Below are 72,089 nucleotides of genomic sequence, written 5' to 3' on the forward strand. Positions count from 1 at the left end.
AAATGGGATTCTGCAGTATTCTCAAGCCACACTTAAGCATGTCTGACATATAAATGCTCAACGTCAGTTCTATGATGCTATGTTGCTCAAAATGTACCATCAATCTTATGCCAAGCTGTCAGAATCTATAACTTGGATAGGGAAATCACATGTGATAAGTCTCCAATTCAACGTCCAAATGTCCACTTTAGTGCTAGGTTATTTAATTAATTTGGTGTTATTTTGGGTATTATTGCTTGTTTTGGTTTGATTTGCCTCCACAAGACTTAAATGATTAAAAGGAGCAGAATTGGGCTTAATTGAAGAAACTTTGGACCAGAAAGGAATTTGGTGCTGAATTAAAGGAGCTGAAACGAGAATGGAGTTAGTCTTGCCCAAGACTAAGGACCTCCGAATGTGCTGATGTTCAAATTGACCAGGACCTTTTCCTACTCGAAAAAGAAGGCATAAAATCAAGGATTTGAAATTTGTAAAAGAGGTTGCTGATTCAGATAGATATTATTTGGTTACCTAACTTTTAGGAGGGGGTTTTCTCTATAAATAGAAGAGGAACAAAACTTCTTCTCTTAGGTTTTTTTTCTCTTTTTGGGTTCTTAGTTAGCTTTATTTATTTTTATCTTTAATGGTTATCATTGTCGAATTCATGACTATGTGTAGCTAAACGCTTTATCGATTAAGGGATTAATCAAAGGCTAGCATTATTTCCAATTGTGAGATTGTTGTTCTTAATTTCAGTAATCTAATTTTATGTGATCTGTTTACATATTTATCAATCTATGAAATCAGACCTTCAATGAAAGTTTAGGTTACAGTTCGGCCGGGCTTTGGCTTTTTCATTCATTGAAACAACGTTAGGCTATAGGATTTGTAATCATCTGAAATCCTAACTATGTTCAAGCGCATAAACATGTGATTTGGTTTAAATCGGAATCGCTAAGAATCTGGTTAACTTAGATTGGGTCCTTCTAATCCCTAATGCTTTCGACAGATTAAATTCTAAGCGCTAAGCTAGAACTGCCTGGCCGAATATGGGCTTATCTTTAGGCGCTATAGGATTTGCTTTACAATTAAGGAAGGATTAGGTCGGGAATGAATAAGGAACGACTATAACCAATCCAGATCATGTCAATTATGATATCATCTCACTTTCAATGATCAATAAGGAAATAATTGTTCAGCCTGCGAATTTCCCTTGATCGAAATTCCATCATATAAAAATCACCAATTTAATTTCATTTCAATTTTGAAAATTTATTTATTCATTAATCAACAATTTCAATCTCCCCTATTTACTTTTTGTTAATTGCTTGGTTATATTTGTGATTAGATCAGTATTAATCCTTTGGGTACGACCTTTACTTACTCTTTTACAATTTGTTTTCGGCTAAGTGAAGTTATAATTATCTTTGATGGATTCGACACCCATCAAATTTTGACGCCGTTACCGGGGATTAATTTAACTTGATTTAATTCCATATATGACCAGGTCTGAAACTTCAAAGCAACTTCTTTTTAATTCAGAAATAGAAAAAACAGCAAGAAGACTTCGTAAAGAAGTGAGGTTGCAGAAATTACAAGGTGCTGAAACTTCCAGTTCTAGTGAAGAAGAGGAAATTTCCAGCGAGGAAAGCGAGTCATCTGAAGCAGAAACGATGGCAAACAGAACCTTAAGACAGCTTCATGCGCCTCAGGCTGATCAGCAGCCCTTATGCGTCACATACCCAGTCCTAGATGCGACTTTTGAACTTAAATCGGGACTGATTCATTATTTTCCTAAGTTTCATGGAATGGAAAGCGAAAATCCACATAATCATCTCAAAGAATTTCATGCGGTCTCCTCAGGTATGAGTCCACAAGGAATAACTGAGGAACAAGTGAAATTAAGAGCTTTTCCCTTTTCTTTGCAGGATGCGGCTAAAGACTGGTTTCTCAACCTACCCTCTGGATCCATCACAACATGGATGGGTATGGCACAAGCATTCCTAGAAAAGTATTTTCCAGCTTCTCGAGCAGCAATGATTCGTAGGGAGATTAGTGGAATAAGGCAAAAAGATATTGAGACACTCCATGACTATTGGGAGAGGTTCAAAAGGCTATGTGCAAGCTGTCCCCAACATGGGATAACTGAACATTCTCTTATTCAATATTTTTATGAGGGAATGTTAGGAATGGAAAGAAAAATGGTAGATGCTGCAAGTGGGGGAAGCCTCATTGATAAAACACCATCTGCTGCTAAAGAATTGATCCAAAGCATGGCAGCAACTTCCCAACAACAACAAGATGCTCCACGAAAAGCGTATGAGGTAGGTACTTCTTCCATTGAAGAAAAATTAAATACTTTGGCATCTCTTGTACAAAATTTGGTTGTAGGGAAGGTAGCTCAAGTGAAAACATGCGGGATATGCTCAGTTATCGGACATGCCTCAGATGAATGTCCCGCATTGCACGAAGGTACACTGGAGCAGATCAATGTCGTCTTTGGATATCAAGGGCAACCTCCACATAAGTATGATCCATACCTCAGCTACAAGCAGCAAAATAATGTGCTTCAACCGAATATTCCCCAACAATATCAACAAAGACCTCAACAGTATAGATATGTTCAAATGGATCCAAATTCAGGTATGATGTCAAATTCCAATGATCAATTTGTTATGTCTAACCTGCTGAAATTCCAGGAAGAACAAGGCAAGGTCAATGCCAATTTTCAAGCCAACTTCCAAAATCTAGAGAAGCAAATGAGTTAGATAGCGACCACTCTGAGTGCAATACAGTCCCAGGGGAAGTTACCTTCACAAACCGAAGCGAATCCGAGACAGAATGTGAGTGCAATCTCACTTCGCAGTGGAAAAGAATTAGTCTTGCCCAAGACCAAGCCTACTTCCGAATCAGAACAGACTGTGTCAAAGAAATCTGCAAGCAAAGAGGAGGTATTCGAAAAAGAAACGGAAGGTTTAGCTACAGAAGGTTCAGCTGGTAAGTCATCCGAAGAGCAAGATATGCCTTTTGTAATTAGGGTCCCTTTCCCTCAACGTTTAGCCAAATTAAAGAAGGAAAAAGAAGAGAAAGACATCTTTGAGGTATTTCGTAAGGTTGAGGTGAATATTCCATTGCTTAATGTTATTAGACAAATCCCTCGATATGCTAAATTACTTAAATAATTGTGTGCTAAAAAGATCAAAAAAATTGGGTATGAAAAGATTACCATGGGTGAGAATGTGTCTGCTGTACTCCAAAAGAATAGAGGTATGTTTGCTATTTCTTGTCAAATTGGGAGTACTAGTATTAAGAGAGCAATGCGTGATCTAGGGGCATCAATTAATGTCATGCCTAAATAAATTTATTCATCTTTAAATACTGGTCCTTTAGAGAAAACAGGAGTAGTAATCCAACTCGCTAATCGATCTATAGTTTATCCCGAAGGTTTGTTGGAAGATGTTCTCGTGCAGGTTAATGGTTTAATTTTCCCAGTTGATTTCTATATCGTGGACATGGAAGATGAAGATCACTCTTCATATTCATCAGAAATCCTGTTAAGTAGACCATTCCTAACAACTGCTCGGACAAAAATCAATGTTCATAAAGGAACAATGACTATGGAGTTTGATGGTAAAATTGTTCAATTTGATGTTTATAAGGCCATGAAAATTGTCACGTCCGTGTCTAAATTTCTAGACTTTATATCTAGATATTAATATATATTATAATTATGGGGTATGTGATTTTTATTTGGTGTTATAGGAAAAATTTGGAGTTAATTCGATGCGTTTAGGTGTAAATTAAAAGTTTAGGGTAATTATTAAAAGATTATATAAAGATGGAGGGCCAAAAGGGATATTTGCCAGATTTGGGATATATATCCCAAACCTTCCCGTATGATCCACCACCATCATCATCTTTACTTTTTCTTTTTCTCTTCTTTCTGCTTCTTCTGCAGATTTATCGATTCCGAACCGTTTCTTCACCGTTTCTTTGATTTACGGAAATTCGACTGTCCGAATCATTCGAAATTGAAAACATAGCATCTTTATATATAGATCTAAATCCTAGCCGAAGAGTTTTTGAGTTTCGGTAGTGTTTGGAGGGAAATGGCTTAGACAGAATTTAGAGGCGAATTGAACGGGTTTGTGGTTTTCAATTAATAGTCAAGGTAAGTAACTATCAACTATATTTTTAGTTTTATGTATATAGATAAATATATATCAAAGATTTTTCAGAAATTGATATTTTAGGGTTATGCAGGAATTTTGTAAAATTAGGGTTTTTCATGATTTTGCTTTTTATTGTGAACTTACGGTTCAAATGAAGCTATTGATTATGCTTTTATGTGAATATCAGATTTTACTTGATTATGTTGATTTAAGGCTTGATTTGGTTGGTTTACATATATACATATATGTTTTTGGTTTCGATATATATTTATATTGAACAAAATGAATTTGAAGATTTATTACGAATTGTTTTTGGATTGAGAAATCTGTTGAGGTTATTGTTGTTATTATTTTTGAAGTCCAAATATGATTTTTATGATACAAAAGGGCTAATTGAAGCCAAATGACTTATGATTATGTAATAGTTTGGAATTTGATTGTGAAAGGAAATTTGAGCACGTTATGATTTTATGATTTTATATCATCGAGAGTTATCCGGATCGGTGGTTCCATATTTGAAGACCATGTTCAGTGAGGGACATGGCCTGTGTACACAGTCTGAAGACCTATTGGGTATGGCAGTGAAGTGTTGGGTAAGACCATATGGGATAGGCAATGTTAAGAGACGTCTCGATTATATATGTGGTTATGGATTGATACTTAAGGGGAAAAACTCGAGGATGGATACAATGTTTTAAGTTCATTTGGATTATGTTTTCGGTTATTATTGATTTTGATATCAGGTTTTACGTTTGATTAAATACGAGTTGGTTTGATAAAACACTTATTTGATTACAATATTTTATAAGGTTTTGAACTCAAGAATGGATACAATATTATATATTTATTATGTTTTTGGTTTACTACTTAAGTTTTGAGTATATTTTATAAGGTTTGATGATTATATTATACACTTAAGTTTTGAGTATAGTTTATAAGGTTTTGATTAAATCCCTTTATAAACGTATATATGTAGCTATGTTAAGTAAAGTTGGTTTTTATAGCTGATAGTTTCTTACTGAGATTTTTGTCTCACGTTTTTAAATGTTTTAATGTTTTTAGGTGATAAAGTACAGGATATAGAGAAGGTTACCAACCGATTAGGCGAGGTTTAGACGTTGGCTGCTTATTGTTAGAATTATGGTTAGAACTTTGGTATTTCAATTGTAATATATATGATATTATGATATTGGGATAAATTGGAGACTCCTAAGTGTTGATTACAATCTTTCTATTTCACGTCCGATGCCGATTGAGGTCGTCTAGGGTCGGGTGTGACAGTTTGGTATCAGAGCTCTAGGTTAAATTTTTCGGATCTAAGGTTGATAATACTTGAGGAATATCGATATTTGGTAATACCTAAGAAATAATCGATCGTAATTGAGGAATATGAATATTTGGTGATAGCTAAGAAATAATTTGACATTTTTCGAGGATTTCGTGACTAGCTAATGAGGTATAAAAATGAGATTTGATGGTTAGGAATATCTAGGTGTATAAAAATTAGTAAATTATTTGATATTTGGTGATATGGGTTCCATACTTGATATTAAGTATGACTTGTAGTTGATATTTGAGAGTTTAATAGTTAGCTTACAACATATAGCTATAGATATAAAGAATTGTCTATATAGGTACTGCTGGAAAATCAGATTCGTACCTGAACCTTGTGATGCATTTTTAGACCAGATATAGGCTGAATCTGTCATGGAGTCCTAAATGAAAGTTATTTATTATTATTTTACGTTTCCAAGGGTTTTTGAATCGCCTTAATCGGACTCCGTATGAAAAAGTTATGCTGAAAACGGCATATGTTGGTCATTTTAGCGTTAAACCAGAATTTGGTTTTTGCTTTGATTTTTCTCCTTATTTGAGAGACATTGCTACTGGTTTACATGATAAGTTGATCTTCTTAGGAATATGGGAACTTGAGGAAATGATAAAGTGATCAATTGAAGATAATAGAGATGGGATTGAGAAAGATAAAATATGGAGGTTTCATTTAAATGTTTTGGAAGTTGATTAATAATTGGGAGAATCTGAAGTTGAATAAATGAGATCTGAAATTTAAATTACTGTTTTGTTGGTGAACTTCATGGAGCTGAGGTTTAGAATTATTGAGAGTTATATAAATGATGTTTAGAGAGATACCGATGTTAGTGATCAATGAAAGTAAAGTGGGAGAATATATTTAGAGTTCATGATTTGATGAGTAAATATGAAAATTTGGTAAGCTTAAATAGTGTTTGGAGAAATAATTAAGAGATGAATTTTGAGGACAAATTTTGCTGATCTTAAGCACAGTTTGAGGTAGGAAATTGAGTGATAAATATGATATAAGAGGATATATATGTTGAGAATTGAAGTTTTGTAGTACATATATTGTTAATAGAAGTTATTCTTAGTTGAAGTTTGTGTGATTATGGTTTAAGTTTATATAAGGATCAAATTGAGTGTTTATAGGTCAAATAAGAAAATCGAATGATTTATATATTTATTAAATTTTATGGGTGTAAAGATATTATTTGGAGTTTGGAGGAAAAAAAAACATTGATTATCGTAATTTAGGTACTCTATCTTCCTTGGGTATACGGTTTTATGGTTTGGAGAAGAGATTGAAGTTTCGAGGATTATAGTCTCAATTGACATAAAGATCAAATTGAGTAGTTATAGATTAAATAAAGAAATTGAATGACATTATAAAAATTTTAGGCTTTTATTGTGTTTGAGGATATTGCTTGGAGATTTCAAAAACTTTCACATTGCGATTTAAGTAAATCGTATTTGTTATCCATATAGTTTGATGAGAAACTTAAATTTATTTGGAGTTATTAATGGGATGTAGGATGATGGGTATAAGAATGATCTATATTGGTTTTTCTTATATAAGGATTTGATTATAGAGGTTTTACGAAAATAAATAAGTCAAGGTGATATTCATAGAGGAAATATGTTATCGATATAAGGTTTATATTTGATTGATGATGATGACTTGAAGTTCTTATTCATCATGATTGGAGTGAAAAATTACATTATAGATATAAGTATTATTATTATGATGAAGTAAGATTATATGCTGGTGCAAATCATTGATTCAGATTATTTAAAGGTTAAGAAAAATATAATATCGTACATATTAGCGGTTCAAAAGTGCTATTTTTGAAGTCTATAGAACTTGGAGATATGTGAAATAGATTTGATTGATATGCAATTGATGAAATCAATTGTGATTTAAATCTATTAAAGTGAGATTTGGTGTATGTTAGGAAAATACGAATATAAAGTGTATCATATTATATAAAATTGAATATATGATATTTGGAGTTTTATTGTGGATTTATTGGTGATGGAATTAACTAGGTTGAAGTTTAGAGTTACTAAGAGTTATGTATAAATAATTGTTACAATGATGTGGAGATGGATAATGATGAAGTTAATGGAAGGAAACATTAGAATTTATAGTCTTATGATGATTATAAGGAATCTTGATAATTTGAAATAATTTTGTGATCTTGGAGATTATTTGAGGAAGAAAATTTAGATTATAGAATGTGAATTTCGAGGACGAAATTTTTTAAGGTGGGGAGAATTGTCACGTCCGTGTCTAAATTTCTAGACTTTATATCTAGATATTAATATATATTATAATTATGGGGTATGTGATTTTTATTTGGTGTTATAGGAAAAATTTGGAGTTAATTCGATGCGTTTAGGTGTAAATTAAAAGTTTAGGGTAATTATTAAAAGATTATATAAAGATGGAGGACCAAAAGGGATATTTGCCAGATTTGGGATATATATCCCAAACCTTCCCGTATGATCCACCACCATCATCATCTTTACTTTTTCTTTTTCTCTTCTTTCTGCTTCTTCTGCAGATTTATCGATTCCGAACCGTTTCTTCACCGTTTCTTTGATTTACGGAAATTCGACTGTCCGAATCATTCGAAATTGAAAACATAGCATCTTTATATATAGATCTAAATCCTAGCCGAAGAGTTTTTGAGTTTCGGTAGTGTTTGGAGGGAAATGGCTTAGACAGAATTTAGAGGCGAATTGAACGGGTTTGTGGTTTTCAATTAATAGTCAAGGTAAGTAACTATCAACTATATTTTGAGTTTTATGTATATAGATAAATATATATCAAAGATTTTTCAGAAATTGATATTTTAGGGTTATGCAGGAATTTTGTAAAATTAGGGTTTTTCATGATTTTGCTTTTTATTGTGAACTTACGGTTCAAATGAAGCTATTGATTATGCTTTTATGTGAATATCAGATTTTACTTGATTATGTTGATTTAAGGCTTGATTTGGTTGGTTTACATATATACATATATGTTTTTGGTTTCGATATATATTTATATTGAACAAAATGAATTTGAAGATTTATTACGAATTGTTTTTGGATTGAGAAATCTGTTGAGGTTATTGTTGTTATTATTTTTGAAGTCCAAATATGATTTTTATGATACAAAAGGGCTAATTGAAGCCAAATGACTTATGATTATGTAATAGTTTGGAATTTGATTGTGAAAGGAAATTTGAGCACGTTATGATTTTATGATTTTATATCATCGAGAGTTATCCGGATCGGTGGTTCCATATTTGAAGACCATGTTCAGTGAGGGACATGGCCTGTGTACACAGTCTGAAGACCTATTGGGTATGGCAGTGAAGTGTTGGGTAAGACCATATGGGATAGGCAATGTTAAGAGACGTCTCGATTATATATGTGGTTATGGATTGATACTTAAGGGGAAAAACTCGAGGATGGATACAATGGTTTAAGTTCATTTGGATTATGTTTTCGGTTATTATTGATTTTGATATCAGGTTTTACGTTTGATTAAATACGAGTTGGTTTGATAAAACACTTATTTGATTACAATATTTTATAAGGTTTTGAACTCAAGAATGGATACAATATTATATATTTATTATGTTTTTGGTTTACTACTTAAGTTTTGAGTATATTTTATAAGGTTTGATGATTATATTATACACTTAAGTTTTGAGTATAGTTTATAAGGTTTTGATTAAATCCCTTTATAAACGTATATATGTAGCTATGTTAAGTAAAGTTGGTTTTTATAGCTGATAGTTTCTTACTGAGATTTTTGTCTCACGTTTTTAAATGTTTTAATGTTTTTAGGTGATAAAGTACAGGATATAGAGAAGGTTACCAACCGATTAGGCGAGGTTTAGACGTTGGCTGCTTATTGTTAGAATTATGGTTAGAACTTTGGTATTTCAATTGTAATATATATGATATTATGATATTGGGATAAATTGGAGACTCCTAAGTGTTGATTACAATCTTTCTATTTCACGTCCGATGCCGATTGAGATCGTCTAGGGTCGGGTGTGACAAAAATTCCTAATGAAGTGTCTTCTGTTTGTGGCATAGATGCTATTGAACCAATAACTCAAGTTTTTGAAGCATGTAGGGAAGACATGATGCAAGTAGTTATAGAAGAAAGTTTAGATGTGAGCAGCAAAATAGAGGAGAAATGAGAGAAGATTGGAGAAGATGTGTAAGAAACAACGACAGTTGAGCGGTGTAACATGAATATTGATGAAGCAGGAAAACTCAGGAAGTTAAAAGGACAAGAACTTGAGGAACTAAGGAATGAAGCTTGTGAGAGTTCGAGGATTCACAAATTGAAGACTAAGAAAGTGGAAATTCAGCGTTTGGAGAACGGGAAAGTGCAGAAAGTAAATGGCCATCGTCTCATGCCATTTTATGAGAATATCCCGATTGAAAGTGGTGAAGTTATGGAGATACAAGTTCTTGGAGACTAGCCTGAAGCTCGATTCCGTCTAGCCAAAGACGTTAACTAGCGGCGCTAATGGGAGGCAACCCAGTGTTGGTCCTGCCCAAGACCAGCATCTGTCATTTATATTTAGTAGTATTGGTCCTGCCCAGGACCAGCATCTGTCATTTATATCTAGTATTTGTTTATTTATTTATTTATTCAATTCATATGGAATAACCAATTTTACCATCATCTTCTCCAATTAAGTTATGGTTATGGGTTTTGGTTTGCAGGTGTGAAGGAAAGGAAAAGAATTGAGAAGTAGGTCCAAGGGAGGAAAATAATAGAGTTAGTGAAATAATAGAGGCCCAATATGCTGAGAAGAATGAAAAAGAAGGGCTAATTATAACTCTTGGTTTTAACCCTTTCTTTTTACTTTTAATTCCCTTCATTTACCCTCACCTCTCCTCTCTCAAATTCGACCAGCATCATTCCCTTTCTTCAATTTCAATTTCTTACAAATTCTACCCACCATCACCAACTTCCACTTCCTTTAATTTTTGATTTTTTTCTTTTCCTTTCCTTCAATTTCTCACTTCAATTTTTTCCCTTCCAATTCGCACATCACTGTTGCTCCCTTACGCCCGGAAATCACAGCCGTCTTTTTCATATCGCAACTAGTGATGCCTGCGACTTCAACAGACACGGCAAACCCAACACGTGAACCACCAAACAAAGGACAGTAAGCATAGTCTTTTCTTCTCTATTTATTCATTTTTCTCATGTTTGATGCCCTTTGCCCCTAAATTTTGTGAATTCTGCACTGAGACAGTGCGAGGAGAAAGTGGGGGAGGGGTTTTTACTATGGAAGTGCTTGACTTGTGATTCTGATTGTGATGATTAATGGGTTTGCTGTGCATATTGGTGAAAAGATTCTCACTGAAGAAAAAAAATTCTGAACATAACATGAATATGTGATTAATGATTCTATAACTGTGAATAAGTCTGCAATAGTGTGGGGTGTCCACCCTTTGTTTTGTCCCTAGAAAATAACAATGCTAGCTCTCAGTTTTGCACTCGGTTAAAAATAGGTTGCCAACTCAGTATTGAAACCTCTAAGTTTTGTTTTGAATAAAGCTGTCGATTTCAAAAGGTCGGGATTGCACAACTGTCTCAAGCATGCATATGAACCACTTGATTAATCTTACATTACATGACAGACGTTTTGAATGAAACAACACCAATTTGACCCCAATTTTTGGAAAGTTTTTGAGCCTAAATGCAAGAACAAAAACATTACACTTTGTTCTATTCTTTCCGAGTGTTATCCAATTCTAGTTTGGAATTCTAGAACTTGCCATGTTATGCATTTCGAGACCACACTGATGTATTCGAGTATTAAAAATGATAAGGGCAGTAGGTTTCTTTTCTTAGACATTTCAAATAAAATTCGAACCCTTAGTCTTGCTCAAGACTAACAAAAATAACAGTACCAGCCCTTAGTTAGCCACATTTGAGCCTTTTTCCATTCTTGACACACCTTTGTTCGAGTCCTTTGGCCAGGGACATGCTAGCCATCAGAGTCTGTACATTCTTTCATTTATTTCTATATTTAGTTGTTGCTTTGAGCAATTTCCATATTCAAATTGACCACAAGTTCATCAAAGTATGAGGATTTAGCATAAGTCCTTTAGTTATATGTGGTTGTGCTTCCAAAGGTGTCTCAATGGATATTAGATTACAAAACAGTAACTATTCTTTGTTAATAACAATTTTAGTGCAAAGGAAAAAAAATAATGAAAAAGAAAGAAAACAAAAAAAAAAGAAGAAAACAAAAAAAAGGGAAAAAGAAGTAGAAAACAAAAGAAGTTTTTCTGCTCAATGTTTCATGAGCATTGTTTATAAGTCTGTTTGATTTTTATTTTGGCCATTTCCATTCTCATTTCCTTTCCAAACCTTACCCCTAGCCTGCATTACACCCTGTTTTAAGTCCCTTTGATTTATTGACTTGAATTCATACTAAGTGGTGGAGATTTGATATATTGGCAAGCCTATGGTAATTGCATTCTAGGTTGTGAATTGAGCGATTTCTTGAAAATTAATCATAGCCTAAACACTTGAGTGTAATGAGTGATTTCCGTGAGGGTGTTGTTGATTTTAATTCATACCTTATGTACATGGTCAAAAGCTCAATTGCTGAGATTCTTCAAGTAGTTACATTGTGTGTTTAAACATGAATAATATCTTGGCTTTGAGAATTGATGGCTGATAATCTTTACATTATGAGGGGGTCGAGAAAGGTTGGTTGACACGAAATCATAAGAGTAAAGAGCTGATGACATGATCTGATATGCTTGGGGACAAGCATTGTGTAAGTGTGGGGTATTTGATAAGTCTCCAATTCAACGTTCAAATGTCCACTTTAGTGCTAGGTTATTTAATTAATTTGGTGTTATTTTGGGTATTATTGCTTGTTTTGGTTTGATTTGCCTCCACAGGACTTAAATGATTAAAAGGAGCAGAATTGGGCTTAATTGAAGAAACTTTGGACCAGAAAGGAATTTGGTGCTGAATTAAAGGAGCTGAAACGAGAATGGAGTTAGTCTTGCCCAAGACTAAGGACCTCCGAATGTGCTGATGTTCAAATTGACCAGGACCTTTTCCTACTCGAAAAAGAAGGCATAAAATCAGGGATTTGAAATTTGTAAAAGAGGTTGCTGATTTAGATAGATATTATTTGGTTACCTAACTTTTAGGAGGGGGTTTTATCTATAAATAGAAGAGGAACAAAACTTCTTCTCTTAGGTTTTTTTTCTCTTTTTGGGTTCTTAGTTAGCTTTATTTATTTTTATCTTTAATGGTTATCATTGTCGAATTCATGACTATGTGTAGGATTTATCAAAGGCTAGCATTATTTCCAATTGTGAGATTGTTGTTCTTAATTTCAGTAATCTAATTTTATGTGATCTGTTTACATATTTATCAATCTATGAAATCAGACCTTCAATGTTAGGTTACAGTTCGGTCCGGCTTCGGCTTTTTCATTCATTGAAACAACGTTAGGCTATAGGATTTGTAATCATCTGAAATCCTAACTATGTTCAAACGCATAAACATGTGATTTGGTTTAAATCGGAATCGCTAAGAATTCGGTTAACTTAGATTGGGTCCTTCTAATCCCTAATGCTTTCGAAAGATTAAATTCTAAGCGCTAAGCTAGAACTGTCTGGCCGAATAGGGGCTTATCTTTAGGCGCTCTAGGATTTGCTTTACAATTAAGGAAGGATTAGGTCGGGAATGAATAAGGAACGACTATAACCAATCCAGATCATGTCAATTATGATATCATCTCACTTTCAATGATCAAAAAGGAAATAATTATTCAGCTTGCGAATTTCCCTTGATCGAAATTCCATCATATAAGAATCACCAATTTAATTTCATTTCAAATTTGAAAATTTATTTATTCATTAATCAACAATTTCAATCTCCCCTATTTACTTTTTGTTAATTGCTTGGTTATATTTGTGATTAGATCAGTATTACTCCTTTGGGTACGACCTTTACTTACTCTTTTACAATCTGTTTTCGGCTAAGTGAAGTTATAATTATATTTGGTTGATTTGACACCCATCACCATGCTGCCACTCTGGATGATGGCATGGCAGTCTTCGACGGCCTTCAGGAGAGTACGAGTCAACTCCAAGCATACTCAGCCAAACTAAATCGTGCTGTTCTTCGCGAGACATTTATTCCCCCTTCATCTGATGCTGGCAAAACGGGAGAGAAAGAAATGCAAGCTGCTGGAACTCAACAGAAAATGGGAGAAGCATCTGGTTCAGGAAATCAGGGTCAACAACAACAAACCGCCAAAGGGAAAGGAAAAGTTAATCCTGCTCACCAAGCTCAAGCCAATAGGAAGAAATAGATTGACTAGTTTTAGTTCTTGACTTGTAATTTATCTGGCATGTTCTTTCATGTTTAAGCTGACCATCTATATATTTATGCATCTTTCATTCAAACTGATAAATCTTATGTGATGCTTACTTACTTGTTGTGCTATATGTTGATCTGTCTTAAATAAACAAACAAACAAAACTAAAAAGGAACATACTCAGTACACATTAGCTCTGATACATCCTTCCATAAACTATGATACCTAAACTATCTATGTATCAAACTGAGTAAACATATGTTTCAAGCATTGATCTCTTCTGAAAACTAACCTAGGCTCATATGAATTAGATTTTGGAAGGTCTAGAATTGAACTAAGTCAGTATATGCATGTCTTAATTTTACTCGATTAAATCTTAGAAGGTTTATAGTTAATTTAAGTCAAGAGATGCAATCCTTACGGGGGAGTAACTTCAAAAGCATAAAAAGAATTTCAATCATGGGGAATCTCAATGCTGAGTTCCATTATCTAAATATTTTTCCAACATCAAAATGGGAAAGTTTGTTGAAATACCTTTCCACATGATTTTGATTTGACAAAATGATTTAAGTTAATCCATGATTAAGAGGCAGTTAAATTTAAGTGCTTTGATTTAATTGTACTAATATGTTTGTTCAATGTTGAGTATAAGTATAAATGCAAACAGAAATAAAAAAGTAAGACAGGACGAAGTCAGCATGAGAACACAGCACAAGCTGAGTGAAGTACAACTCAGCATAATAAAAGAAAAGTCATCTTCAGAACAAATACTTAAAGATGAAGCTGACAAAAGATGCTGAGTGGAACGCAACTCAGTATCAATGAAGAGAAGTCTTCCTCTAAACTAATGCTTGCAGACGAAGCTGACCAAGGAAGCTGAGTAAAAATATGACTCAGAAACAAAGAACAAAAGCAACGTCAATAAAGTTAAGCTGAGTGTTCGTCAGAACAACGCGAATGATCCGTTTGCTAGAAGACAAGATCCGACAACTGTCTGCACCAATAATAGAAACCTTGGAATTACGCACAGAGTCAATTTCGAGATGCATGGGTCAACTGTCTGATAGCTAAAATACGAACTGGCACTAGAAGACGCACCTGCGGGAAGAAGACAAGCCTGACGCCTGCTAATTTCAGACGACATGATTGGCCTGCAAATCTGAAGCTGACCAGAACAATGACGCAATAGATCCGTTTGAATCCAACGGATAATTCCAGATTCAAATCATTAGAGCTTCAGACCTCAACTATAAAAGGACAAGTTCATTCTTGGATCTATAGCTGAATTGCCGAAAAACAAAAGAGAAAAAAAGAATACATACAAAGCACACAAAAACAAGAAAAAGATCTTACACCAAATTTCTATCTCTGTGTAAAAGCTAGATTGATTTTGTAATCATCTAAAGTGTTCTTCATCTAGAAAGAACAAGTTTGTATCAATTGTAAAAGATTGAGAGAGTGGTGCTGGGTACTCGGTTTTAGTACTCAGCGGTAGAGAAATCTAGGTGTTCGGTTATAGCACTTAGTAGGAGTTGAGTAGACGAATAGAGGAAGGTACTCTTGCATATTCAACTGCCTTGTAAACGGATTGTGCTCTACCTTTAAAGAGCTCAGTATTGGATTGAAAAAGTTCGGAGGGACTCTGGGGACTGGACATAGGCGGAGAGGCCGAACCAGGATAAGTCGTGCTGAGTAATTTCTAACTCTCTCTCAATATATCTATATATGTGTTGCTTGATTAAATTTCTCAGGATATAAATTGTAAAAGCTGACCCTGAGTAATCTTGGTGCTGAGTTGGAAGCTGACCTCAAGTGTTAATTCTCAACTCACACGTAAAACAGTTCTAGTCAGCATCTAACTAAAGATGTCTTACATCTCTCGGCCGTGCTGACCTAAACTAAGTTAAGTAACTTAAAGATTTGATTAAGTCAGCATAATTAAGCAAAAAAGTTACATTAGTTCCTAACCCCCCTTGGAACTAATCACACGGGACCAACATGTGAAACTGCGGCTGCTGAAAAATATCGTACGATTAGTGAGCGTCCTGGTTATAATATGGGGCCAATGGATCAATTTCCTATGGAATAATAAACAGGTTCTTACGGGAATAATAAACAGGTTCTTACGGAACAATTTCCTATGGAATAATAAATAGTTTCTGGCAGATGTGTCATTTTCCATCCAAATGGAAGGCGTGTTGGCAGGGCTTGAGTCAACATAGTGGGATCAAAAGGTCTGAATGAATAATTTGGCAATGCCCAAGAGATGGTTTTTTCAAGGGTAATGTGGATGGCGTGTTGTGCTCGGATACTAATGAAAGTGGGTTCGGAGTTGTAGTGCATGATGCTAGGGGAGTGTTTTGTTTCTGCAGAAGTAGCATAATCGCGGGCATATTTGAGCCAAAGGTTGTGGAGATCTTGGCGCTTTGGGCTAGTCTTCTTTGGATGAGTTCGAAGGGGAGCAAAAGTTCAGTTTGAAACTGATGCCAAACTAGTGGCTAATGGAGTCAACTCTACATAGGTTGATTACTCGGACTTTGGTGCGATGATCCAAGACTGCAAAAAAATTTGAAAGATTATCCAGACTATTCAATCTCTTATGTTCCTCATCTAGCGAACGGGGCCGCCCACTTAGTTGCTCGGCGGGCTCGATCCAATGCTAACGACTTTGAAGTTTCTATTTTACCTTTTTAGCTTGGGGATGTAATTTTAAGGAGTTATCTCCACTTTGATTAATGAAGTTCAATTTTGATTTAAAAAAACAAAGAAATGAAATATTATTTTTCATGCAGTATTAGCGTCACTTCAATTGACCATTTGAGGCATTAAATGGATGAAATTTTTTACGAGGACTAAGTTTCAAAAACTAGACATCTTGAAGAATCTAAGGTATGTTCATGGGCCTGATTCGAATCTATATGGAGGGAGAAATCATTTTTGGAAATTAGAGCACATGTTTAAAACATGTGCAGTTTTTAGTTAAGTTAGTTGTGATTCCTACTCTAGCTCTAACTTACTTAAATACTCATCCTTTTTAGAAACTATAAACAGAAATTAAGGACAATCAGATAGTTAGTTGAGGAAAATTGGGGGATAGTTGCAATTAACTATTTGTCCCACAAGCCCCATCAACTATAAATAGAGGCTGATTCTCCTCATTTCAACGCACATCCAACATCAAACACAGTCTATACTTCATAACTTCTTGAGTCTTTTCATTTGATTCCTTGCCTTGCATTTTCAAGTTCCTCAGTTCTAAGTGAACTTATTAGCTTTCTTTTGTTAGTTTGTGTATTCCGAGTCTGATTTTTAGAGTTTTCATTACTCAAAGTTTATAATTTTTACATTTTGTTCCTCTTCGATACATTCTTCCCAGCCATCTTCGTGGCCTCATTCCGACCTTAATTTTAGGCTTTTATTTTTCTCAATTTTGTGTCCGAAAACTCATTTTATAGCCCTTTTTCTATCTCGTTTTTCTCTATTTTCAATAAACCGAAAATGTGATTGCTTTTGGATTTTTTTACCAAACTAATTCAATCTCGAGTTGTTTTTAATGTCACTTAGAGCTTTAATGAAATTAATCATTCTGAATCATTCCCAATTTCAAACTTTAATTCTCCAAATATCTAATTTGCTCACTTTCATTCATCATCAAATTGTTATTGAAATTTCACACTCAAGTCGTTCATACCTTTGATCTCTCTCACGCTCATGGAACCCATACTGATTTTAGCCCAAGCCCCGTTAAAGCTAGCCAATTATTGGCTTTAAGTTTGTCATTATTTCTTTCAATTCTATTACTAGCATTTTCAATTTCGTTGTTTCGATTCTATATTCCAATTTCCATTTTGTTAACCTTTGAAATCTTAAATTTAAAGATGTTATTTGTCGCTTCGGCTTCTCAAACTTTGATTTCTGATAGATCCTTTACTACCTCTAACAACATCTTTATTGATTTTTTTGCTAACTTTTTTGGTAAAGGATTTGGTAACGAAGGAAATCATCTTCTAGGTCAAGCTTCAATTACAATTTCAATAAATTTCGCTGCAATATCTACATCGCATGCTCGTTTAGGCCATGTAGCTCTTCTAGTTGTTACAAAATTAGTTTTCTCTAATGTTAGTTTAGCTTCTGATAATAAAAAGAATTATTTTTGTGAACCTTGTTCTTTAAGAAAAATTCATAAACTTCTATTTGTTAAATCTAATTTTGTTGCTAAACAACCATTCGAGTTGATATGTTCTAATGTTTGGGGTCCTACTAAAATTAAATCGTATGATGGTTATTCATATCATGTGCTTTTTTTTTTATCATTACACTAAATACTCATGGATCTACTTTCTCAAAAAGAAATTGTGTATAACACCTCTATCAAATTTTGTTTTATTGTAGAAAAATATTTTGATTTACTAATCAAATCCTTTCAATTTGATTGGGGAGGAGAGTTTCAAGCTCTCACCAAATATTTTTCAAAGCAGAACATAGTTCGATCATATTGTCCTTATACACTAGAACAAAATGGTTGTACAGGAAGAAAACGTTGGCATATTATGAAAACTGGTCTAGCTTTGTTAAATCATGCTTGTTTACTTGTTCCCTTTAGGTCCTATGCGTTTAATATATATGTGCATGTGATTAATATATTACCTAGATGTATTGTTAATTTTGATATTCCATATCGATTAATATTTGGAAATCTCCCTAATTATTTTCAAATGTGCATCTTTGGATGTTTATGTTTCTTTAACTTCGAAGTTAGTTGGATTCAAATGCTACTCCATGAAATCGGTTTCCCAATCTCGTCGGTTCCTATATTATGGTGATAATTTGAGTGAATCTATTTGACTGTTAATCCTGTCTTTCGCAACAACAATAAATATTTGAAAATTGATTTACTTCGTTCGAGATAAATTACGATCCAAGACACTTGTTGCGCGTTACATTTCAACTATTGACCAAACGACAGATGTGTTTACCAAGCCGTTACACCGATAGTGTTTTCATTTACTTTGTGACAAGCTTATAATGTGGTCCCATCCCTATACAACTAAGCTTTGGGGGGGAGGTGATAAGGTCATATTTTCTAATTTGATAAGGACTATTTTTTCATATTCTAGTTAGACTACACAACTTGATCTTTCGGTTTCTCCATGGTAGGGTTAACCAACTCTCTTGTGTATAAATGTGTTTTTTTTTTTTTTGTGAAATACAACCTTGAGTTTTCAACATACCAATTGTTTTAACAAGGAAGCTTCAGCGAGAAATGGGCGAATGGAACATACGAGTTAATATAAGAAACATTATAGGAGATAGATAGAGACCTTTGACATTAGCTTAAATAATTCACCATAGTACGTCAAGAATTAGGAGAGTCAAACATTCAATTTTAAGAAAGAGATAACCTTCCAAAACGATATGCTTAAACATTGATGAAACACATATAGAAGAGAAAACTCCTCTGTATCGGTTAATTGACCGAAAGCTCAAAAAAAGTATTGATAACCCGCGAAGCCCAAAACGGGTTATATTCATTTCGCAAGCCCAACCCATATTAAAGCCCCATGGGCTAAGATTGGACGGGACCCGAATGAAGGAAGCGGGTGCAGCGAGTAAACCGCCCCGAATTCCTAAACGGAGCATCAAGACTCCCACTCAGAACCACGTTCGTTGCCATGAAAACCACGAAAGGGACATGGCCTAAAAAGGGGTAACCGCCCTCAGAACGTGGCCCACTAAGGAGTAACCGCCCTCGGCGGTTACCCAAAAAACACCTATAAAAGGCCTTAAGAATAAGGGGGGAGGTACGTTCACATTTTTTCCCACAAAGCTATTGCTAAATTGTAGACTCATTTTTACAAAAACTGACTTGATCGTCGGAGAGTTTTCCCGGAGATCCTGTCTCCGGTTTTGTTTTGCAGGTAACTCCGGCAAAGAATATCAAAGCGGATCCAGCAAGTTATCATTGGTGCGGTGAAGGTGGACCTTTTTTACCAACACTTGGTTAAAGGTACACGAAGAACATGTCAGAACCATCACGAACGACCGGTGTTACGACCAGATCCACTAGCATGAACTCACGAGGTTCACGGATTGCAAATTCGCAACCTGCAAGTACACAGCCTGTGGTGCCTAGCTCATCGGGTCCTTCGGGACAATTGAGTCCCTTATTGGAAGTCCAAGTGCAAACTGAGATGGAAATGTCCAATAGTGATTTCGTGCAGATGGCAGGACAAGTCTTGGCTTCGAACATGAGCCAGGCGGCTGGAGATCGAATGATTAATTTACTAACTGCCCTCGCCGAACACAATACCGCCGTGGCGGCTGCTCCTCAAGAACCTGTAGTTATCTCAACACAATCACCGACTATCCCTGTCATATCGGCCCTCCCGCAGCCATCTCAGGCGCCAAATCAAGTGGGCCAGAGTAGTCGCACAAACCCACACAGCCACCCGAGCAACTACTCGCACCCAGATCTCATTACGACGATACATCCGACCTGGCAGCCATCCCAACCGTTGCCAGGAGTGCAAGGCACTCTTCCGCTACAGCAAGTGGAACCTTTTCCTCACAGACATTCGGAGTTGATTACTCCTGGGCGAGAGCACACATGGAACTTTGATCCTATAACGGGACAGCGGTTAGTCCCCCAACAGGCACACGTCTCAACACCGATGGGCGGGTGGATGCCACCCAGAATTCACCAGCAGCGGATGGAAGAAGTCCGGCGAATACCCGATATTGACTTAGAAGATCAATTACGAAGCATGATGGAGCGAATGGGGTACTCGCCTAGGCCGAGAGCAGAGGTCCAGAGCGATTCACCTTTTGCCCCTTCGTTGCGGGAATTCATTCCAGATCACAGAATCAAAGCACCTGCCAGACCAAAATACTATGGGGATCCAAATTCTGACCCTGAGGCTCATGTCAGGAACTACAGAGAGTTAATGGATGTTGCAGGGGCAAGCGAAAGCATAATTTGCAGGTTATTCTCGACAACTTTGGGCGGTGCGGCATCTGATTGGTTTCGATCTTTGCCGGTAGAATCTATTCACAATTGGCATCAATATAGTCGGGATTTCTGTGCGAAATTTGTGGGCTGTAAAGCGGCAGATGTGACAGATAGGCAGCTGAAGGAGATCAAACAGAGAAACTATCATTCCCTAAGGGAATTTGTTGTCGCCTTTAACGATATCCTGGTGCGATTGCAGAACCTAGATATCGTGAGTATTCGCAACATCATGGCGGATGGAACCACAGATTGGAGCATGCGGGAAGAAATCATTCGTAACAAACCACGCACAGTGGCCGAACTCATGAAAATAGCAAAGGAATTCATGGAAGTGGATGATGTCAACAGGGAACATAGGGCTCAAACCCGGCGAGAAAGAGATGCCGCTAGATCCACTTCGGACAATCGGCGCCAGACCCAGTCCAAAAGTAATTTTGTTCGAAGAGGCGATCGCCCCTTTCAAAGTGGCGGATATCAGACACCATTAAACACGACTCGCCAGGAGGTGTTACTTTGGATCGAAAAGGGCCCCCTGAAGAAGGATGTGCGGTTCCCCGAGGTAAAAGGTCGAACCAGTTTGGGGCGACATCCTAACAAATATTGCAGGTTCCACAGGTTGAATGGCCATGAAACAGATGATTGCTACGAACTGAAGAAGGAAATAGAAAAACTGATCGAGAGAGGCAAGCTGAGTCAATTTGTAAGAAAAGAAACAGCTGATGAGAAAACAACGCTCCCGCATGAGGGAGAAACACGACCAGAAAAGAAGCAGAAGAAAGGGGTGATAAACGTGATAGCAGGCGGAATCTACGAGCCTCCAACAAAAAGAACTTGCCGTGAACGGCGAAAGAGCAACACACATAGGGGGGATGCCCTCAATTACTCATTTGCGAGAATCACGGAGCCACATGCGGATGCCCTGGTGATCACGATGGCCGTTGAAGGATGGGACGTCAAACGGGTCCTTATCGACACAGGCAGTTCTTGCAACGTCATTACCCGGACAGCATTCAACAAGTTGGGAATCAACGACGAGCGGGTGGAACACACCTTCATGGATGTAACTGGTTTTGGGGGTCAATCCTCCCAAACAAGTGGGCAGGTGGTGTTGGAGGCAGAAATGGGCGATAAGAATCTAAAATGGCGAGGTGATTTAGAATTCGCAATTGTTGATCTCCCACTGGCCTACAACATAATTCTGGGACGGCCATTCCTGTCGGAGACGGAGTCGCTCGTCTCAATGAAGCATTTAACGTTACATTTGCCAACACACCAAGGGCGAGTCATAGTTGAAGGTGATCAACTTGTATCTCAACAGGCCTATACATTGTCACTTGAACCAAAGCCAGACGAGGAAGCTAGGGTAGAGGAGAAGTTGCCAGCGGAAGCATTGGGAGAAACGGAACTATTCGCCATCTCAAGCGACAAAAATGTGCGAATAGCGACGGGCCTCCCCGAAGAGACGAAGAAAGCCATTGCCGAGGTGCTGGTCCAATGTGAGTTGGCATTTGCCGCCCCAAATGAAATACTGAAAGGAATAAGTCCAGACGTAGCAACCCATCGTTTGAATGTAGACAAAGGTGCAACCCCAGTGCGACAGAAAAAGAGAGGACATGCTCCTGAGCGGCAAAGGGCGATTGAAAAAGCAGTGGCGGATTTGCTAAAGTCAGATGCAATTCGAGAAGTCACCTATCCGGAGTGGTTAGCCAATGTGGTGCTAGTCAAAAAGCCAAATGGAACGTACAGAATGTGCGTCGACTTCAAAGATCTGAACAAGGCATGTCCGAAGGATATGTATCCGCTTCCTAACATTGATATATTGGTAGATGGAACTGCAGGATATGAAGCTTTATCATTCACCGACGTGAAATCCAGTTACCACCAGATACCCATGGAGAAGGCGGATGAAATCAAAACATCGTTCATAACTCACCAGGCGACTTATTGCTTCAAGGTGATGCCCTTTGGATTGAAAAACGCGGGAGCAACATACCAGAGGATGATGAACAAGATATTTTCAGACAAATCCGGCGAGAACTTCTCGATCTACGTTGATGACATGATCATCAAAAGCAAGAAAATGCAAGACCACCCGCAGGATATCAAAGAAATCCTGGAAGTGCTAATCAAATATGGCCTCAAATTGAACCCAGAGAAATGCACATTCGGGGCAAGAGCGGGAAAGTTCCTGGGTTTCATTGTTAGCGGCAAAGGGGTTGAGGCGAATCCTGAGAAGGTTAAAGCAGTAATGGAGATAAAGACGCCAAAAAACATAAGGGAAGTACAGAGACTGAACGGGCGGTTGGTGGCATTAGGGCGATTCATATCATGCTCAGCTAGGCGATGTCTGCCTTTCTACAATGCCATCAAAAAATCCAAGTCCTTTGAATGGACGCCGGATTGTCAAGAAGCATTCGAGGGGATAAAGCGATTACTGTGTTATCTGCCCTTAATGAGTAGGCCGGAGGATGGAGAAGATTTATTTCTCTACGTATCCGTCACCAATATGGCGATATGCACTGTGATGGTGCGAAAAGAAGAAGGGCAACAATATCCAGTGTACTACGTGAGCAAAGTCCTGAAGGATGCAGAACTCCGGTATTCGAAGTTGGACAAAATGGCCCTCGCAGTGATAACCACGGCGGCTAGATTGAAACCATACTTTCAGGCGCATACTATCATTGTGAGAACTGGCATCCCAATGCGAAAGGTATTACAGAAACCTGACGCATCCGGCCGGTTGATGGAATGGTCAATTCGCCTGGGAGAATTCGATATTCGCTATGAAGGGAGACCAGCGCTAAAGAGCCAAGTACTCGCCGATTTCGTGAACGAATTCACCTGGGATGACGATGAATGTCCGAAGGCACAAAAAGAAGAGTGGAGCATGTACACAGATGGGGCCTTATCTGCAGACGGAGCTGGGCTAGGAGTCGTCATCAAGGGCCCGGAGGTTATTCGCCTGTGCTATGCAGCAAAATTAACTTTCAAAACTACCAATAATGCCGCAGAGTATGAAGCAATGATATGCGGATTGAAATTGCTCAATGAACTCACCCCGGAAAGAGTGGTAATCTACAGCGATTCCAAACTCATGATAAACCAGATCACAAAAAATTATCTGGTGAAACAGGAGGAGCTCGTAAAATACCATCAGGTAGTCGGCCGATTGACACAAGAGTTAACGCACAAGGGAGTCGTTTGGGAGATGGTGCATGTTCCACGAGGCCAAAATGCAAAAGCTGACGAATTGGCAAAAGCAGCGGCAAGTAGAGAACCATGGAGTCAAAAAGCATGCAGCTTGGAAATAAAATCGGCACCAGTATTCGAGGTTGATCAGATTATGATCATCGAGGAACTGGAAGACGATGAAGATTGGCGGATGCCAATCCGTCAATATCTGGAGCAGGGAGATTTGCCGGTTGATAAGAGCTTAGCCAGAAAAATAATTGGGCAGTCGGCACGATACTCAATGCGGGATGGAACTTTGTATCGGAAATCATACACATGTCCATGGTTGAAATGCGTTAGTCGCAATGAAGGAGACTATGTGCTGTGAGAACTACACGAAGGAATTTGTGGCGCGCACGAAGCTTCGGCGGCATTGGCAAGAAAGGTCAAACTGATGGGATACTACTGGCCCAAGGTGGTGGAAGATTCCCAGAAGATGGTTGCGGAATGTCACAACTGTCAAATCCATGCGAATGAAAAGCATGTTCCCGGAGCTGAACAAATCACTATAATGACGGCGTGGCCATTCGCAACATGGGGAATTGATATAGTGGGTCCATTCCCAGAAACAACAAAGAAAATGAAGTATTTGATAGTCGCAGTGGACCACTTCAGCAAATGGGTAGAAGCGGAGGCAGTAACCGCACAAACACCTGAGCGAATGATCGAGTTCTTACGAGAGAACATTATCATGCGATTTGGGATCCCGCAGAAGCTTATAACCGACAATGGCACCCAGTTCAACTGTGCCAAGTTCAAAACATACTGCGAAAGCATGGGAATCAAGAATAATTTTTCTTCTGTAAATCATCCCCAATCAAATGGTATGACGGAGGTTACCAACAGGGCCATGGTTCAAAGCATCAAGAAGCGGCTAGGTGACAAAAAAACAGGTTGGGCGGATGAGGTACCCCATATGTTGTGGGCATACAGAACCTCTGTAAAGGCAGCAACAGGCGAAACACCTTTCTCGCTAGTTTATGGAGCCGAAGCAGTCTTACCTGTTGAAATCAAGTCGCCCACAGATCGGACAATTTATTATTGCGACACACAAAATCCTATCAACATCAGAGATGCTTTGGATTCTGTGGAGGAACGAAGAGAAAAAGCTTACATGCGAATGGCAATGTACCGCAATAGAATCAAGAAATACCATGACAGAAGAGTGCGAAAAATAATGATCAACGAAAACGACTTGGTCTTGAAAAAAGCAGATAAAATACAGTCTAGAGATGGCAAAGGCAAGCTAGGCGTCAACTGGATCGGGCCATACAAAGTATCCAAGAAGATGGGACCGGCCACTTTCGAAATAGAAGAAATGAGTGGAAAGAAGCTCCCGCGCACCTGGAATCTCGAGAATCTACGCCTATATAGAATGGCCGAGTAGTTCGAGGAAATGACGAGTACTCTTTTTCCTTTTATGAGTTTTTCCCACTGGGTTTTCTGATAAAAGGTTTTAATGAGGCTTCAATCCCGCACAATTGGTGTACATATGTAATAAACTTTTTCTCGTCATCAATAAAAGTTATTACATTCACTCAGTATGTTACAACAAAATGCGGATTCTTTACAAAAACACATAAATGTGTTGCCTCTTAAAGAAAGGCGGATGCATGATTACGCATCACTCGCAAAAAACCTTAGGGTTAAAATCAAAAACACATAAATGTGTTGCCTCTTAAAAAAAAGGCGGATGCATGATTACGCATCACTCGCAAAAAACCTTAGGGTTAAAATCAAAAACACATAAATGTGTTGCCTCTTAAAGAAAGGCGGATGCATGATTACGCATCACTCGCAAAACCTTATGATCAAAACTTATGATTATTTTCGAAAGAAGAATTATAAGTTATGGCATAAAATTAAGCGAATAAACGAGTACTCAAAATTGCAAAAAAGGTCTGGCCACCCTAGCTATGAAGAAACACAAATATGGAGTCGGCAAAAGGACAAAGGGCACATATAAAGGGCAAAAAAAAAAAGTGACAATCACACACATATGAAAAGCAACAACCGAAAGAAAATATATATATCAGAGCGGTTTGTTACATGGTTTTTACATACAAAAGTCCAAATATAAGTTAAGCTATGCTACAGCTTCCTCTCCTTCGCCCCTAATGCCCTCCTGGACTGCGGCGACTTCCTCATCTCCTCCGGTAGGAGGATCTACTTCAAGCGAATCCTCAACCCTTGAATCGGTAACCGCTTCAGTAACCTCTTCGGTGAGAGGTACCTCTTGCATAGGTTGAGAAACGGCTTGGGGTGCCTCTCCTTCCGCGGGCTGAATAGGGATCTCGCAGCTAATCGGAGGATCCTGAAGACTCTTCCAATCTAAGAAGAGTACCTCATCCATATCAGCATCCTCGGCTTCCAGCTTATCCCACTCCCCAGTTAAATCCTTTTCAGGGATGGGAACTTTGGGGCGGTTAAGTACTAGACCCTGATGCCCGTGCTCATAAGCCGCATGAATCCGCTCCCCATACCAGTAGATACGGGCGCCATCTTCAGCCAAAATCTCCTCAACCCTCTTCTTTTGGGCCTCCTTGAAAGCAGCTAGGTCGTCGAGGGCTTTTTGCAGTTCATCGGACTTGGCCTGAAGGGATTTAAGGGCCTCCTCCTTCTCGCCCACGGCCTTCTGACAGGTGCCCTCTAGGACCTTCACCTTCCCTTGGACATCATCATAAAGCGACTTCTGAGTCGCCAATTCCGTACCAAGACTTTCCAACTCCTTGGCTCGCTCTGCATCCCTTCGGAGAATGCCCTCAGCGAAATTGATAATCTGCATATAACACGTCTCACAAATAAAAATGGGCGAATAGAAATATGCGGTTACAATGAACACAAGATATTTGAAAGCGAAGCACAAAACAATAATATACCTCTACAGAACGCTTCTCAATCCCTTCCACGGCAGTAGGGAGCGGTACTTGCTCGCGCACACGGGAGGCAGAGGGAAGCCGCCCGAGGACATTGCATATGGAAGATACAATATCCTTGCAAGAGAAGTTCACGGCCAGGCCGAAAGTCCTAGTCCACCATCCGCTAATATCGGGGATTGGCTGCAAAAGCATAAAGAAAAATATCAAGAGAACGACAGATAGCTCATGAGGAAAAAGTAGCAATACGAGAGGGAGTAGATCAAGATACCTCGTGAATGGGGGTACTGCTCTTTCCTTTAGACGAGGCGGATACAGGTGCACCGCCAATAGTAAGGGACACAGAAGTGTTCTTCTTTTTAGAACGAGAAGACTCTGTATCCGCACTTATCTTCCGCTTCCTGGTTAAAGGAAGATCCTCGGAGGCAGAAGCGGGACCTTGTGAAGCGGAAACCCTAACCGGGGAAGCCGCCCCAATAGAAGGAATCGTCCCTCCAGAAGGATCCGCCCCTACAACGGAAGCGGTTTCCGTCATCCGCTTCTTTCTTTTCGCCAGGGCTTTAGCCTCCCGATCTGCAGCGATTTGAGATAAAGGATCACCCCTGCAAAGGGTTAAAAGAAACCATCAACTTGGAAATAAAAAGTACCTTGCACAAAAACGCGATAAGGAATATAGACAACGCGATCCCCCTCGCGGTATGCAATCGCTACTCGGCTCCTTAGCATATGAAAGGCCTGATCGTATGTCCATACAAAAGGTGGGGTGCTCTTCAGGAACTTGATAACGGCGGATTCTTCCTTGCTGGGATACCCGAAGTTCAAACTCTTTACGTTGGGTCGGCTCCAGCAACGAAGGAAGTTCAGGTTTTCCTCATTAAACTTGATAAAAAAGTAAGATCGATCCCACTCACGGATCTTGTTCAGCTTCTCGTCAAAACCATAGTATCCACTCTGGCGGATGAAAGTGAAATACCCCGCCGAGCTTTTGAAATGGTGGAGCTTGGAGAAGATTTTGGGCGAAAAGGGAACCTCCAAACAATCCGCCAAGAATTTGTCCAGAGTCAAATCGGCCCAGCCGTTAGGATGCAATTGCCCGGGCGCGATTCCGTAACCGCCTAGGACGGAAGCAATCTCATCCGCCAGCGGATAAGTGAAGCCGCAGATAATCTGGGCCACGAAAATAGTGAAGTACCCCTTTGGGTAATCGCCCGGTCCCCTATCCTCCCCAGGAATGATAGTCTCGAGACCTCGGAGCCAGGGATAATGCTCCCGCAAATCATCGATTGTCTCTTGACAAACCAGACTTCCCGACCTGTCCTTCTTTGGTAACAAACGAGGGGTTGGGACAGGTGGCGGAATCAACTTTTTGGGGTCAAAACCTAAACCCTCGTCGGTTGTATTCGCCAGATGAAGGAAATCGGCGGGATGAGAATTACACCCAGGAGAGCTGGTTGAAGCTTCCTCAACCATCTCTTCGACCTCGTTAGAGACCTCGCGGACATAATCGTCGTCAAACGGCGCAAAGTCGAGGTCTGACATGATCGATAAAAGGAAAACAGAAGCAAAAAGCCGAACAAGGAACAAATGTGAAAAGAAAAACTTACATGAAAAAGACAACACAGTGAAGTGATTAAGAGGTCAACGCCGGAAAAGAAGTAACGGAATTAAAAGGTCGACGCCGGAGAAAACGAAAGAGGGGAAATGCACAAATTCAAAACTTTGAAATAATCGGACAAAGACGAAGCGTCCCCTATAAAAAGACCCTAAAAGGGCTCTTGCTAGACCAATGGGGAGGCATGTGATAACCCACGAAGCCCAAAACGGGTTATATTCATTTCGCAAGCCCAACCCATATTAAAGCCCCATGGGCTAAGATTGGACGGGACCCGAATGAAGGAAGCGGGCGCAGCGAGTAAACCGCCCCGAATTCCTAAACGGAGGATCAAGACTCCCACTCAGAACCACGTTCGTTGCCATGAAAACCACGAAAGGGACATGGCCTAAAAAGGGGTAACCGCCCTCAGAACGTGGCCCACTAAGGAGTAACCGCCTTCGGCGGTTACCCAAAAAACACCTATAAAAGGCCTTAAGAATAAGGGGGGAGGTACGTTCATATTTTTTCCCACAAAGCTATTGCTAAATTGTAGACTCATTTTTACAAAAACTGACTTGATCGTCGGAGAGTTTTCCCAGAGATCCTGTCTCCGGTTTTGTTTTGCAGATAACTCCGGCAAAGAATATCAAAGCGGATCCAGCAAGTTATCAAGTATCAACGGCACTCAGAAATCTGACATAATCCAAATCTATCCCCGTGACATTACATTTGCCGAGATCATCTTACTTTTATAGGTTGGCAATCTGAATAAATTATTATTCAGAGTCAAACTAACAGTTAGAATAAGCTGTTGTGGACAGTTTATTTTCTGAATCTTTTGTCATGGCCCAGCTGTGCCTACACTAATTCAGCCTTTTAAAATAAGCAAAGCAGAGCCAACAAAACGCACCTGTCGTTGGATAAATAGGAATAAAGCAAAAATAATTGAGATCTATAAAAAGTACTCAAAACTGGAGGAAAAAGCATCAAGTAACAGATTGCAGATAGAATAGAGTCATATCCATCCAATAAATTGCATTGAATCCCTTCAAGTTCAGTTTGAAAAAGAAGCATACAAAAAGAATTCTTGAGATGGTATCAGACACATGAAAAAAAATATCAAACATCTCTACCACCATGGAATATGGATACACTCCTACCTTCCTAAGGTATAAGAGATTTCAAGCCATTATCAGATAAAAATTACACAATGAAGGAAAATAGAAATTTGAAACTATATTTAGTTTGGTGGTACTCCTGATTTCCTTCATCTCTTAAAAATGTTTTTTTGTTTGTTTTTCTGAAGATTTTAGTTTTGGTGGGAATTAATGTGATAATGAAGAAGATGATGATGGTCACTTGGCCATCATAACCTTGACGAATTCCTCATAATTTATCTGGCCATCACCATCAACATCTGCCTCTCTTATCATTTCATCCACTTCTTCATCGGTAAGCTTCTCACCAAGGTTAGTCATGACATGGCGCAGCTCAGCAGCAGAAATAAAACCATTTTGATCCTTGTCAAACACTCTGAATGCCTCCTTAAGCTCTTCCTCTGAGTCTGTGTCTTTCATCTTTCTAGCCATGAGGTTGAGGAACTCCGGGAAATCTATGGTTCCATTGCCATCAGCATCAACTTCATTAATCATATCCTGCAGCTCTGCCTCTGTAGGGTTCTGACCCAGAGATCTCATCACTGTTCCAAGCTCCTTTGTGGTAATGCAACCTGCTCATCACAAACAACAAAAGCACAGGAAAATTAACTAACTATTCAGCTTCCTATTCCTTTTTTCAGATTGAATCTTCCCACGAATTAAACCCCAGATAGGAAAAGCTGCAATTAACAAACTAGCAGTCATTCAAAATTCACAAACTAAACCTTGGTTTATCAACATGTCATTTTAGCATTTGGTGATATTTCAGCCATGGAAACATACATAATCAAAATTGCTGACAGGGATTGATTTAAAACATGTCATTATCCTTGCATAATTACTGGACACACCCTACTGTGCACAATCATTTTTATGAGAAACTCACAAGGATTTAATAAGAACTTAACAAACTGTCACGGAAAAGAAGAGAATAATGCCACAATAATTGAACTATATGCAGGCATATATAACTACAAATTTACAGTAATCAATTTCCTAAGGCTACGTACAAGAAAAAGCCGTTTGAATGCGTGGAAGAAATTTCTGAAAGATATCAACATAAAAAGAATTAATTTCTTTGACAGGTAAGGTGTCCTTATCAGAAATCGCCTCTAGTTTTTATCGAATAAATAATAGTTTCAATTCAACGGTAGTTATACTATTACCAATACAATCGCTATCAAGGATAGTTCTGAGATCAATCCTGATCATAGAGATCGCAAATTCGCAATTCATCATCTTCGTAACAGATAATAACGTACCGCAGAAATGGATCCAAACAGCTATTTACCATTTGATCGGTTTTCTTTCACAAATTTAATAAAACTAATGAAATCATGCTCCGATATACTAATTATTTCAACATAACCACATAAAAACAACAAGAAAACGAATAAAATAAGTAAGAGACCTAAAAATCCATCAAATATAACAAAAACAATCCACGAAGTAGATCTGGAAATATACATAACAGACGAGAAGAAAAGAAAGAAACGAACCGTCTCCATCCTTATCGAATAAGCTGAAGGCTTCCTTGAACTCGGAGATCTGATCGTCGGTGAGCTGATCCGCCATTTCTTCTTCCTGTGTTGTTTCTAGTTCAGAAATAAATTTTCTTCCTCTTTTGTTTCCTGAGCTGAAAAATCGATAGACAAGCTATTAGGGAATATCGGAGAAAAAAGAGAAGAAAATATCTAAATATAGGAGTGTGTGTGAGAAGCGCGTTTTGCCTTTCAGACAGAAGAGAAGATGTCGTTTTACATTAGTCATTTTATATTCCGGACGTCACCCATTTATCAAATCCACCTAATTGTTTCATTCTCCATTTTGCGCTTCCCCTGCTTGCTGAAGGCTCGAGATCTAAAGACAGTAATCGAGCAGAGCCGAGCCGAGTTTTGGTCTGTTCAAGTTCGGTTCACTATAAAATTAACGAGTTTGAGTTGAGCTTTGACTTGCTTAATCTCGGTTCAGCTCATTAGAAAATAAACGAGTTCGAAAGTCTAAAATCCTCATTCAGTTTGGTTCATTAAGAAAATTATGTAACTATTAATTATTTGTGAGTAAATCGTTAATTATATTTATTAAATTTGTTCGCAAATAACTCTTTAATAGTGTACATAAACAAACTCACAAGCAAAGTTCGTGAATAAATAAACAAGATGCTTACAAATAGTTCATCTATTACTCATTTTTTATATTTGTGAAAGACTAATTTTTTTTTTTGGTAGAAAGTGAAAGGCTAATCTAATAACAAATGAAATAATTTTTTTTTTTTAACTGAAGGCTGGGACGTGCAGGCAGACCGGACATCCCAGCTAAGCTGGCACCCCCAGCACCGCTTGCAACGTCCCAACATAAAACTATATAATATTAAGTTTATATATTTGTGAACTAACATAAAACTATATAATTTTCTACAAAACTAAAATTTGTTCATAAATGTTCTAATCGAACCTGCTCGCGAGCTTCCGAGCGGAGTTTTGACCTGCTCAAGCTCGACTCGTTTACGAACCGAGCCAATAAATCGTGCTCACGAACGGCTCGTTTACAAATTAAATCGAGTCGAACCGAGTTTTTATCGAACCGACCACCAAATCGCTCATGACCAGCTCGACTCATTTATAGCCCTAGCTAAGATTGTAGGTGAATACTGCTAAAAAAAAGATTGTAGGTGAATATGATACCCGAGATTAATCGCTTAATCGCATTTATATTTTTTTTACTTTTATTTATTTATTAATCTTTTAGATTCAATTAAAAATGTATATTATACTATCTAAAAATAATAATATAAAATTATTTAATATAAAAAATATATATTTATAGCATATATATATAAGCATCAATATTTTAATAATAATATGATTAAAACAACTCAAAAGTGAATTATAAAAAAAAATAGTATTAGGATATTTTAGTGATTAATTGACTACATTTTAAGCAAGTTGATGAAGTTATCGTAACATTTTAACTAAGTTGAGGGAGCAATCAAACTTTTTGAATAAGTTTAGGGGTGGATGATGTATTAAGCCTTGTTTGTAATTAGATTATCTTTGCTTTACTTGTTGACATGCGACGGAGTGGGCTCTTTAGGTACACGTCGATGCCAAAGTCGATGACTAGTTACAGTAAACAAAGCGGAATATCACATAATAATAAAGAGAGGGAAAGTAAATATTACTCATTTATCGGTTGCCTGACGTATGAAAATATTGTTCTACCCCCTCACAAGGCGGTGGAGCAATTCCCACCATGCTCAATCATGTGAGCCTCTTTTATCATTGGCTTTCTAGAGTTGTATAGGCCTTAAAAATGACTTGAGCCTCTGCTTGCCCAAAATAGATGTTTCCTTTCCTTTTATCTTCCATTTTGAACATTGATGTGAATGATCAATTAATGAACTATGTCTTTATCTCTTATCCCAAAATATAAGTGTTGTTGATCGAAATATATGTAAATGTTGATGTAAATTTGATGGTTGCTTTTAATGATGAAAAGGTATATAGACTCGGGTTGTCATAAGAAACCTTTCCTTCAGTAGTTCTCGAGCTTAGCGCAAAGGTTATCTTACATTTACATTTGAACTTTAAAACAAAATAACGCTTCCACATCCAAATCAGTTCTTCACTCTACCCTTTTTTTCATTTCTGTTTTCTATTTAAGTCTGTTACACTTTTATTTCTAATGATTCATAACTTGTTCTTTGCTTTTTTCACAAAATGTCCAAACTTTCTTCTTCCCTAAACATTTATTAGACCAACGACTCTAGTAAAAAATATAGGAAACCTTTCGTTGAGACACTAAAGTAATTAGAAGTTATCACACAATATACTAGAATGCTCTTCCTAACCATGGCTAGGTACACAAATGAGAATTTTGTCTCTCAAGCTTTCAACAATGTTAGCACTAATTTATGTGATCTATACGAAGATGCGAAGAGAAAACTGTGGAAGTGTGAAGAGAGCTTCTGGGGAGGTTTACTTGCTAAATTTAACCATTTTTATCGTCCAACCCCTCTAAAGAAGTGTCATCCAGTTGACGAGGTTGCCAACATACTCACCCTAGAGGATTTGACATTAATCACCATAATATATCAAAGTGGAGGTGCTTACACATTAGAGGTGCTTGGACCTAACATTTGATCCAATAGTTTAATGGACGATAATGTGTTCATTCTTTATGAAGCACATCTTGAACACGACTTTTGAGTTCCTTTATTACCTTCCTTTTGAGAAGTTATCACTCCAAAGTAGATACTCCCATCGTTTGGTCCCAACTAGTCGCGATATATTAGTTTTGTTGACGGGAAAGGTGTAGGCTTACTGCCATTTTATCGAGGAAACTCTTGATGCCTACTAAAAATAATATCGAATGCCATGTAAGTTGGAAGACACGTAAGTTTACTCACTTTTCCAAGCTCATCAACAAAATCGTCGATTGGAGGAATAAAGTCTTCATCATCTGAAAGAAGACTCATTTTTCCCTTCCTGACTAATTGGAACCCCTCCCCTAAGGATAGAGGTACAAGTATATGGAGAATAGATTTTATTGGGACCGAGCATAACTCACAGTTGTGGCTACTAGGTCCCATAAGAGCTACTAACGACAGCGGGCGAAAACTTTTTGGCTCAAGAAAGGTGATAGAAACATATGTTTTTCATTCTATTGCTTTAGTCCGGTATAAGAATAATATCATTGATCGTATGTAGCAGGATGGCGATATATGGGATGTTAATAATCACGAGATGATGGAGGTAATTCTTTATTATTTCAATGCTCTTTTTGATGGTGATCCTACTGACAAGTTACCTAGGGTGGATTTTTAAGGCCTAACGTTACTGGGGATATGAATGTATGCCTTTATAGCTGATTTTACTATTGATGAGTTTCGAGATGATATTTTTTCCATGAGCCCTTACTAGTCCCTAAGATTGAACAAACTCAGCCCAACTTTCTTTTAGAGGTTTTGGCTAGATATGGGGCAAGATGTGTTTAAAGCTTGCAATTAGTGGTTACAACTTGGTATGTTCCCTTCTCACTCCTCGGACACCAGTGTGGTTCTCATTCTTAAAATCGAGTCTCCAAGTTCTATGAAAAATCTCAAGCATATCCTTTTTGTGCAATGAAATTTATAAGATCATGGCTAAAGTCTTGGCAAATTAGCTTAAATGTGTTCTTTCTAACATTATCTTTGAGGAACAATCATCTTTCGCGCCTAGTAGATCCATTACTAATAAAATAGTTGATGCTTTTGAGCTTATTCATACTTTGAAAAAAAAGGTTAAGGGGAAGCAATGGGACACCGATTTTAAAATTGATATCAGTAAAGCTTATAATCGCATCAAATGGCCCTATCTTCGGGCTCTTATATTACATTTGGGTTTTTATAATAAGTTTGTGGATTGGTGCTTTGTGAGACTTTTGTGCACTACCATGTTATTCTTAATGGAGAAGAGGATAGGTCTTCTCTAGCGAGACTCGGTGCATTGTATCTTTTATTATGTGCTATGAGGGCCTCCTAACTCTTATGAAGGAAGCTGAATCTCAAGGGATATTTCACGAGTGTAAAGCTAGTCATAATGCCCCTCGAGCCTCCCATTTAACATCCACTACTGACATTTTATTTATCTTTAGAGATAATGCGATAGTTTATCCCACAATAAAGCATATTCTTAATAGGTATGAAGCGCTTTCAGGCCACTCAGTAAATTTGAGAAACTTTGGAATTTCTTTAGTGCGAATGACACTAGTTCGATTCAGGAGGAGATTAAAGGTTCCATTGATGCCCACTCCCCTCTAAACATTAGTCATTATCTAGGGCTTCCTTCTCTGGTTGGAAAGAATAACTATTTGAGAGACAGGCTTTAGCAATGCCTTTTTAGCTGGAGCGGTAAAATGTTATCCCAAACTGGTAAAGAATTTTGATAAAGTATGTGGCTCAAATGATCATGTCTTACTGTATGAGAATCTTCTTACTTCTGAAGACTTTATGTGATGAGCTCAAAAGGATGATGAATTCTTTTTGGTAGGGTTCGAAAGATGGTCGAAGACATATACATTGATCTTCATGGGATCTTGTTTGATAAAAGAGTAAAAGGGTGTGGGATTTTGTCATTTAATATCATTTAATTTTGCTTTGCTTGTTAAACAAGTATGTAGTTTAATTTTAATAGTAATGCTCTCGTTAGTCGCATTATCAAAGCTAAATATTTCCATGATGGGACTTTTTGGATAATGCAAAGGAATCACAACCTGAGCGTAGTTTGGATAAGATTTTTTAGTCAAAAGTTATTTTTAAGGGAGGATTTAGGTGGCAGATTAGTGATGGTTTTTCTATTAGGGCTTGGTCAAAGCCTTGAATTGTTAATAATAATGGGTTTTGGCCCCGCACTCTTTTTCCTAAAGAAGTAGATGATGCTATGGTGGGAGAATTTTGGATCTCGAGGCATGAAGAATGGGATGTGGAGATATTAGAGGTTATTTTTTAGACTAATAATGTTGAAGATATTCTATTTATGCATGCAGGGAACATCCACTAAAAGGACCAAATTATTTGGAACTTTGAGAAATATGGACTATATTTCATGAGGTTTGGTTATAGGGCCACGATGGGTTTGCAGTTTGAGAGTACGGTTGACTTTTCTTCATATTTTGATAGTACGAATGTCACTAGTTCGATTCAAAAGGAGATTAAAGGTGCCCTTGATGTCCAATCCCCTCTAAATATTAGTCTTTATCTAGGGCTTCCCTCTATGTTTGGTAAGAAAAAGCAAACTATGTTTAGCTATTTGAGAGACACGCTCTAGCAATGTTTTTTTTAGTTGGACTGGTAGAATTTTATCCCACACTGGTAAAGAAATTTGACAATGTTTGTGGCTCAAGTGATCATGTCTTATTGTATGAGCATCTTCTTACTTCCGAAGACTTTGTGTGATGATCTTGAAAGATGATGAATTCTTTTTGGTAGGGTTCGAAAGATGGTCAAAGATGTATACATTGGTCTTCCTGGGATCGACTTTGTTTGATAAAAGAGGAAGGGGGTATGTGATAACCCGTGAAGCCCAAAACGGGTTATATTCATTTCGCAAGCCCAGCCCATATTAAAGCCCCATGGGCTAAGATTGGACGGGACTCGAATGAAGGAAGCGGGCGCAGCGAGTAAACCGCCCCGAATTCCTAAACGGAGCTTCAAGACTCCCACTCAAAACCACGTTCGTTGCCATGAAAGCCACGAAAGGGACATGGCCTAAAAAGGGGTAACCGCCCTCAGAACGTGGCCCACTAAGGAGTAACCTCCCTCGGCGGTTACCCAAAAAACACCTATAAAAGGCCTTAAGAATAAGGGGGAGGTACGTTCACATTTTTTCCCACAAAGCTATTGCTAAATTATAGACTCATTCTTACAAAAACTGACTTGATCGTCGGAGAGTTTTCCCGGAGATCCTGTCTCCGGTTTTGTTTCGCAGGTAACTCCGGTAAAGGATATCAAAGCGGATCCAGCAAGTTATCATTGGTGCGGTGAACGTGGACCTTTTTTACCAACACTTGGTTAAAGGTACACGAAGAACATGTCAGAACCATCACGAACGACCGGTGTTACGACCAGATCCACTAGCATGAACTCACGAGGTTCACGGATTGCAAATTCGCAACCTGCAAGTACACAGCCTGTGGTGCCTAGCTCATCGGGTCCTTCGGGACAATTGAGTCCCTTATTGGAAGTCCAAGTGCAAACTGAGATGGAAATGTCCAATAGTGATTTCATGCAGATGGCAGGACAAGTCTTGGCTTCGAACATGAGCCAGGCGGCTGGAGATCGAATGATTAATTTACTAACTGCCCTCGCCGAACACAATACCGCCGTGGCGGCTGCTCCTCAAGAACCTGTGGTTATCTCAACACAATCGCCGACTATCCCTGTCATATCGGCCCTCCTGCAGCCATCTCAGGCGCCAAATCAAGTGGGCCAGAGTAGTCGCACAAACCCACACAGCCACCCGAGCAACTACTCGCACCCAGATCTCATTACGACGATACATCCGACCTGGCAGCCATCCCAACCGTTGCCAGGAGTGCAAGGCAATCTTACGCTACAACAAGTGGAACCTTTTCCTCACAGACATTCGGAGTTGATTACTCTTGGGCGAGAGCACACATGGAACTTTGATCCTATAACGGGACAGCGGTTAGTCCCCCAACAGGCACACGTCTCAACACCGATGGGCGGGTGGATGCCACCCAGAATTCACCAGCAACGGATGGAAGAAGTCCGGCGAATACCCGATATTGACTTAGAAGATCAATTACGAAGCATGATGGAGCGAATGGGGTACTCGCCTAGGCCGAGAGCAGAGGTCCAGAGCGATTCACCTTTTGCCCCTTCGTTGCGGGAATTCATTCCAGATCACAGAATCAAAGCACCTGCCATACCAAAATACTATGGGGATCCAAATTCTGACCCTGAGGCTCATGTCAGGAACTACAGAGAGTTAATGGATGTTGCAGGGGCAAGTGAAAGCATAATTTGCAGGTTATTCTCGACAACTTTAGGCGGTGCGGCATCTGATTGGTTTCGATCTTTGCCGGCAGAATCTATTCACAATTGGCATCAATATAGTCGGGATTTCTGTGCGAAATTTGTGGGCTGTAAAGCGGCAGATGTGACAGATAGGCAGCTGAAGGAGATCAAACAGAGAAACTATCATTCCCTAAGGGAATTTGTTGTCGCCTTTAACGATATCCTGGTGCGATTGCAGAACCCAGATATCGTGAGTATTCGCAACATCATGGCGGATGGAACCACAGATTGGAGCATGCGGGAAGAAATCATTCGTAACAAACCACGCACAGTGGCCGAACTCATAAAAATAGCAAAGGAATTCATGGAAGTGGATGATGTCAACAGGGAACATAGGGCTCAAACCCGGCGAGAAAGAGATGCCGCTAGATCCACTTCGGACAATCGGCGCCAGACCCAGTCCAAAAGTAATTTTGTTCGAAGAGGCGATCGCCCCTTTCAAAGTGGCGGATATCAGACACCATTAAACACGACTCGCCAGGAGGTGTTACTTTGGATCGAAAAGAGCCCCCTGAAGAAGGATGTGCGGTTCCCCGAGGTAAAAGGTCGAACCAGTTTGGGGCGACATCCTAACAAATATTGCAGGTTCCACAGGTTGAATGGCCATGACACAGATGATTGCTACGAACTGAAGAAGGAAATAGAAAAACTGATCGAGAGAGGCAAGCTGAGTCAATTTGTAAGAAAAGAAACAGCTGATGAGAAAACAACGCTCCCGCATGAGGGAGAAACACGGCCAGAAAAGAAGCAGAAGAAAGGGGTGATAAACGTGATAGCAGGCAGAATCTACGAGCCTCCAACAAAAAGAATTCGCCGTGAACGGTGAAAGAGCAACACACATAGGAGGGATGCCCTCAATTACTCATTTGCGAGAATCACGGAGCCACATGCGGATGCCCTAGTGATCACGATGGCCGTTGAAGGATGGGACGTCAAGCGGGTCCTTATCGACACAGGTAGTTCTTGCAACGTCATTACCCGGACAGCATTCAACAAGTTGGGAATCAACGACGAGCGGGTGGAACACACGTTCATGGATGTAACTGGTTTTGGGGGTCAATCCTCCCAAACAAGTGGGCAGGTGGTGTTGGAGGCAGAAATGGGCGATAAGAATCTAAAATGGCGAGGTGATTTAGAATTCGCAATTGTTGATCTCCCATTGGCCTACAACATAATTCTGGGACGGCCATTCCTGTCGGAGACGGAGTCGCTCATCTCAATGAAGCATTTAACGTTACATTTGCCAACACACCAAGGGCGAGTCATAGTTGAAGGTGATCAACTTGTATCTCAACAGGCCTATACATTGTCACTTGAACCAAAGCCAGACGAGGAAGCTAGGGTAGAGGAGAAGTTGCCAGCGGAAGCATTAGGAGAAACGGAACTATTCGCCATCTCAAGCGACAAAAATGTGTGAATAGCGACGGGCCTCCCCGAAGAGACGAAGAAAGCCATTGCCGAGGTGCTGGTCCAATGTGAGTCGGCATTTGCCGCCCCAAATGAAATACTGAAAGGAATAAGTCCAGATGTAGCAACCCATCGTTTGAATGTAGACAAAGGTGCAACCCTAGTGCGACAGAAAAAGAGAGGACATGCTCCTGAGCGACAAAGGGCGATTGAAAAAGCAGTGGCGGATTTGCTAAAGTCAAATGCAATTCGAGAAGTCACCTATCCGGAGTGGTTAGCCAATGTGGTGCTAGTCAAAAAGCCAAATGGAACGTACAGAATGTGCGTCGACTTCAAAGATCTGAACAAGGCATGTCCGAAGGATATGTATCCGCTTCCTAACATTGATATATTGGTAGATGGAACTGCAGGATATGAAGCTTTATCATTCACCGACGTGAAATCCAGTTACCACCAGATACCCATGGAGAAGGCGGATGAAATCAAAACATCGTTCATAACTCACCAGGCGACTTATTGCTTCAAGGTGATGCCCTTTGGATTGAAAAACGCGGGAGCAACATACCAGAGGATGATGAACAAGATATTTTCAGACAAATCCGGCGAGAACTTCTCGATCTACGTTGATGACATGATCATCAAAAGCAAGAAAATGCAAGACCACCCGCAGGATATCAAAGAAATCCTGGAAGTGCTAATCAAATATGGCCTCAAATTGAACCCAGAGAAATGCACATTCGGGGCAAGAGCGGGAAAGTTCCTGGGTTTCATTGTTAGCGGCAAAGGGGTTGAGGCGAATCCTGAGAAGGTTAAAGCAGTAATGGAGATAAAGACGCCAAAAAACATAAGGGAAGTACAGAGACTGAACGGGCGGTTGGTGGCATTAGGGCGATTCATATCATGCTCAGCTAGGCGATGTCTGCCTTTCTACAATGCCATCAAAAAAATCCAAGTCCTTTGAATGGACGCCGGATTGTCAAGAAGCATTCGAGGGGATAAAGCGATTACTGTGTTATCCGCCCTTAATGAGTAGGCCGGAGGATGGAGAAGATTTATTCTCTACGTATCCGTCACCAATATGGCGATATGCACTGTGATGGTGCGAGAAGAAGAAGGGAAACAATATCCAGTGTACTACGTGAGCAAAGTCCTGAAGGATGCCGAACTCCGGTATTCGAAGTTGGACAAAACGGCCCTCGCAGTGATAACCACGACGGCTAGATTGAAACCATACTTTCAGGCGCATACTATCATTGTGAGAACTGGCATCCCAATGCGAAAGGCATTACAGAAACCTGACGCATCCGGCCGGTTGATGGAATGGTCAATTCGCCTGGGCGAATACGATATCCGCTATGAAGGAAGACCAGCGCTAAAGAGCCAAGTGCTCGCCGACTTCGTGAACGAATTCACCTGGGATGATGATGAATGTCCAAAGGCACAAAAAGAAGAGTGGAGCATGTAAACAGATGGGGCCTTATCTGCAGACGGAGTTGGGCTAGGAATCGTCATCAAAGGTCCGGAGGTTATCCGCCTGTGCTATGTAGCAAAATTAACTTTCAAAACTACCAATAATGCCGCAGAATATGAAGCAATGATATGCGGATTGAAGTTGCTCAATGAACTCACCCCAGAAAGAGTGGTAATCTACAGCGATTCCAAACTCATGATAAACCAGATCATAAAAAATTATCTGGTGAAACAGAAGGAGCTAGTAAAATACCATCAGGTAGTCGGCAGATTGACACAAGAGTTAACGCACAAGGGAGTCGTTTGGGAGATGGTGCATGTTCCACGAGGCCAAAATGCAAAAGCTGACGAATTGGCAAAAGCAGCGGCAAGTAGAGAACCATGGAGTCAAAAAGCATGCAGCTTGGAAATAAAATTGGCACCAACATTCGAGGTTGATCAGATTATGATCATCGAGGAACTGGAAGACGATGAAGATTGGCGGATGCCAATCCGTCAATATCTGGAGCAGGGAGTTTTGCCGGTTGATAAGAGCTTAGCCAGAAAAATAATTGGGCAGTCGGCACGATATTCAATGCGGGATGGAACTTTGTATCGGAAATCGTACACATGTCCATGGTTGAAATGCGTTAGTCGCAATGAAGGAGACTATGTGCTGCGAGAACTACACGAAGGAATTTGTGGCGCGCACGAAGCTTCGGCGGCATTGGCAAGAAAGGTCAAACTGATGGGATACTACTGGCTCAAGGTGGTGGAAGATTCCCAGAAGATGGTTGCGGAATGTCACAACTGTCAAATCCATGCGAATGAAAAGCATGTTCCCGGAGCTGAACAAATCACTATAATGACGGCGTGGCCATTCGCAACATGGGGAATTGATATAGTGGGTCCATTCCCAGAAACAACAAAGAAAAGGAAGTATTTGATAGTCGCAGTGGACCACTTCAGCAAATGGGTAGAAGCGGAGGCAGTAACCGCACAAACACCTGAGCGAATGATCGAGTTCTTACGAGAGAACATTATCATGCGATTTGGGATCCCGCAGAAGCTTATAACCGACAATGGCACCCAGTTCAACTGTGCCAAGTTCAAAACATACTGCGAAAGCATGGGAATCAAGAATCATTTTTCTTCTGTAAACCATCCCCAATCAAATGGTATAACGGAGGTTACCAACAGGGCCATGGTTCAAGGCATCAAGAAGCGGCTAGGTGACAAAAAAACAGGTTGGGCGGATGAGATACCCCATATGTTGTGGGCATACAGAACCTCTGTAAAGACAGCAACAGGCGAAACACCTTTCTCGCTAGTTTATGGAGCCGAAGCAGTCCTACCTGTTGAAATCAAGTCGCCCACAGATCGGACAATTTATTATTGCGACACACAAAATCCTATCAACATCAGAGATGCTTTGGATTCTGTGGAGGAACGAAGAGAAAAAGCTTACATGCGAATGGCAATGTACCGCAATAGAATCAAGAAATGCCATGACAGAAGAGTGCAAAAAGTAATGATCAACGAAAACGACTTGGTCTTGAAAAAAGCATATAAAATACAGTCTAGAGATGGCAAAGGCAAGCTAGGCGTCAACTGGATCGGGCCATACAAAGTATCCAAGAAGATGGGACCGGCCACTTTCGAAATAGAAGAAATGAGTGGAAAGAAGCTCCCGCGCACCTGGAATCTCGAGAATCTACGCCTATATAGAAAGGCCGAGTAGTTCGAGGAAATGACGAGTACTCTTTTTCCTTTTATGAGTTTTTCCCACTGGGTTTTCTGATAAAAGGTTTTAATGAGGCTTCGATCCCACACAATCGGTGTACATATGTAATAAACTTTTTCTCGTCATCAATAAAAGTTATTACATTCACTCAGTATGTTACAACAAAATGCGGATTCTTTACAAAAACACATAAATGTGTTGCCTGTTAAAGAAAGGCGGATGCATGATTACGCATCACTCGCAAAAAACCTTAGGGTTAAAATCAAAAACACATAAATGTGTTGCCTGTTAAAGAAAGGCGGATGCATGATTACGCATCACTCGCAAAAAACCTTAGGGTTAAAATCAAAAACACATAAATGTGTTGCCTGTTAAAGAAAGGCGGATGCATGATTACGCATCACTCGCAAAACCTTATGATCAAAACTTATGATTATTTTCGAAAGAAGAATTATAAGTTAAGGCATAAAATTAAGCGAATAAACGAGTACTCAAAATTGCAAAAAGGGTCTGGCCACCCTAGCTATGAAGAAACACAAATATGGAGTCGGTAAAAGGACAAAGGGCACATATAAAGGGCAAAAAAGTGACAATCACACACATATGAAAAGCAACAACCGAAAGAAAATATATATATCAAAGCGGTTTGTTACATGGTTTTTACATACAAAAGTCCAAATATAAGTTAAGCTATGCTACAGCTTCCTCTCCTTCGCCCCTAATGCCCTCCTGGACTGCGGCGACTCCCTCATCTCCTCCGGTATGAGGATCTACTTCAAGCGAATCCTCAACCCTTGAATCGGTAACCGCTTCAGTAACCTCTTCGGTGAGAGGTACCTCTTGCATAGGTTGAGAAACGGCTTGGGGTGCCTCTCCTTCCGCGGGCTGAATAGGGATCTCGCAGCTAATCGGAGTATCCTGAAGACTCTTCCAATCTAAGAAGAGTACCTCATCCATATCAGCATCCTCGGCTTCCAGCTTATCCCACTCCCCAGTTAAATCCTTTTCAGGGATGGGAACTTTAGGGCGGTTAAGTACTAGACCCTTATGACCGTGCTCATAAGTCGCATGAATCCGCTCCCCATACCAGTAGATGCGGGCGCCATCTTCAGCCAGAATCTCCTCAACCCTCTTCTTTTGGGCCTCCTTGAAAGCAGCTAGGTCGTCGAGGGCTTTTTGCAGTTCATCCGACTTAGCCTGAAGGGATTTAAGGGCCTCCTCCTTTTCGCCCACGGCCTTCTGACAGGTGCCCTCTAGGACCTTCACCTTCCCTTGGACATCATCATAAAGCGACTTCTGAGTCGCCAATTCCGTACCAAGACTTTCCAACTCCTTGGCTCGCTCTGCATCCCTTCGGAGAATGCCCTCAGCGAAATTGATAATCTGCATATAACACGTCTCACAAATAAAAATGGGCGAATAGAAATATGCGGTTACAATGAACACAAGATATTTGAAAGCGAAGGACAAAGCAATAATATACCTCTACAGAACGCTTCTCGATCCCTTCCACAGCAGTAGGGAGCGGTACTTGCTCACGCACACGGGAGGCAGAGGGAAGTCGCCCAAGGACATTGCATATAGAAGATACAATATCCTTGCAAGAGAAGTTCATGGCCAGGCCGAAAGTCCTAGTCCACCATCCGCTAATATCAGGGATTGGCTGCAAAAGCATAAAGAAAAATATCAAGAGAAAGGCAGATAGCTCATGAGGAAAAAGTAGCAATACGAGAGGGAGTAGATCAAGATACCTCGTGAATGGGGGTACTGCTCTTTCCTTTAGACGAGGCGGATACATGTGCGCCGCCAACAGTAAGGGACACAGAAGTGTTCTTCTTTTTAGAACGAGAAGACTCTGTATCCGCACTTACCTTCCGCTTCCTGGTTAAAGGAAGATCCTCGGAGGCAGAAGCGGGACCTTGTGAAACGGAAGCCCTAACCGGGGAAGCCGCCCCAATAGAAGGAATCGTCCCTCCAGAAGGATCCGCCCCTACAACGGAAGCGGTTTCCGTCATCCGCTTCTTTCTTCTCGCCAGGGCTTTGGCCTCCCGATCTGTAGCGATTTGAGATAAAGGATCACCCCAGCAAAGGGTTAAAAGAAACCATCAACTTGTAAATAAAAAGTACCTTGCACAAAAACGTGATAAGGAATATAGACAACGCGATCCCCCTCGTGGTACGCAATCGCTACTCGGCTCCTTAGCATATGAAAGGCCTGATCGTATGTCCATACAAAAGGAGGAGTGCTCTTCAGGAACGTGATAACGGTGGATTCTTCCTTGCTGGGATACCCGAAATTCAAACTCTTTACGTCGGGTCGGCTCCAGCAACGAAGGAAGTTCGGGTTTTCCTCATTAAACTTGATAAAAAAGTAAGATCGATCCCACTCGCGGATCTTGTTCAGCTTCTCGTCAAAACCATAGTATCCGCTCTGGCGGATGAAAGTGAAATACCCCGCCGAGCTTTTGAAATGGTGGAGCTTGGAGAAGATTTTGGGCGAAAAGGGAACCTCCAAACAATCTGCCAAGAATTTGTCCAGAGTCAAATCGGCCCAGCCGTTAGGATGCAATTGCCCGGGCGCGATTCCGTAACCGCCTAGGACGGAAGCAATCTCATCCGCCAGCGGATAAGTGAAGCCGCAGATAATCTGGGCCACGAAAATAGTGAAGTACCCTTTTGGGTAATCGCCCGGTCCCCTATCCTCCCCAGGAATGATAGTCTCGAGACCTCGAAACCAGGGATAATGCTCCCACAAATCATCGATTGTCTCTTGACAAACCAGACTTCCCGACCTATCCTTCTTTGGTAACAAACGAGGGGTTGGGACAGGTGGCGGAATGAACTTTTTGGGGTCAAAACCTAAACCCTCGTCGGTTGTATTCGCCAGATGAAGGAAATCGGCGGGATGAGAATTACACCCAGGAGAGCTGGTTGAAGCTTCCTCAACCATCTCTTCGACCTCGTTAGAGACCTCGCGGACATAATCGTCGTCAAACGGCGCGAAGTCGAGGTCTGACATGATCAATAAAAGGAAAATAGAAGCAAAAAGCCGAACAAGGAACAAATGTGAAAAGAAAAACTTACATGAAAAAGACAACACAGTGAAGTGACGGGATTAAGAGGTCAACGCCGGAAAAGAAGTAACGGAATTAAAAGGTCGACGCCGAAGAAAACGAAAGAGGAGAAATGCACAAATTCAAAACTTTGAAATAATCGGACAAAGACGAAGCGTCCCCTATAAAAAGACCCTAAAAGGGCTCTTGCTAGACCAAGGGGGAGGCATGTGATAACCCGCGAAGCCCAAAATGGGTTATATTCATTTCGCAAGCCCAGCCCATATTAAAGCCCCATGGGCTAAGATTGGATGGGACCCGAATGAAGGAAGCGGGCGCAGCGAGTAAACCGCCCCGAATTCCTAAACGGAGCTTCAAGACTCCCACTCAAAACCACGTTCGTTGCCATGAAAGCCACGAAAGGGACATGGCCTAAAAAGGGGTAACCTCCCTCAGAACGTGGCCCACTAAGGAGTAACCGCCCTCGGCGGTTACCCAAAAAACACCTATAAAAGGCCTTAAGAATAAGGGGGGAGGTACGTTCACATTTTTTCCCACAAAGCTATTGCTAAATTATAGACTCATTCTTACAAAAACTGACTTGATCGTCGGAGAGTTTTCCCGGAGATCCTGTCTCCGGTTTTGTTTCGCAGGTAACTCCGGCAAAGGATATCAAAGCGGATCCAGCAAGTTATCAAAGAGGAAGGGGGTATGAGATTCTATCATCTAGGCTCGTTTAATGTTGATTTACTTGTTAAACAAGCACAAAGTTTGATTTCAAATAGCAATGCTCTCGCTAGTCGTATTATCAAAGTGAAATATTTCATGAATGGAATTTCTGGATAGTTCAGGTAGATCACAATTCGAGCGTAGTTTGGAGAAGCATTTTTTAGTCAAAAGATGTGTTTAAGGGAGGATGTAGGAGGCAGATTGGTGATAGTCTTTCTATTAGGGCTTAGTCATAGCCTTTTATTGTTAATAATGATAGCTTTAGCCCCAAACTCTTTTTCCCAAAGCCCAAAGGACTAGAGGATGCTAGGGTGGGAGAACTTTGGATCTCAAGGCATGAATAATGAGACGTGGAAATATTCTATCAATGTTTGTAAGGAACATCCACTATAATAACCAAATTATTTGGAACTTTGAGAAAACTTGACTCTATTTCGTGAGGTTTGGGTATAGGACGGCGATGAGTTTGCAGTTTGAGAATACATTTGGCTTTTCTTCGCATGGGTGGATTGGGGTGTGGGATTTTAATATACTTCCTAAGTAAGCAGCTTTTTATGGAGATGATATAGTAATTTTCTTCTAAATCAAGCAAACTCATTTTTAAAATGAATCTAGATTCCAAATTCATGTGCGTTGTATGAGGATTTTGGTAAGCATAATGTTCATATATTTTGCAACCGTCCTCTTCTTTTGGAATGTTGGAGAGTGGCAGGTTTGGAGATTAACACATTAAATGTAATAGATTTTTCATATTGCTTTAATTCTATTGTTGATATAGTCAAGGATGTGAGAGATAGTGATCAAGCTTGTATGAATCTATGGGATTTATAGAATCTAAGAAAAAGAATGTGGATCTATCCTAATATCTGTTAGTGCTCGTAATTCTTTGAATTTTCTCAATGATTTCTAGCGATTAAATGGAGATGAGGATAGGTCAACTGGTAAGCCAAAACTCAGCTTCTACTATTCGTTGTTGGAAGCCGCTAGAGAATAATTGTCTTAAACTCAATATCGACCCAGTTCTATATGTGCACGGGAGATGAGTGGATTTCAACCTAATGTGAAAGGACCACGTATGGCGGATTAGGAAATGTCTGATGAAGCGTGTGTTAGATAATTAATCTCCTCATATTACTGAAGCTCGCTATTTTAAACTTATTTTAGATAGGGTTCAGAATGAAGGTTGATAGGGTTTAAATGGATGTGAAGAATACGGTGGATGGTTTTTAAAACAAGGCAAAGGTAGAAGATGTGTTGGAGTTTGGTACATTGATGTATACTTATCGCCATTTAGCTAGTTGACTCTATTTTTTTGTAAAAATAATATGGTGGCAAATGGTTTAGCCAAAGCCGTTTTTTTAGCCTAGCCCACTAATATGGGAGTAAGCATCTCATTTTGTAAGACCCTTTATTTTGTTTCACGTTTTTTTAATGATATGGTTTTTTTCTTAAAAAAAAAATATATTTATAATTACTTAAAATAATTAAGTATAAATTATCAAAACTGTAGCTTTATTCCTCCAATCAAGTGCTCTGAGTATTTTATTATAATTTATTATAATGGTTAAATATTTTAAATTGAAAAATCAGGAATTTAATGAATAAATTCGAAAAGATTAGGGCTTTGCGTGATTTTTACCTTGAACAAAAGAAAATGATCAAGAAGGGCAAAATGGAGAATGAAATAGTTAAGCGGATTTGATAAATGGGTGACTTCCGGTAAAATGAAAAACACGGATATAAAACGGATATATTTTGTCTGCAATGCCTTTATTTCGTCCTATATATAGATATTTAGTTTAATTTTCTCTCCGATATAGCTCGTCTAAACAAAATAAGATTTCTCAGTTAGAAAAAGAAAACAGGAAGAGCAAATGGCGGATCAGCTCACCGATGATCAGATCTCCGAGTTCAAGGAAGCCTTCAGCTTGTTCGACAAGGATGGAGATGGTTCGTTTCTTTCTTCTCTTCTAATTTATTATGTATATGTCCAGATCTGCTTCGTCGATTGTTTATGTTAGTCACTTAATTTCGTGGATTTTTAGGTCTCTTCCGTTTTCTTGTTGTTTTTCTGTGATTCATGTTGAAATAATTAATATATGGGAGCATGATTCATTGTTTTTATCAAATTTGTGAAAGAAGCTGCTATCAAATGGTAAATATCTGTTTGGATCTATTCTATGTACGTTTTTGTCCGTTCTGTAGATATGAATCGCGATTTCTATGATTAGGATTTGGATTTAACCGTTGAATTTTAACTATTCTTTGTTCGAAGAAAAGTAGAGGCGATTTCTGATAAGGATACCATACCGGTCAAAGAAATGGAATCTTTTATGTTGATATCTTTCTGAAATTCCTTGTACACATTCGAACACCGTAGGGTAATTTATCACTCCAAATGTGTGATTATATGGTTCATACAGTTCAATAATGGGGCATTATTCTATTTTTTCTGTCACACTTTGTTAATTTCTTATTAAATCCTTGCGAGTTTCTCATTAAAAATGAGAGAGAGAATTGTGCACAGTAAGGTGAATCCTGTAATTATATAGTAACATATGTTTTCAACAATTCCTGTCAGCAATTTTGATTATGCATGTTTTCATGGCTGAAATGTAGCCAAATGCCTATGTTGATACCGAGGTTTAGTTTGTGAATTTTGAATGATAGGGCTGATGCTAGTTTGTTAATTGCAGCTTTTCCCATCTGGGGTTTAATCTCTGGGGGAGATTCAATATGAAAAAAGGAATAGGAACCTGAAGAGTTAGTTAATTTTCCTGTGTCTTTGTTGTTTGTGATGGGCAGGTTGCATTACCACAAAGGAGCTTGGAACAGTGATGAGATCTCTAGGTCAGAACCCTACAGAGGCAGAGCTGCAGGATATGATCAATGAAGTTGATGCTGATGGCAATGGAACCATAGATTTCCCGGAGTTCCTCAACCTCATGGCTAGAAAGATGAAAGACACCGACTCAGAGGAAGAGCTTAAGGAGGCATTCAGAGTGTTTGACAAGGATCAAAATGGTTTTATTTCTGCTGCTGAGCTGCGTCATGTCATGACTAACCTCGGTGAGAAGCTTACTGATGAAGAAGTGGATGAAATGATAAGAGAGGCAGATGTTGATGGTGATGGCCAGATAAATTATGAGGAATTTGTCAAGGTTATGATGGCCAAGTGATCATCATCGTCTTCCTCATCATCCCATTAATTTCCAGCAAAACTAAAATCTTCAGAAAAACAAAAAAAAGAAATGAAGAGATGAAGGAAATCAGGAGTACTACCAAACTAAACATAGTTTCAAATTTCTATTTTCCTTCATTGTGTAATTTTTATCTGATAATGGCTTGAAATCTCTTATATGTTAGGAAAGGTAGTAGGGGTGTATCCATATTCCATGATGGTGGTGGAGATATTTGATATTTGTTTTCATGTGTCTAATACCATCTCTAGAAATCTTTATGTATGCTTCCTTTTCAAACGGAACTTGAAGGGATTTCAATTCTATTTATTGGATGGATATAACTCAAGTTTTGAGTACTTTTTATACAACCTGTTGCTTTAGGCCTATTTATCCAATTAAAGGTATGTTTGTTGGCTGGGATATCTGCTATTATGTTATATCAACAGTCGTAATAGGTGTATATGCACAGTTGGGCCATGAAAATAAGGTTGTATAAAATGAAGATTTTGTTTGTAAGCGTTGAACTATTTCGTATGTTAGAATTAAATCTGTGTTTTTTCTGGAATTTTTTTTACTTGTTTTACAATCTCAAAATACATTTAAAGATGCAGTGTGGTATGTAATTTCTTAAGGAAATACTTGTAATTTAGTAATTCCACGTTTTTCAAACGATTTGCAGTGGGATTTGTAATTTCTGATGCGAGTTGTAAAGAGATTTCTGTTCTATGTGTTTGACCGAGCATCTAATTTTGGGATTTTTTATGAATGATTTTTTATTTTAATGAAGATTTTAATGGACGAAAGAAAGAAGATGTAAAAGGGAAGAGAGAAGATGAGAGAAATAAGAAAAAATAATAATAAATAAATTATATATATATATCATTATTTGATTTCAAATGAAAAAATTAATTTTAGACGAATATTAACATTAACAGTATAAAAAAATTTCGAATCGATGATAATAGTGGCATTTACGAGTCTTTTGACTTGCAATAAAATGAACCCACGAGAATGCATTAATTTATGGATGTAAAAGTCTTTTATTCTTGTTTTGCATCAATTACATGCAAGTAGATTCAAGTTTGTTGCAATCTCAAAACATATTTAGAGATGAAATATATATATATGAGATAATTTTTTTAGTTTCTGTTTGACTTTTTTTTTTTTTTAATTACGTGTACATATTTTATCCATTACTGATTGATGATAATATATCCATATATGCAATTGAAATAATAGAACTTATATATGAGAATATGTCTCCGATTGATGATATGTAAAATCAATCCAACTTGACATTTCAAAACCGTCAGTTATATCATTTACAATAACAAAGATAAAAAAAACTCTTACTAATATTTAGAATCTTTCTGTAGATAAAAGTTTATTCCTATATACATATATACCCTTAATCTTTCTCCATTATTAAATGTTCAAGATAAATACTACAAGGTGGATTCGATTCGATAGTAAAAAAAGCAACTCATATAGCACATTTAGGGTGTTTAGCTAACAGATGGGAAAAAATATTGTGGGAAAAACCCGAAGAGTGTTTAGTAAATACAATAAAATTCTAAAAAATCAAGAATTAAAAGATTATATTAGAAATTATGAATTTTTTTTTTTAAAAGATATTAATATCAACTTTCTTAATAAATTATGGCAATTACTTTCCTTCCAAGCTATAAATTGTAGCTTCTTCCAACTTTTAAAACATTGTTTTTAACTGGGAAGTCCGAATCTTGGAAAGTTAAACAATGTCAAACGCATACTTGCTTAAATTGGGATAAGGTACCAAAATAGGTCTAATATTTTTGGGGAAGTATCAATTTAGGCTCCACGTTCAAAATAGCACCAATATAAGCTTAACGTTTATAACATAATGTCAATTTAGGCTTAACGTTTACAATATAGCATCAATTTAGGCCTCACGTACAAAATATATACTCCCTTCGTTTCATATTACATGTCTTTTTAGAAAGTTGTATAGAAATTAAGGATATTGGAAAAAAGACGTTGCCCCTTATTTAATGATTCCAATATTTAAGTCCATTATTCTAATTAATTTCCGTAAACCCGCGTTTTATAGCAGAAAAAAAAGATGACTTAACATGTACTAATCATATAAAATGACATGTAATATTGATAACCCGCGAAGCCCAAAACGGGTTATATTCATTTCGCAAGCCCAGCCCATATTAAAGCCACATGGGCTAAGATTGGACGGGACCCGAATGAAGGAAGCAGGCGCAGCGAGTAAACCGCCCCGAATTCCTAAACGGAGCGTCAAGACTCCCACTCAGAACCACGTTCGTTGCCATGAAAGCCACGAAAGGGACATGGCCTAAAAAGGGGTAACCGCCCTCAGAACGTGGCCCACTAAGGAGTAACCGCCCTCGGCGGTTACCCAAAAAACACCTATAAAAGGCCTTAAGAATAAGGGGGGAGGTACGTTCACATTTTTTCCCACAAAGCTATTGCTAAATTATAGACTCATTTTTACAAAAACTGACTTGATCGTCGGAGAGTTTTCCTGGAGATCCTGTCTCCGGTTTTGTTTTGCAGGTAACTCCGGCAAAGAATATCAAAGCGGATCCAGCAAGTTATCATTGGTGCGGTGATCGTGGACCTTTTTTACCAACACTTGGTTAAAGGTACACGAAGAACATGTCAGAACCATCACGAACGACCGGTGTTACGACCAGATCCACTAGCATGAACTCACGAGGTTCACGGATTGCAAATTCGCAACCTGCAAGTACACAGCCTGTGGTGCCTAGCTCATCGGGTCCTTCGGGACAATTGAGTCCCTTATTGGAAGTCCAAGTGCAAACTGAGATGGAAATGTCCAATAGTGATTTCGTGCAGATGGCAGGACAAGTCTTGGCTTCGAACATGAGCCAGGCGGCTGGAGATCGAATGATTAATTTACTAACTGCCCTCGCCGAACACAATACCGCCGTGGCGGCTGCTCCTCAAGAACCTGTGGTTATCTCAACACAATCACCGACTATCCCTGTCATATCGGCCCTCCCGCAGCCATCTCAGGCGCCAAATCAAGTGGGCCAGAGTAGTCGCACAAACCCATACAGCCACCCGAGCAACTACTCGCACCCAGATCTCATTACGACGATACATCCGACCTGGCAGCAATCCCAACCGTTGCCAGGAGTGCAAGGCACTCTTCCGCTACAGCAAGCGGAACCTTTTCCTCACAGACATTCGGAGTTGATGACTCCTGGGCGAGAGCACACATGGAACTTTGATCCTATAACGGGACAGCGGTTAGTCCCCCAACAGGCACACGTCTCAACACCGATGGGCGGATGGATGCCACCCAGAATTCACCAACAGCGGATGGAAGAAGTCCGGCGAATACCCGATATTGACTTAGAAGATCAATTACGAAACATGATGGAGCGAATGGGGTACTCGCCTAGGCCGAGAGCAGAGGACCAGAGTGATTCACCTTTTGCCCCTTCGTTGCGGGAATTCATTCCAGATCACAGAATCAAAGCACCTGCCATACCAAAATACTATGGGGATCCAAATTCTGACCCTGAGGCTCATGTCAGGAACTACAGAGAGTTAATGGATGTTGCAGGGGCAAGCGAAAGCATAATTTGCAGGTTATTCTCGACAACTTTGGGCGGTGCGGCATCTGATTGGTTTCGATCTTTACCGGCAGAATCTATTCACAATTGGCAACAATATAGTCGGGATTTCTGTGCGAAGTTCGTAAGATGTAAAGCGGCAGATGTGACAGATAGGCAGCTGAAGGAGATCAAACAGAGAAACTATAATTCCCTAAGGGAATTTGTTGTCGCCTTTAACGATATCCTGGTGCGATTGCAGAACCCAGATATCGTGAGTATTCGCAACATCATGGCGGATGGAACCACATATTGGAGCATGCGGGAAGAAATCATCCGTAACAAACCACGCACTATAGCCGAGCTCATGAAGATAGCAAAGGAATTCATGGAAGTGGATGATGTCAACAGGGAACATAGGGCCCAAACTCGGCGAGAAAGAGATGCCGCTAGAACCACTTCGGACAGTCGGCGTCAGACCCAGTCCAAAAGTAATTTTGTTCGAAGAGGCGATCGTCCCTTTCAAGGTGGAGGATATCACACGCCACTAAACACGACTCGCCAAGAGGTGTTACTTTGGATCAAAAAGAGCCCCTTGAAGAAGGATGTGCGGTTCCCCGAGGTGAAAGCCCGAACCAGTTTGGGGCGCTATCCCAGTAAGTATTGCAGGTTCCACAGGTTGAATGGCCATGACACAGATGATTGCTACGAACTGAAGAAGGAAATAGAAAAACTGATCGAGAGAGGCAAGCTGAGTCAATTTGTAAGAAAAGAAACAGCTGATGAGAAAACAACGCTCCCGCATGAGGGAGAAACACGGCCAGAAAAGAAGCAGAAGAAAGGGGTGATAAAGGGTGATAAACGTGATAGCAGGCGGAATCTACGAGCCTCCAACAAAAAGAACTCGCCGTGAACGGCGAAAGAGCAACACACATAGGGGGGATGCCCTCAATTACTCATTTGCGAGAATCACGGAGCCACATGCGGATGCCCTGGTGATCACGATGGCCGTTGAAGGATGGGACGTCAAGCGGGTCCTTATCGACATAGGCAGTTCTTGCAACGTCATTACCCAGACAGCATTCAACAAGTTGGGAATCAACGACGAGTGGGTGGAACACACCTTCATGGATGTAACTGGTTTTGGGGGTCAATCCTCCCAAACAAGTGGGCAGGTGGTGTTGGAGGCAGAAATGGGCGATAAGAATCTAAAATGGCGAGGTGATTTAGAATTCGCAATTGTTGATCTCCCACTGGCCTACAACATAATTCTGGGACGGCCATTCCTATCGGAGACAGAGTCGCTCATCTCAATGAAGCATTTAACGTTACATTTGCCAACACACCAAGGGCGAGTCATAGTTGAAGGTGATCAACTTGTATCTCAACAGGCCTATACATTATCACTTGAACCAAAACCGGAAGAGGAGGATAAAGTCGAAGAGAAGCTGCCGGCGGAAGCATTGGGAGAAACGGAACTATTCGCCATCTCGAATGACAAGAACGTGCGAATAGCGGCTGGACTCTCAGAAGAAACAAAGAAAGCCATTACCGAGGTTTTGATCCAATGTGAGTCGGCATTTACCGCCCCAAATGAAGTGCTAAAAGGAATAAGCCCAGACGTAGCAACCCATCGGTTGAATGTAGACAAAGGGGCAACCCCAGTGCGGCAAAAGAAGAGGGGACATGCTCCTGAGCGGCAAAAGGCGATTGAAAAAGCAGTGGCGGACTTGCTAAGGTCGGATGCGATTCGAGAAGTCACCTATCCGGAATGGCTAGCCAATGTGGTGCTAGTCAAAAAGCCGAATGGAACGTACAGAATGTACGTCGACTTCAAAGACTTGAACAAGGCATGTCCGAAAGATATGTATCCACTTCCTAACATTGATATATTGGTAGATGGAACTGCAGGATATGAAGTTTTATCATTCACCGACGTGAAATCCAGTTACCATCAGATACCCATAGAGAAGGCGGATGAAATCAAAACATCATTCATAACTCACCAGGCGACTTATTGCTTCAAGGTGATGCCTTTTGGATTGAAAAACGCGGGAGCAACATACCAGAGGATGATGAACAAGATATTTTCAGACAAATCCGGCGAGAACTTCTCGATCTATGTTGATGACATGATCATCAAAAGCAAGACCACCCGCGGGATATCAAAGAAATCCTAGAAGTATTGATCAAATATGGCCTCAAATTGAACCCAGAGAAATGCACATTCGGAGCAAGAGCGGGAAAGTTCCTGGGTTTCATTGTTAGCGGCAAAGGGGTTGAGGCGAATCCTGAGAAGGTTAAAGCAGTAATGGAGATGAAGACGCCAATGAACATAAGGGAAGTACAGAGACTGAACGGGCGGTTGGTGGCATTAGGGCGATTCATATCATGCTCAGCTAGGCGATGTCTACCTTTCTACAATGCCATCAAAAAATCCAAGTCCTTTGAATGGACGTCGGATTGTCAAGAAGCATTTGAGGGGATAAAACGATTACTATGTTATCCGCCCTTAATGAGCAGGCCGGAAGATGGAGAAGATTTGTTTCTTTATGTATCCGTCACCAGCATGGCGATATGCACTGTGATGGTGCGAGAAGAAGAAAGGCAACAATATCCAGTGTACTACGTGAGCAAAGTCCTGAAGGATGCAGAACTCCGGTATTCGAAGTTGGACAAAATTGCCCTCGCAGTGATAACCACGGCGGCTAGATTGAAACCATACTTTCAGGCGCATACTATCATTGTGAGAACTGGCATCCCAATGCGAAAGGTACTGCAGAAACCTGACGCATCCGACCGGTTAATGGAATGGTCAATTCGCCTGGGCGAATTCGATATCCGCTATGAAGGAAGACCAGCGCTAAAGAGCCAAATGCTCGCCGACTTCGTGAACTAATTCACCTGGGATGATGATGAATGTCCAAAGGCACAAAAAGAAGAGTGGAGCATGTACACAGATGGGGCCTTATCTGCAGACGGAGCTGGGCTAGGAATCGTCATCAAAGGTCTGGAGGTTATCCGCCTGCACTATGCAGCAAAATTAACTTTCAAAACTACCAATAATGCCGCAGAATACGAGGCTATGATATGTGGATTGAGGTTGCTCAATGAACTCACCCCAGAAAGAGTGGTAATCTACAGCGATTCCAAACTCATGATAAACCAGATCACAAAAAATTATCTGGTGAAACAGGAGGAGCTAGTAAAATACCATCAGGTGGTCAGCCGATTGACACAAGAGTTAACGCACAAGGGAGTCTTTTGGGAGATGGTGCATGTTCCACGAGGCCAAAATGCAAAAGCTGACGAATTGGCAAAAGCAGCGGCAAGTAGAGAACCATGGAGTCAAAAAGCATGCAGCTTGGAAATAAAATCGGCACCAGCATTCGAGGTTGATCAGATTATGATCATCGAGGAACTGGAAGACGATGAAGATTGGCGGATGCCTATCCGTCAATATCTGGAGCAGGGAGATTTGCCGGTTGATAAGAGCTTAGCCAGAAAAATAATTGGGCAGTCGGAACGATATTCAATGCGGGATGGAACTTTGTATCGGAAATCGTACACATGTCCATGGTTGAAATGCGTTAGTCGCAATGAAGGAGACTATGTGCTGCGAGAACTACACGAAGGAATTTGTGGCGCGCACGAAGCTTTGGCGGCATTGGCAAGAAAGGTCAAACTGATGGGATACTACTGGCCCAATGTGGTGGAAGATTCCCAGAAGATGGTTGCGGAATGTCACAACTGTCAAATCCATGCGAATGAAAAGCATGTTCCCGGAGCTGAACAAATCACTATAATGACGGCGTGGCCATTCGCAACATGGGGAATTGATATAGTGGGTCCATTCCCAGAAACAACAAAGAAAAGGAAGTATTTGATAGTCGCAGTGGACCACTTCAGCAAATGGGTAGAAGCGGAGGCAGTAACCGCACAAACACCTGAGCGAATGATCGAGTTCTTACGAGAGAACATTATCATGCGATTTGGGATCCCGCAGAAGCTTATAACCGACAATGGCACCCAGTTCAACTGTGCCAAGTTCAAAACATACTGCGAAAGCATGGGAATCAAGAATCATTTTTCTTCTGTAAACCATCCCCAATCAAATGGTATGACGGAGGTTACCAACAGGGCCATGGTTCAAGGCATCAAGAAGCGGCTAGGTGACAAAAAAACAAGTTGGGCGGATGAGATACCCCATATGTTGTGGGCATACAGAACCTCTGTAAAGGCAGCAACAGGCGAAACACCTTTCTCGCTAGTTTATGGAGCCGAAGCAGTCCTACCTGTTGAAATCAAGTCGCCCACAGATCGGACAATTTATTATTGCGACACACAAAATCCTATCAACATCAGAGATGCTTTGGATTCTGTGGAGGAACGAAGAGAAAAAGCTTACATGCGAATGGCAATGTACCGCAATAGAATCAAGAAATACCATGACAGAAGAGTGCGAAAAGTAATGATCAACGAAAACGACTTGGTCTTCAAAAAAGCAGATAAAATACAGTCTAGAGATGGCAAAGGCAAGCTAGGCGTCAACTGGATCGGGCCATACAAAGTATCCAGGAAGATGGGACCGGCCACTTTCGAAATAGAAGAAATTAGTGGAAAGAAGCTCCCGCGCACCTGGAATCTAGAGAATCTACGCCTATATAGAAAGGCCGAGTAGTTCGAGGAAATGACGAGTACTCTTTTTCCTTTTATGAGTTTTTCCCACTGGGTTTTCTGATAAAAGGTTTTAATGAGGCTTCGATCCCGCACAATCGGTGTACATATGTAATAAAAATTTTCTCGTCATCAATAAAAGTTATTACATTCACTCTGTACGTTACAACAAAATGCGGATTCTTTACAAAAACACATAAATGTGTTGCCTCTTAAAGAAAGGCGGATGCATGATTACGCATCACTCGCAAAAAACCTTAGGGTTAAAATCAAAAACACATAAATGTGTTGCCTGTTAAAGAAAGGCGGATGCTTGATTACGCATCACTCGCAAAAAACCTTAGGGTTAAAATCAAAAACACATAAATGTGTTGCCTATTAAAGAAAGGTGGATGCATGATTACGCATCACTCGCAAAACCTTATGATCAAAACTTATGATTATTTTCGAAAGAAGAATTATAAGTTAAGGCATAAAATTAAGCGAATAAACGAGTACTCAAAATTGCAAAAAGGGTCTGGCCACCCTAGCTATGAAGAAACACAAATATGGAGTCGGTAAAAGGACAAAGGGCACATATAAAGGGCAAAAAAGTGACAATCACACACATATGAAAAGCAACAACCGAAAGAAAATATATATATCAGAGCGGTTTGTTAGATGGTTTTTACATACAAAAGTCCAAATATAAGTTAAGCTATGCTACAGCTTCCTCTCCTTCGCCCCTAATGCCCTCCTGGACTGCGGCGACTCCCTCATCTCCTCCGGTAGGAGGATCTACTTCAAGCGAATCCTCAATCCTTGAATCGGTAACCGCTTCAGTAACCTCTTCGGCGAGAGGTACCTCTTGCACAGGTTGAGAAACGGCTTGGGGTGCCTCTCCTTCCGCGGGCTGAATAGGGATCTCGCAGCTAATCGGAGGATCCTGAAGACTCTTCCAATCTAAGAAGAGTACCTCATCCATATCAGCATCCTCGGCTTCCAGCTTATCCCACTCCCCAGTTAAATCCTTTTCAGGGATGGGAACTTTGGGGCGGTTAAGTACTAGACCCTGATGCCCGTGCTCATAAGCGACATGAATCCGCTCCCCATACCAGTAGATGCGGGCGCCATCTTCAGCCAAAATCTCCTCAACCCTCTTCTTTTGGGCCTCCTTGAAAGCAGCTAGGTCGTCGAGGGCTTTTTGCAGTTCATCGGACTTGGCCTGAAGGGATTTAAGGGCCTCCTCCTTCTCGCCCACGGCCTTCTGACAGGTGCCCTCTAGGACCTTTACCTTCCCTTGGACATCATCATAAAGCGACTTCTGAGTCGCCAATTCCGTACCAAGACTTTCCAACTCCTTGGCTCGCTCTGCATCCCTTCGGAGAATGCCCTCAGCGAAATTGATAATCTGCATATAACACGTCTCACAAATAAAAATGGGCGAATAGAAATATGCGGTTACAATGAACACAAGATATTTGAAAGCGAAGGACAAAGCAATAATATACCTCTACAGAACGCTTTTCGATCCCTTCCACAGCAGTAGGGAGCGGTACTTGCTCGCGCACACGGGAAGCAGAGGGAAGTCGCCCGAGGACATTGCATATGGAAGATACAATATCCTTGCAAGAGAAGTTCACGGCCAGGCCGAAAGTCCTAGTCCACCATCCGCTAATATCGGGGATTGGCTGCAAAAGCATAAAGAAAAATATCAAGGGAACGGCAGATAGCTCATGAGGAAAAAGTAGCAATACGAGAGGGAGTAGATCAAGATACCTCGTGAATGGGGGTACTGCTCTTTCCTTTAGACGAGGCGGATACAGGTGCGCCGCCAACAGTAAGGGACACAGAAGTGTTCTTATTTTTAGAACGAGAAGACTCTGTATCCGCACTTATCTTCCGCTTCCTGGTTAAAGGAAGTTCCTCGGAGGCAGAAGCGGGACCTTGTGAAGCGGAAGCCCTAACCGGGGAAGCCGCCCCAATAGAAGGAATCGTCCCTCCAGAAGGATCCGCCCCTACAACGGAAGCGGTTTCCGTCATCCGCTTCTTTCTTCTCGCCAGGGCTTTAGCCTCCCGATCTGCAGCGATTTGAGATAAAGGATCACCCCTGCAAAGGGTTAAAAGAAACCATCAACTTGGAAATAAAAAGTACCTTGCACAAAAACGCGATAAGGAATATAGACAACGCGATCCCCCTCGCGGTACGCAATCGCTACTCGGCTCCTTAGCATATGAAAGGCCTGATCGTATGTCCATACAAAAGGAGGAGTGCTCTTCAGGAACTTGATAACGGCGGATTCTTCCTTGCTGGGATACCCGAAGTTCAAACTCTTTACGTTGGGTCGGCTCCAGCAACGAAGGAAGTTCAGGTTTTCCTCATTAAACTTGATAAAAAAGTAAGATCGATCCCACTCGCGGATCTTGTTCAGCTTCTCGTCAAAACCATAGTATCCGCTCTGGCGGATGAAAGTGAAATACCCCGCCGAGCTTTTGAAATGGTGGAGCTTGGAGAAAATTTTGGGCGAAAAGGGAACCTCCAAACAATTCGCCAAGAATTTGTCCAGAGTCAAATTGGCCCAGCCGTTAGGATGCAATTGTCCGGGCGCGATTCCGTAACCGCCTAGGACGGAAGCAATCTCATCCGCCAGCGGATAAGTGAAGCGGCAGATAATCTGGGCCACGAAAATAGTGAAGTACCCCTTTGGGAAATCGCCCGGTCCCCTATCCTCCCCAGGAATGATAGTCTCGAGACCTCGGAGCCAGGGATAATGCTCCCGCAAATCATCGATTGTCTCTTGACAAACCAGACTTCCCGACCTGTCCTTCTTTGGTAACAAACGAGGGGTGGGGACAGGTGGCGGAATCAACTTTTTGGGGTCAAAACCTAAACCCTCGTCGGTTGTATTCGCCAGATGAAGGAAGTCGGCGGGATGAGAATTACACCCAGGAGAGCTGGTTGAAGCTTCCTCAACCATCTCTTCGACCTCGTTAGAGACCTCGCGGACATAATCGTCGTCAAACGGCGCGAAGTCGAGGTCTGACATGATCGATAAAAGGAAAACAGAAGCAAAAAGCCGAACAAGGAACAAATGTGAAAAGAAAAACTTACATGAAAAAGACAACACAGTGAAGTGACGGGATTAAGAGGTCAACGCCGGAAAAGAAGTAACGGAATTAAAAGGTCGACGCCGGAGAAAACGAAAGAGGGGAAATGCACAAATTCAAAACTTTGAAATAATCGGACAAAGACGAAGCGTCCCCTATAAAAAGACCCTAAAAGGGCTCTTGCTAGACCAAGGGGGAGGCATGTGATAACCCGCGAAGCCCAAAACGGGTTATATTCATTTCGCAAGCCCAGCCCATATTAAAGCCCCATGGGCTAAGATTGGACGGGACCCGAATGAAGGAAGCGGGCGCAGCGAGTAAACCGCCCCGAATTCCTAAACGGAGCGTCAAGACTCCCACTCAGAACCACGTTCGTTGCCATGAAAGCCACGAAAGGGACATGGCCTAAAAAGGGGTAACCGCCCTCAGAACGTGGCCCACTAAGGAGTAACCGCCCTCGGCGGTTACCCAAAAAACACCTATAAAAGGCCTTAAGAATAAGGGGGGAGGTACGTTCACATTTTTTCCCACAAAGCTATTGCTAAATTATAGACTCATTTTTACAAAAACTGACTTGATCGTCGGAGAGTTTTCCCGGAGATCCTGTCTCCGGTTTTGTTTTGCAGGTAACTCCGGCAAAGAATATCAAAGCGGATCCAGCAAGTTATCAAATATGAAACAAAAAAGAATTTCTAGAAAGACATGTAATATGAAACGGAGGTAGTACAATTTAAGCTAAACGTCACAATTAAATTAACCATATTATATTCTTTTCCTATTAACTTTATATGTTATTTTTTTATTTAGTTCTATTTTCTTATTTATTATAATACATATAAAGTTAATAGGGAAAGAATATAATATGAATTTAATTATGACGTTTAGCTTAAATTATATATATTTTGTAAACGTTAAGTTTAAATTTGTATTATTTTGTAAATGTTAAGCCTATATTGGCGATATTTTGTACGTGTGACCTAAATTGATGCTGTATTGTAAACGTAAAGCCTAAATTGATATTATGTTATAAACGTTAAGTCTATATTAATGCTATTTTGAACGTTGAGCTTAAATTGATACTTCCCCAAAAACCTTAAACCTATTTTGGTACATTATCCCGCTTAAATTTGATTCATGTTATAATTAGAAACCATATAAATAGAACGATATATAAACTCTCCTACAGCCTTAAAATTTTCTATGGCCTTAGATTAGAGTTAACACCCTGCCCCTTAAAACTTTATGTAACCAAAAAAAAAAAAAAAAATTACTACAGCAAACTCTCAAACGAGAACAATGAAGTCCCTTCAAAAAGCAAAGTTAATGCTCTCATTAGTATAACGGGCAAAAATTTGATATTTAACTCCTATTATGTGAGGCAAAATTTACGAAAAAAAAAAAAAAAAACCTTTGTCCAACACAATTATTAATCATCATACACGATTATGATATAAATCACTTTGACATTATCAAACTGTAACAGCTACCAGTAAACAACAGGTAAACCACCCATCTTTTGACAACAAACATCAAACTGTAACAGCTACCAGTAAACATCAGGTGTCTCCCCAAATAAAATTGTATCTCCAAATAAAAGTGTATCACTTCAAACTTAACTCAAGTAAAGTAAGTTGTCCACTTTGGTGATTCATTAGACATTGGAGACTTCCAAATTTGAGTTCTCTGGAAATTACAAATTGTCATCATGCAACCACTAGAGTTACTCTAAGTGTGGATTGGATGGAATTATTGGAAGCGCAAAACATTAAGACCCTCATCTGTTCCTAAAAATTACTGATTAAAGCCCTGAACTTTAGAAATATCTAATTAACTTCCTATGAACTCCCTAAATTTGCTCAAATGACCTATTTACTACTCTAACCTGTTTAAAACTACCTATTATCCCCTCAACCTGCTTAAACTACACGAGCTTCAACTTGTTTAAATCTCTTCTTATCCGCTTTAAACAAGTTCAAAAAAACCAACCAGTTATCTCTAAAATTCAGGGCACTCAGTTTTTTGGACTAAGTTCGGGACACCTTGATACATCAAGCCTTTTTCTTTTTCCTTTTTCCCAGATAAGAAAGAATATGAAAATGACAGGGTTTTTATTAGAGTTATCGCTTGTCTCAATGTTAAAACATTTCATACAAAATAACAACATACCCATTTTCCCATCACTTACATGAATTCGCCTCTCCATTCCATTGGCATGCATCAAACAAAACCCTCAAATTATAATCTCTTTAAGCTCTTCTTTCTGGCATCAATTTTTTTCTTGTCTGCCTGAGCTTTTGCTGGTCCAACTTCCTTCTTCTGGAGATTGACTCCAGCCGGAACAGGCATTGCCACATTCGAAGCAACTCCTGTCTCCGGCATTGGAGCTATGGTGGCAGTTTGAGCCGGCTGATCTGGACTATTTCCTCCTTTTGTTGTACAAGGAACCAATGGAGATGGCAGCGATATCGTGGCGCTAACTGCGGTACTCTTCTGATCGCTGCTTAATAATGAAGTATTACTTTGATCAACATTCAGAGCTGTTGTTGACTCTGAAATAGCTCCTGACTTGAACTTTGGTTTTGGCTTGGCATGGATTCCGGTGTACAGCCTGTATCATGTTTACAAGGTATTAAAAATCGGCACAATTTTGTTTTAATATCAGCCCAAGAGACACGGAAATATTCAAGAAAATATCAATAGAACGCAATATCTAGGAATCATTACTAATCTCAAAGAGATTCCAATATCTATTTTGCATTTCATAGGATCTACCTCGAAATCCTCAAGCTCACATCTAAGTTGCTCATCTTTTCTGAGTTCCACAAATTTTAGTGTTCATGATCACAAGCGATATAACTAGCTCTATCAAAGTTGTTTAGGATAATGTAAATAATATGTAGACGAGAACGAACCGTTCCCTACTAAAACAGTCAAAGGTTAGCATCCCTTCAATGCTTTGGAAGTTCAAAAACATTATTTTTTCTTAAATTCCCATGGCAAAGATCCAAAATATTACACTTCAAAATTTATCAGAGACTTCACATGCTCAACTATATAACAACATATACCAGATAAAAGATCAGCACGGCTCACCTGGCATATCTAGCGTATTCCTCGTAATTTTCAAGGAGCATTTTGCCAGCTTGTTCATTTAGAGCTGATTCTGGAAATGGTTCAATCAACAAACACCTTACTACCTGTTAATTATCACAGATTCCAGAGCACCAAAAACCACATGTTTATTAAAAGTAACAATAAAAGAATTTCAGGGTGACAAATCATCTAAATCAAACTGGTAAGTCTAGAAACAGCTTCTATAAATTAAGAGATGAAAACAGCCTTGTCTTAAATTAAACTTAAAATTAGGTTATAAACTTATAACACTTACAATGAGTACATGTCGTAATCCAAGACTTGGATTCCAGTCCTTTTTTAGTGTATTGACACAGATCTCACCGTTGGTTGCAATGTTTGGATGAAAAATCTTAGTAAGGAAGAACCCTGGAAAATTAATTTTCAGTCACAAGGAAATAAAATACCTCCCATACACAAACATACACACTGAGTTGCCAAGAAAAAAAGCAACCTAAAAATAAATCTCTTTTCCACAAAAAGGTCATGCTTAGGAACTATATCCAATAGCTAAAGATCACAAACATTATATATCATTGAACTCTATAAGAACATTTCATCCACATACCCTTGGGAGGGGAGTGTGGGAAGTCACGAGACAGTAACAGCTTCATCCGGAAAAGACCATTATCATATGGTGTCCCAGCTGCAAGCACAAAAAAATCATTTTCAGCGCAAAGCCCAAATTTTTCTCCAAAATTGTACAATTGGAAAGAGTTCGCATACCTGGTCCTTCTATATCAGCATATATTGTAGAAAAATCATCCTCATTTACTCCCACTTTAATACCCTCTGGTGGGGATTCATCAAGATTCTTCAATTCCTTTGCAAGTTGTTTTATTACATTGGGTGGGAGGTTTTCATTTGTTGCCTTCAACAATAAAATAAAGGAGTAATATGAAGTAACTCGACACACAAGTGTCAGAAATACAATAGTACAATTCCTCTGTCATGCAATTGGCTATTTTACTTGACCAAGGAAGTGAAAACTGCATATCCAAAATCCAATGAGCACTCCCTTATTTAGGATCCAAGAAAGCCAGTTAATGAATTTCATTCACACAAGTTTTGGAAACTTACTGTCAGCAAACTCATCAATCAACAATGAAGTGACATAAAAACAATCTACAATTTATGACTATCATTGTATCAGTTCGTGCCAATTGTATCAGTTTACAATGACCATTTACCATCCAATTCTTATGCAACATTAGTGATAAACAGATTTATCCAACGAAGTACTGTACTGTGAATGCATCCAAAGGTAAAAAGAAAAGATAGTGGAGAGCAAAATATAAGGTACTGAATGGATTTAGAAAGACTCACCATGGCCACAAAAAGCAATAGGAATCTTGCAAGAATGTAGGTTTATTGGGCGATAATGAAGTATCAGCAAACAGTAAACCAAAGTCCTCTATAGCCTTGCTATCAAGTATGATCAGATGAGCTGTAAATAGCAAAGGTTAGTCAGATAATGTTTATCATTTAAGAAATGAAACAGACTAGAGGCAGAAAAGAAGAGAAGTCGAGCAGCACCAAATTAACAAGTACAAAAAACTGTTCGAATTTGGCACTTCACAACTATATATATATAAACTTGGGCAATGCAGCATTACAGAAAAATAGTATAATAAAGACTCAACACAGAAAATGTTCATTTTATCATTTAAATTATTTTTAGTTTAAATATTTTTGACAAATTAATCTTTGCCATAATTTCTACAACACAGAAAATATTCATTTTGTCATTTGAATTATTGTATATGCGCTCAGTCACTTGTCACACAGGGTGGTTACTGGAGTAACATTCCCATCAGTGAAGTTAAAAACACTAGTAGTAAATAAAACAAACAAACAAACAAAAAAAAGAATATCACTAAACAATAAACATTAACAAATGACAATGCTTTTCTTATTTTGTACACCATAAAGAAGTAGAAATCAAGCTTTATAGTCCTCATTATCAATTAACTAAAGAACTAGCATGGAAACAAATTTATAGATGCAAGATATGAGCCCATGACACAAAGATGCCAAAACCTGATTGAACTCTAGCACTACATGTAAGAAAAAACATTAGTGTTTGCATCGTAACAAAGTAAACTCCAGCACTAATTTTACAATGCTAAGGTTTGAAAGATTAAAGTTCAAGAAAGTCCAACAAAAAAATCAATGGACAAGAAGAGTGGCAACATGACTACTTACAAGTTAGAACTTAGGCTCTTACTTTTATGTAATAATCATCATCAAAATTACAGTATATATATATGTGTATATATATATATATGTGTGTGTGTGTGTGTGTATATTGGAAGCAATAAAACAGTAGTATAAAGATACTTAGGAAGAAGCTCTTAGATGATTCAAAGCCAATATTATCTTTTTGAATATCAAAGAAAGGTTGTAGGCCTTCTCGACGCATATATTACTATATCATTTTCAATGAAATTTCACATTAAAGTTTATGTTCGTGCAGTTGGTACACAGAGACACACATAAGAATGTAGTAAATGAATAGTTGAGAAAGAGTTGATTGTCATGATTTCTTTCCAATACCATACATGCACTAAAGTCACCCATAGCAAATTACAAATCTAGAATTAAACCTAGTTCATCATAAAACGGCTGAGACAACCTCATTTTGGTTACAATGAACAGGCAACCACAACACTTAGACGGAGAAGAAGAGCAAAAACAAAACAAAACAAAACAAGAAAAGAAAATGAAGGAAGTCAGCAGCTTTCTATGCTAATATAAAATGCTTTATTCAATAAAGCACCCAACACCAGTAGGGATGGCAGTAGGCAGGACACATACAATATTAAGCAAACCCTTCCCCAACCCTTTAACTTTGAGCTTTCTATATCAGTCCCAAATCCATTTCTAACAACCACTCTATTACTTTACTTTACCCATTCCAAATCCCATTAGTACTATCCGTATAAAATCAGTACCCTCATCATTACCCTTTCACCATCTTTTGTTCGTCAGTATGACCACAAACATTAAAGGAAATATATATATGATACTAATATAAGCCCTCATAACTAGATGGGAAACCAGAGCAACATATATCCATATTTTAGTCCTACTCGTACTTGTAAGCTAAATGAATACAACATTCAATTTCTTAAATAATAATACATTACAAAAACTACCATATATGATTTAAAAGTTAAAATATCAAATTTAATAGAAGTCACAGATGACCCAAACTATAAACAAACTCAAAATAAACAGTACAAAAAACGGCTAAAAAAGACAATCATAATGACTAAGAACAGAGTAAAATGTTGAACACAAAATTAAGTTCACAGGTAAATGTAACAAAAAAAACCCAAGTTTTCCGATAGAGTATACAGAGGGGATTTTTTTGAAAATGGAGCTGAGATTAATAAGCCAATGGATATCCAACTACCAGTTAGATTTACGCCAATTTTCGTTAATTTAACTACAAGAAATTAAAATTAAAATTAAAAGAAAAGGTTCAGATTTATTGTGGTCCTCTCCAGATATTTTCAACTTATAAAAGGGTTTTTTATCTGAAGAAAACAAGAAACACATAATAGATTGATACCTTATCAGTAGTGATATGGTTCTAGATCCACAGAGATCCGCCACCAGTGGAAGCGCGTGGAGCTGCTAGTGGAGGGGATGGGAACGGCGTCGGCTAGGCAGCGAGAATAGGCCGATCTGCAGCGTCAGGAAGTGCGACGGGCCTATTGAGATGAGTAATGCTGCCGGCGTTCAGGATCTGGTGGCAAGATTGCTGATCGGATAAGATCGGAGAAAGGAGAGGATGGTCAATTAGGGTCGGCTAAGGACAACTTGAAAACTGGAATGTTGAAGTTTCGAGGATTTCCGTTTCTTTTTTCTTTATTTATTTTAGTATTATTTTCCAACGTTATAAAAATTTTAAATTTATCTTATGCTTTAGCAGAAGCACAGTACTTCTATCTGGCATCAGAGTTTGTGCTTTTATTGTAGGCAAAGAGTGAGCTAATTATTATTCTGATTAATACATCAAATTCTTGATTATCCACAATATTTTAATTAAAATATTTTTGTTATCTTGTATTAATTTGTACTCATTAATTAATTTTTTACCTTCTGTATTATTAATTAGAGGTACATTTTTTAAAAATTAATTAATACTCATGGATTGAATCAAAACGTAATATATTATGGAATAAAAAAACTCTTTAAAAAGACAAATATTATAAGAATACATGGAGTGTTTTTTAATCACATTAAATTATTTTACTAATTTAATTAAATATAAATATATAATTCTGTTAAAATAACGTTTATTTATTTTATTTGTTTCTCAAATTATAATTTCTACGAATTTACAAAAAAAAGTTATAAAAAAATCAAATATGTATAAAAACAATTTCATATTTGAAATGCAAATCAAATGAATATTGCTTTACTAACAAATTTTTATGTTTACAATTGAATTCATATGATTAATGTGAAAAAAAAAATCAATGAATAGAGGTATGATGTGTTTTTTTTTTTTTTTGGTAGAAAGGTATGATGTGTTATTAATTGATTAATTTTAAGTTATTAATTTTTATTTTTATTTTGAGGATTTTAAGTTATTTTAAGGATTTTATGTTATTGATTGATTACTTAATTAATTAATTAATTATTAGATGATCTTTGGTTGGTTCGAATCAAATCTTGGCTTTTTTCTTTTTAATTAATTCTGGTCCTACAATAAATTAAATTATCTAAAATTAATTTAAATTTCAAATATTCTATTACTATCTGTCTTTTTTTTTTTTTTTTTTTGGTAAATTCTATTACTATCTGTTTACACCTTATACCACACGTATATATTTTTTTATAGAAAAGAAATTTATATTGAAAAAGAACAAAAGCGTGATTAATCATGCTTGTCAAATGATTGTCACAACTCGACCTATTAGAGATTGGATAAAAATAAGGGTAAATTACAAAAATAGGTCAAAATGGGAAGCCCTTTTACATATTTAATCCATTTACTTAACCTACTACATATCTAGATTGATTTTGTGTGACTTTCCCATAATACCCTCAATATTTACGCGCGCCTGTCTCCCTCCCGTCTGACTTCGCAGATTCGATCTTATGCGAAGCCTGCGAAGCTAATGTTTGGGTTTACTTGATGAATTTAATTAGCATATGCGAAGTCTGGATGTGTTTTTAAGCTAATTCGCGAAGTGGTATATAACAAAAAATGTCAAACAACAACGGATTCTAACATTAAAATCATAACATTATTAAAATTTATAACAAGATTGCCACAATAAACTCCTAACGAATCACTTCATAATACATAGGCTCCTATTCAATACCGATGGATGGATGTGTCTCACGGTACAGAACAAGATTGTCACAATAAACTTCTAACAAATCACTTCATTATACATAGGCTTTTATTCACCACCGATGGATGGATGTCTCACGATACATAGGTTCTTATTAACCACTGAGGGATGGACGTGTCCCACGGTGTAGACTCATATTCACCACCGATGGTTGGAAGTCCAGGCCTTTTGGAATGGATGTTTCTCATGGCACCCTAACACGCCGGCTTCCAGGAATGAATATTATGTATTCAACCACCTTCAGAAAAATTTAATCGTGTTAGTCAGAAAAAATGAAGATTTGGCTTCGCGAAACGATGATTCGCTAAGTATGCGAACATAAATGTGCAAGGAAGAGGGTGATTTTACTTAGCGAAACAATGATTTCGCGATGTCTGCGAGGATGAATGTGAAGCGCTGACTTCTCGAAACGATGATTTCGTGGAGTCTGCGAGGAGAAATGTGACGCTCTGACTTCGCGAAACGATGATTTCGCGGAGTCTGCGAGAGAAATTTATCGAATTACCTCGCAAACTTCGCATAATCATCGTTTCGCGAAGTGAAATCGATAAATTTCTCCCCACAGACCTCGCGAAAACCGCATATGCTAAGTGGATTTATGGGAAAAACGCAGAAAAAACAGTATATACTTACATTTTTCGACAAAACCAATATGATAAACTGGGAAAAACGATTAAAATAACGTAGAATCACTATTTCTTCGATGGTGACAAGAAGAAAGAAACCAAGAAACGAGCAGAAAATGGAAGATGAAGAACCATGGCTTCATTTTCTAGGATTAGGAAGTTGCAGAATCAAGAGATGAAGAGAGGAAGAAGAGAAATACATTGTGATTTGGAGAAATTGTGCAGATTTCGTGCAATTTAAAGGAAGATAGAAAGATCAAAAGTCTTGAAATCATTAATGGAGGAGCTGCCAACCGTTTCGCGCAACCAATGAGAAGAGGGGAGAGACCGTTCGCGTTTGGAGAAGTGGGAAGGTTAGGGATATTATGGGAAAGTCACACAAAATCAGTCTAGATATGTAGTAAGTTGAGTAAATGGGTTAAATATGTAAAGAATTTTTCTCTCTTTTAGATCTATCTCCTCTTTTAGATGATTAAGTTGAGTAAATGGGTTAAATATGTAAAGAATTTTTCTCTCTTTTTAGATCTTTTTCTCTCTTTTAGATCTATCTCCTCTCTTTCAGATCTCTCAGATCTGTTGTCATGGTGAAGAATTTTTATGAAGATTGAGAGTTTTGAGATCTATCTCTTCTCTTTTAGATCTTTCTCTCTCTTTTAGATCTATCTTCTCTTTTTCAGATCTATCTTCTCTCTCTCAGATCTGTTGTCATGGTGAAGAATTTTTATGAAGATGGAGAATTTTGAGATCTATATTCTCTCTCTCAGATCTATTTCTCTCTTTTAGATCTTTTTCTCTCTTTTAGATCTATCTCCTCTCTTTCAGATCTCTCTTCTCTCTCTAAAACACAGGATCAATTTTATAACTCAATTTTTTTTTTCTCTCTCTCTCTCTCAATTAGTTATATCTAATAAAATAGACTCCTCCAAATACGAGTCTTTTTCCTTTTCTCTCTCTCTCTCTCTCTGTGGCGATGACGAAGGCGACTGCGAAGGGAAGGGTGGATTGGTCGGTGAAGGCGGGCGGAAGGCCGGTGTTGGATCTGGCGAGTCTGGTTGTGGGGCGCGGGCTGGGTGCAGATCTGGTACAGGAGGAGGCTTGGGCGGCTGATGATGGGAGATCGGAAGGATCTCCTCGGGGTAGACGACGGAGTAACGAAAGACCGAGGGATCGGTCCAGGGATCGTAGTAGATCGGAGTGGGCTGATGGTGGGGAGGCGGATCTGGTTAATTCGGTGCCTGTTTCGGTGGTTGGGGTGGCCGATCTGGATCAAGGAAGGGAGGGTTCTGCGGCTGCCGCGTTTGGCATTGGGGAAGGAGAAGGTCCGATGTTTTCGGCTGTGGATCGTGGGGTTGAGCAGAACGTTGTGATGGGGGGGACGCGTCCTGCGCTTGGTGCTCTGGGAGTGCCGACCGTGCAAGCAGGGTATTCTTTGCGGCTTGCGCAGGCCGCGCAGGCCGTGCTTGCCGCGTAGGCCACGCAGGCCGCGCAAGCCGCGCAGGCATTTGTGCCGGGGGACTTAAGTCTTTTACTTCCGGGACAAACTATGGAAGGTGTTTCATCCCCAGGCACTCGGGTTACTCAGGGCCAGCATGCCCAAGGTTATCAAAAGGATGGGGGAGCTCCCTCCTTGAGGGATAAGTTGTTAGGGGTGGTGGAGGAGGAACCCATGATGGAGGAGGATACTTTTGAGAATGATGATGGGGATTTTCTCTCCGATTCCGATTCTGAGGATGGTCAGCCTGAGAAC

The 72,089-nt window shown here is 39.5% G+C and overlaps 4 protein-coding genes across 4 annotated transcripts; 1 reads left to right on the plus strand and 3 right to left on the minus strand.

Moving 5' to 3' along the window:
• Positions 1–25,990: 25,990 nt before the first annotated feature.
• On the minus strand, positions 25,991–28,106 carry LOC136205636 (uncharacterized). Its single transcript, XM_065996314.1, has 3 exons — positions 27,231–28,106; positions 26,963–27,142; positions 25,991–26,862 (listed from the first exon to the last, which is right to left on the minus strand). The coding sequence occupies exons 1-3, from the start codon at positions 27,492–27,494 to the stop codon at positions 26,170–26,172; spliced, it is 1,137 nt and encodes a 378-aa protein (XP_065852386.1). The 5' UTR covers positions 27,495–28,106; the 3' UTR covers positions 25,991–26,169.
• Positions 28,107–29,551: 1,445 nt separating this feature from the next.
• On the minus strand, positions 29,552–31,419 carry LOC136205637 (calmodulin-7). Its single transcript, XM_065996315.1, has 2 exons — positions 31,210–31,419; positions 29,552–30,282 (listed from the first exon to the last, which is right to left on the minus strand). Exons 1-2 carry the CDS (start codon positions 31,283–31,285, stop codon positions 29,909–29,911), a joined length of 450 nt encoding a protein of 149 aa, XP_065852387.1. The 5' UTR covers positions 31,286–31,419; the 3' UTR covers positions 29,552–29,908.
• A 17,040-nt stretch (positions 31,420–48,459) lies between these two features.
• LOC136206815 (calmodulin-7) lies at positions 48,460–50,236 on the plus strand. Its single transcript, XM_065997990.1, has 2 exons — positions 48,460–48,620; positions 49,476–50,236. The coding sequence occupies exons 1-2, from the start codon at positions 48,545–48,547 to the stop codon at positions 49,847–49,849; spliced, it is 450 nt and encodes a 149-aa protein (XP_065854062.1). The 5' UTR covers positions 48,460–48,544; the 3' UTR covers positions 49,850–50,236.
• Positions 50,237–63,300: 13,064 nt separating this feature from the next.
• Positions 63,301–68,318, minus strand: LOC136206085 (ubiquitin-conjugating enzyme E2 22). The gene is made up of 7 exons (XM_065997009.1): positions 67,919–68,318; positions 65,668–65,788; positions 65,068–65,212; positions 64,910–64,987; positions 64,598–64,710; positions 64,303–64,406; positions 63,301–63,817 (listed from the first exon to the last, which is right to left on the minus strand). Exons 2-7 carry the CDS (start codon positions 65,668–65,670, stop codon positions 63,445–63,447), a joined length of 816 nt encoding a protein of 271 aa, XP_065853081.1. The 5' UTR covers positions 65,671–65,788; positions 67,919–68,318; the 3' UTR covers positions 63,301–63,444.
• Positions 68,319–72,089: the final 3,771 nt, after the last annotated feature.

Source organism: Euphorbia lathyris, chromosome 9 (assembly GCF_963576675.1).
Source record: "Euphorbia lathyris chromosome 9, ddEupLath1.1, whole genome shotgun sequence".
Taxonomy (NCBI): Eukaryota; Viridiplantae; Streptophyta; class Magnoliopsida; order Malpighiales; family Euphorbiaceae; genus Euphorbia; species Euphorbia lathyris.

What these genes read in the sequence shown, in the direction of transcription:
- LOC136205636 (XM_065996314.1), bottom strand. Translation starts at nt 27,494, where the DNA reads ATGACGGAAACCGCTTCCGTTGTAGGGGCGGATCCTTCTGGAGGGACG. An exon ending in GCAGTACCCCCATTCACGAG is followed by an intron (nt 27,143 to 27,230) that starts GTATCTTGATCT and finishes ATGCTTTTGCAG; the next exon opens with CCAATCCCCGATATTAGCGG. An exon ending in TTGAGAAGCGTTCTGTAGAG is followed by an intron (nt 26,863 to 26,962) that starts GTATATTATTGT and finishes TGTTATATGCAG; the next exon opens with ATTATCAATTTCGCTGAGGG.
- LOC136205637 (XM_065996315.1), bottom strand. Translation starts at nt 31,285, where the DNA reads ATGGCGGATCAGCTCACCGACGATCAGATCTCCGAGTTCAAGGAAGCC. An exon ending in ATTCGATAAGGATGGAGACG is followed by an intron (nt 30,283 to 31,209) that starts GTTCGTTTCTTT and finishes TGTGATGAGCAG; the next exon opens with GTTGCATTACCACAAAGGAG.
- LOC136206815 (XM_065997990.1), top strand. Translation starts at nt 48,545, where the DNA reads ATGGCGGATCAGCTCACCGATGATCAGATCTCCGAGTTCAAGGAAGCC. An exon ending in GTTCGACAAGGATGGAGATG is followed by an intron (nt 48,621 to 49,475) that starts GTTCGTTTCTTT and finishes TGTGATGGGCAG; the next exon opens with GTTGCATTACCACAAAGGAG.
- LOC136206085 (XM_065997009.1), bottom strand. An exon ending in TGCTGATATAGAAGGACCAG is followed by an intron (nt 64,988 to 65,067) that starts GTATGCGAACTC and finishes TTGTGCTTGCAG; the next exon opens with CTGGGACACCATATGATAAT. An exon ending in GAATACGCTAGATATGCCAG is followed by an intron (nt 63,818 to 64,302) that starts GTGAGCCGTGCT and finishes AACATGATACAG; the next exon opens with GCTGTACACCGGAATCCATG.